We start from the raw sequence: 69,185 nt of genomic DNA, 5'->3' as shown, positions 1-69,185 counted from the left end.
TCCCACCAGATATAGCTTTCAGATCAGCACGGGTAGAGAACTTCGATGAGGGCAAGGTCAATGAAGTATGGGAGCTAGAAGTGAACAGCGCAGAAGAGAAAAGGCTCGATTCTTGTGTACGTACAGCCAAATACCTTGCTGTTTTGCGCAGGTACTACAACAAGAATGTTAAAGAGCGTTTCTTCATGGTCAGGGACTTGGTCCTGAAGTGGAAGACGAACCAGGCTGGTGTACACAAACTCGCAACCCCATGAGAGGGACCCTTCATGATCAAGGAAGTCACACGACCAACGTCTTACAGGTTAGCTCACCTGGACGGTACGGACGTACCAAACTCGTGGCACATCGACAAGCTTAGACGTTTCTATGCTTAACTACTGAGATATGTACTCCTCTTGTACTTTCGATTTAATTCAATAAAGCAATTATGATTTCTCCGACCACTCTATTGTGTCACTTCGAGTTTTATGGTTATTCTAACTTAGCCGGTAAAAGCCGACCACCACTCCTTCTACGGTTTTCGGAGCAGGCCCTGTCTCCGGTTCCTCCCAATACGTGCATGGGATCCGCTCTCTACGTTGCGGGTGATCGGTAGGTCCCCCTTGGTTTAACTTGTCCGCGTCTACGTGTGCACAGGTCACTGGACCTCACACTCCGACCACATGGAAAACTAGGGCCGCACAAACTTTTCGGGATGATGTGTCAAGCACGATGGTACAACTAAACAGAACATTAACATGTTCTTACTTAGTTACACCAACATAAAGTATCAAGCTTAAATACGCTTTATACAAAGCAAACAAGCTTATAATAATATACAGTTACGTTATTACAAGCTTGCCTGAAGAGGCTCAAGTTCACAATAACACAACTATGTCCTCCTTCTACAGCTCTAAGCCTATTACATTGGCTAGTTGGGGCGCATGGCACTTACTGCTCGCCGCTTCCGATACCCTACTCGAGTCTCGGGGACTCTTGTGCTAGTCGAGCTGAAGGGGATGGCCTCGCCGGTGCCTGGCTGGTCGAGACCGCATGCTTCGTTGGTTGGCTTGCGGCTGATGGCATTTCCAGCTGACTTGTCAATGGCGTACCCTGTACAGGTGCTGTCCCACCTCCACATAGGTTAATATCGCCAATTATCTTTGACAACAAGTCCAGCTGGGCCATCTGAAGCTCCTCTACCTTGTCTGGGTCTACCTCCTTCGGGTACCCAGCCTCCAGGCGCTTGAGATCGATCAGGGGGTAGTGGGCATGCACCATGCTTAGTACATGGGCACCCATGTACTCACCCGCCTCCTTCACGAACTCTTGGAACCATCCCCACGCTTGTCTGCATCTCTCGACCAGTCCGAGCTAGGGCGTCCTCGGCTCTTCCTCTATGAGCGCCGAGTCAATAGGTCGAGGACGGGCACAATGCCAGTTGCCACTTCTTGGCACCGGTTCTTCCACGTGTCCTGCTCCTCGGTGGCCTTGAGGCATCGTGCTTTCCAGTCGTCACGCTCTTTGATCATGGCCTCTAGGTGCTTCTTGGCATTGACTTTCAAAACTAAACACAGTACAAGACATCAAATGTGATGACACGACAAGGCAAAGTGGGCAACAGAATGAGAAAGGTGATCTGGAATACTTACTTTTCAGTTCCTCCTTCATTTTGGTGGTGTGGTCTTGGAGTTGAGACTGGCTGCGTGGCAGTTTCTCATTGTCCTCCTTCAGGCGACCACACTCTGCGGTCACACGGCTATTTTCCCCTTGGAGGCGGGTCACTTCAGCTTCTAAACCTGCATTACAGCTGTTACTGCCAATAATACAACAACACAAGTCCTGCACTTGCTATGATAAGATGAAAATTTACTTGTTTTCTCCCGCTCTTTGTTATTGAGCTGGCCGACCAGGTTTTGGTTCTGTGTTTCTCGCTCTGTCCTCTCCTGGTCGGCGGCTTCAAGTTGGTGCCACAAGCGTTCCACTTCGGCCGCCAGTTCTTTATTGGTCGCCGTGATCCCTTCAATCTGGTCGAAGCACCTCTTTCGGTATTTTGCGATTTTCATCAAGTCCTGCATACAGACAAGCTAAGTCAGACAGTTTGACTACATAACAGGGTCAAGGATTCAAGCCAAACATACCTAGACTTCTGTCACCAGACGCTTGGCCACCCGTTTGACTCTTAGGGTCTCTTCGACCTCTGGGATTTCTTCGTGCATAACCCATTCGTCGTTCCGCCAGCGCGACACATATACATGTTGTCGCCTATCTTGGGGACGGCCAAGGACCTCTTCTACTTCTTCCTCTTTAGCCTCCTTTTTGGGAGGCGGCGCTGGTCTGGAGTCTGCAGACTCCACAACCACCATGGCTTTTCCATGAGCCGTCGCATCGGCAAGATTGCTCTGTGCCACTTCTGGCCGCTGCTCCTCGGCTAGATCTGGTTCCCTTGGCGCCAAGGTATCCACCTCAGTAGGATCTATGCTCGGAGCACTTGTCCTCTGCTCGGCTGTCTTCTCGGCCAGCCGCTCGGGGACTAACGTCTGGTCATCCGCCTGCTGAGGTCCCGGCGGAGTTCCTACTATAGGCTCGTCCACGGCTGGCTGCTGGGCAGTTTGTCCCGCCATTGCTGGCGAAGTTGTGCCACACCCGGCTAGCTAGTCGGGGTTCTCGGTGGACGCCGACCTAATATATTAGAGACAAGTTCAGAAGATAATAGTATCCAATGCAAATTACAAGCTTACATCAAAGATATAGATACTTATAGCTTCGATTTGTGGAATGATGTGGCAAAGGAGCGTCTCCTCGATCGCCCCTGCTCCGCATGCTCGGTAGGTTCCACCGGAACTCTTTCCACCTCCGGTACAGGCGTCGGGGTTTGATGCTCGACGTTTCCCTCGCTTGTCCTCTGTGATGCAGTGGTTGGTGATGAGACCACTGCTGGCACAGAGGAGCCACCCTACTCCGTCGACCCCATTTGTCTTCTCCTCTTTCGAGGGACGAGCTAGAAGATGTCCGCATCCTCTACTTCGTCGTCCGACAGGGGGAAGATGGCTTGGCGTCGTTTGCTGGCAGCCGGATGCTTGCCAGCGGCTCTGGTTGATGCATCCTCCACAGTCTCGAGTGTCGCCCAGTGGACGTCGTCGGTCCTAGCACTGGTCTGGGCGGCTGGGCCGGTAGCTTGCGGCCAATCCACACCGAGGGGAGGTGACATGAACACTGCTGCTCGGTCATGACCATTACACTGAGACACAAAACAGGGACAACAGTCAAATTCTTGTTACAACATGACTCTACAGTTAAAAGGAGGCATCATTTACCTTTGGGGGAGGTCGGGCCAGCTTGAAGGCATGCTCGATGTCGTTCAGCCTGACATAATTGGGATCGGCCAGGTTGAATAGCTCCCCAATCCTGGCCTTGATTTCCATCTTGTCGAGCGGCTCTTTCCTGGTCCTTGTTGGATCTGCGCTCCCCTGGTACTCAAAGCCTGGATGAACCCTCTTCTGGCAGGGCTAGATCCTTCGGCTGATGAAGTTCCCGACCACACTTGGGCCATCTAACTTTCCCCACGGGATCATCCTGAGCAGTTCGGCGATCTGTTCCAGGTTCTCGGGCTTCTCTGTCCAGCTATTCTTCTTCTCTGGAATCAGCCCCATGTCACACAGGGTGATGGTGTTCGGCTCTTCACGGATGTAGAACCACTTCTTGTACCACTCATCCAGCGAGGTGTTCCAGGGGCAGTGCAAGTATTGGGCTTTCATGCCGTCGCGCAGATTCAGGTAGACGCCTCCGGCTATCTTTGAGCCACCGCTCCCTTTCTTCCGAAGACAGAACAGGTGGCGAAAGAAGTCGAAATGGGGCTAGAAGCCACCATAAGACTCACAGAGATGGATGAAGGTGGAGACAAGAAGAATCGAGTTGGGATGCAGATTGCAAATCCCAATCTCGTAATACAAGCAGAGACCCTGAAGGAAAGGGTGCATTGGAATCCTGAAACCCCGTTTGAAGAAGTCTTCGAAAACCATAATCTCACCTGGTTGTGGATCGGGGAAGCTTTCTCCTTCCGGCGCACGCCATCCCACGAGTGCCTTGTTGTGGAGCACTCCCATGGCGACGAGGTCCTCGATGGTCTGCTCATTGCTCCGCGACTTCCACCACTCCTTCGCCATGACTCCGCCTTTCTTCTGGGCGTCTCTCTTTGCCATTAGTCTATCCTTACTAAGGGGATGGATGCGGTGGCGAGAGGATTGGCGATGATTTTCGGAGGAATAGGGTTCGGCAGGAGGAAGAAGAAGGTTGCGGCGGCAAATGATAATGGGGAACGGTGTGAGTAACTTACCAGATCTACATTATATAAAACAAAGAGCTCCGTCGTTTTGTCCACCCGAGATTATTGGGAGACGTGCGCACGCGCCGCAGATGGTTGTTCACACAACCTCAAGATCTACGCCAATAAATGCGCTCCTTCGTTACCAGTGTACGCGCCTCTTCGTTGATAGTGTAAGAGGGCCCACACTGACGCACCTCCATATAGGTGCCAAGCGACTGTTTGCCAGAAAAGAGTAAGAAGATAGAATGACGTACTATACCCATCTGCTTTTTTGACCAGGCGTGTCAGACTGGACTTGGCAGAGAATGGAGATAAATAAATACACCGAATAAATACATCAATGACGTTCGTGTTTTCGATGACTGTTTTGCGCTCAAGGATGGATCAGACTCTTACAATGCTCTGGGACTGCCCAGACCACTGCCATGCTCGGGGACTGCCCAGACCACTGCCGTGCTCGTGGACTGCCCAGACCACTGATGTGCTCGGGGACTGCTCTGACCACAAACGTGCTCGGGGGCTACTCCGACCACTGTCGTGCTCAGGGACTGCTCTGACCACTAATGTGCTCGGGGACTATCCCAACCACTGCTCGAAGAAGGGTTCTCCTCGGCTACATGTGATTTGTACTCACATACAGTTGAGAGATATTTATTTAGACCTTGCTACAAGGCTCATACTTCACCTTCCAGCAAGCTCGGGGACTACATCGGTACGATGCACCTGCCGGTGCATCTCGTATCGCCTGTACGATGATTGGGTTCTCAACTTAACTGGGAATTCTTTTTAGACCCTGGCACCACGTGCCTGCATCACCTACTACTAGGCTCGGGGACTAAGTGGGCACACTTCACCTTGAGGTGAATGTGTTTTAATCGACCCCTATGCTTTAAATGATTGTAAGGATTACTATAGTGCTCGGGGACTGTACCGACCACTGCTCGGAGAATCGTTCTCCTCGGCTACATGTGATTTGTACTCACATACAGTTAAGAGACATTTATTTAGACCTTGCTACAAGGCTCATACTTCGCCTTCCAGCAAGCTCGGGGACTACATCGGTACGATGCACCTGCCGGTGCATCTCGTATCGCCTGTACGACGATTGGGTTCTCAACTTAACTAGGAATTCTTTTTAGACCCTAGCACCATGTGCCTACGTCACTTACTACTAGGCTTAGGGACTAAGTGGGCACACTTCACCTTGCGGTGAATGTGTTTGTTTAATCGACCCCTGTGCTTTGAATGATTGTAAGAATTATTAATGTGCTCGGGGACTGTCCCGACCACTGCTTGAATAATGGTTCTCCTTGGCTACATGTGGTTTGTACTCACATACAGTTGAGAGACATTTCTTTAGACCTTGCTACAAGGCTCATACTCCGCCTTCCAGCAAGCTCGGGGACTACGTCGGTACGATGCACCTGCCGGTGCATCTCGTTTTGCCTGTACGGCAATTGGGTTTTCAACTAAACTAGGAATTCTTTTTAGACCCTGGCACCACGTGCCTACGTCACCTACTACCAGGCTCGGAGACTAAGTGGGCACACTTCACCTTGCGGTGAATGTGTTTGTTTTTCGACCCTTACGCCTCTGATGTTCAAGGACGCTATGCTTCAAGACCACTTACATTTCTTTTCAGAAATACAAGTGGGCACACTTCTCAGGACAGAAATCTTTTTCTTTTTTCTTAAGAGCACCATACATTCTTCGGACAACCTACTTCTCCGGTGATGACGGTGGTCAGAGGCATCAAGGACTCAAGCCTTACTTGTCGGAGAAGGTTAAAATGGCGTGTCGCAGCATAATACATGATGCTCGGGGACTAGCTGTGGGGGTATTAACCCCTATACCCTTATGGCTAAGCTTGGGCCGGCCCGGATCGACGGGTCCGGTCCACCCGAAAGATGATGTGCGACCTAGCTAACCTGATCGGAGTCCCGCACAAGGAGTCAAGACGGATTTGGCGATCAAGCAGGATCCTGGTCGGTTAGAATATGAATCCTTATCCGGCCACATATGGCAATTGTAACTGATTAGGATTAGTTTCCAGATCTGTAACCCTGCCCCCTGGACTATATAAAGTAGGCAGGGGACCCCTCTAAAAAACATCTCTCATTGACATACAGCAATACAAATCAAACGCAGGACGTAGGTATTACGCCTTCTTGGCGACCGAACCTGGATAAAACCTCGTGTCTGTCTTGCGTCACCGTCTTGTTTGGGGCTTGCGCATCTGTCTGCCGATAATCTACTACCTTGGGCATACCCCTAGGTAGACTGCCGACCATATTTCGTCGACACTATCCATACAATGCACTCTTCGGAAGAGGAGCCCTTAATGCATTCGAGGCAGTCATAAGCTACTCTTATTTATGCATGAAAATGCCAGCAATAAATGGAGTAATTATAGTCCATGGAGACCAAACTAAGGCAAAAAACATTGAAAAAGAATATACTCTAGGACAAAAGAATGTTCACGCAATCGCTGAAGAAGAAGAAGAAAAAGAAGAGACAGAAAATGTGAAGCCTCGATCTAGAGCCCAAGCTTGTGAAGAGACAAAAAGATTACCTCTTGATCCATTAGTACCAGAAAAACAAGTCATCATTGGTACTGGACTTTCTCAAAAAGAAGAAGACAAACTCATGGAGTTTCTTCGAAGTAACAAAGACGTATTTGCTTGGTCATCCAACGACTTAGGAGGAGTCAGCATAGAAATAATTGAGCACAAATTAGACTTCGATCCAAAAATTAGACCGAAAAAGCAAAAGTCGAGAAAATTAGCCGAAGACAGAGTTCAGACTACCAAAGCCGAAGTTCAAAGATTGCTAGATGCAAAAGTTATAAGAGAAGTTCAATTCACAACTTGGCTAGCAAACATTGTCATGGTCAGAAAAAAGAATGGAAAATGACAAATGTGTATCAATTTCATAGATCTTAATAAAGCATGCTGAAAGGTCCTAATGGCTAGAGGGGGGTGAATAGCCTATTAAAAAAATTCTACAACAACACTAAGGCAAGTGATTAGTAAATAAGATGGCGAAGCAAATTTTGTGCTAGCACTACACTTGTGTTGCAAGCCACCTACCCAATTCTAAAATCTATGATCTCTAGTATATCACAACAAGACTAAGTCACTAATTTACACCTAGGTGAGCAAGCTAGCAAGAGAACTATAACTAAGAACTACACTAACTAGTTTCAACTACCACAAGCTCTACACAAATAACTAGCAAGGAAAATAAAAGAGTTTAAAAAAAGTTGTAAATTTTTTTTGAAAGCCTACCAAAAGTGCTCATTTTTATTTGAATTGAAAAGTGTATTTGAAACCCTATTCAAACTTGATTTGGTTCATATTTGAATGTGGTTTTGAAATAGGAAAAGAAAATAGAAAATGAAAATGGAAAAAAATCCTCTCTCTTCTCTTCTGGCCCAAGCCGGCTCCTCTCTCTGGTCTGGCCTGCTGCCGCTGGCCCATTCCCCAGCCGGTCGGCCAGGCCCGTCGCTTTTCCTCTCTCTCAGCCCGGCCTTTCCTTTCCCTGCAGCCAGCCTGGCCATCCTCTCCCTCAGCCCTTCCCGCGTAGGCCCACTCCCTTCCCTTCTCTCCGCTGAGGCTCCGGTCCACTTCACCCGTAGACCCAATCGGTGCTTCTGGCCTAACTCAACGGCAGCGCGCCTCCTTGCTTTGTCTCTCTATTGCATCGGCCCCGCTGTTATCTAACCACTGATGAGCCAAGCCCACCGGTCGACGCCGTCCCCTACCTCGAGTCGTCGTCGCGTCGGACTCCGACGCCACCATGGAATCCGTCTACGCCCTGTTTCCCTGCCTTGGCATGTGCGCCATGCCCGAACCCCTCATAAATACCGCCCTGAGCCACGCCGCACCTCCCCTACCGAACCCTAGTGCGCCGCTGCCTCTACCCAGAGCTCGCAAGCGCGCCGCAACCCTAGCCATTGTCCCCGGCCCAGTCCTGTTCTGCCATGTGTCATCCACGTGGACAATGACCGGGTCAACCTCGCCAGCTCTGGCTGTTTTACAAAAGAGGCCCCTAGTTTCTCCAAAATCAACCCGCCGTCCACTGCCTTTCAGAAATAATTCAATCTAAGGCCCTAGATCTTATATTTTGACCCCTACAGTTTTCCAAAAATGAGCCCCAGTCCACAGGACTATTTTAATTCAGTTTTTAATTATTTTTAATATGAAATTGATTTCAAAATATTTATAGAATTGCCATTGATCTTATTTTATGTGTAGTTTCTTTGTTTTAACTCCGATTTGACCCGTTCAAGCTACGTTAGATTCGTAATTGCGTAATCTATATATTTATACTACTGATAAATATATTTTTTACTTTTAAAATTCGAGGTTAAAATTTAATCAATTATTTTATTAAAGGAAATCTTGTTTAGTTCATAACTTTTCCGTTATAGCTCTGATTAGTGCGCTTTTTAGGTCTGTGTGTTCGTAGTAACATGTAGAACATCTTTAAAACATTTTTACTTGTTGTTTCATATGTTTGGTGTACTGCTCTAATTTAGTTCTACTATTTGCTTCGTGTATGATTGCATGGATGCTTGTGTAGTGCTTTATGATCTTGTCCATTTAGTGAGCTTTACATGTTGATCAAGAAGGAATTCCTTTGAAGTTTTGGACTTGAAGAAGGATCAGAGTTTAAGGCAAGTATAGCATGGGATCTTCCTTGTTGTCCTATTCACCTTAATATCATTTTAATCATATGCATGTGTCTACCTTGACAACCGTAGTAATTTTCCTAGCTATTTGATATCTTGGATTCCTTGTTACCTATGGGGTATTGCACTGGGTAGTATGATGCTAGTGCTCAAACTAAAGCCATGATCTTGTAACTTGACTAATAGTATATGCAATAAACATTAAAATATGCTTTTTAGCTACATGGAACAAGGGGGCTAGAGCATTAGGCTATTTTATGGTGTTCTAGATTTCTCTCCCTAAGGACTTATCTATAAGTGATCATTCGTTACTTACATTACAACTATGAGGGCTACATGGCTCTAGCTTTAGCTTAGTATGAGGACCTTTTCTAGCTTGTTAGTGGTTACCTTTATGGTGCAGGAGGGGCTCCGACAGGTATGACCTTTGCCTGCTAGGTTGAGTGCATTTTGGTTTCTTAATCTTTTGTCAGTCACTCCTTGGAGGGGAGTTCATGCTTATTCATGTGGAAACCTAGCAGCCCTAACTTGTCAGATGAACCTTTGAAAGGCTTCATAGTGAACCCTGCCGACCTTCCTTGGTAGTGGGTCAAGAGGTTGGCCGCTTCGAGCGAAAGGGTAAATCACGACTCATAGTGAAAGTGTATAGCCTCTACAGAGTGTAAAACTGGTATATCAGCCGTGTTCACAGTCACGAGTGGCCTTGGAACCCTTACGTAATAGATGATGAACACTGATGATACTGATGATGAAGATGCTCACTAATGATTATTGTTTATGCTATTCATTATTCATGTTTACCTGATCATGTGTTTATGTGGGCTTGTGGATAAACTTGTGGCCACCCTATTGCTAAAATCATGACTCATTAAAAGCTAATCATAGTTAACCAGTGTCAGCCTTTTGAGCCTCATGAACCCCATGTTATATTTGTTGAGTACGACATGTACTTACGCTTGCTTTACTTTTTAAATCTTTGGAAAAATCCCGGATGGGTACCAGATTGCTAGTCTGGAGGAGTTAGGCTTTTGATCAACTAGTCAGTTGTCCTTGTGGATTAGAGTCTTCACCCAAAGATCAGAGTCGTCTTTTCTCTGTTTGTTGTCTAAGGTTATATCCTTTATACGAAGTACGTTATATATTGAGCATTGTCTTTTGATATTACCCTTATTTGTAGGTATATGTGAGATTTGACTTCCTGGGCTCACATATGGTGTGTATCTGGTTTTGTTCTTAAAACCAGGTGCTAAACAACGGTATCATAGCAATGCTAACTGTAGGACGCAAGCCTAGTAGAAACTAGACTTTAAAGGTTTATAAGTTGCTACAAAAACCCTTGCTCTATGAACCTTGATATTTTCTTCTCTACTATATCTCTACCCTTGCTATTCATCTCTACCTTGGTGCTTATTTAAAGTCTTTGTTCTCATCTTCACTCCTTGGTTTGATATGCTTTTAGAACTATTCCTCACCACCTTCTTGCGTAATCTGAAGATGAGTCTTAGGATTGTTACCCCTAGTACAATGAGGACGATAGTATCGCAAGTTGAGTCAATGATTGAATTGTGCACCTTTAGTGCTTTGTTGAATTGTTATTATGCTTCTGCTTTTTTTGAATCTTTATAATGATTCCAATGATCTTGTTGGGTGTTCCCACAATTTCATTTAGTTCATAGGCCTAAGGTATAAGGATTAATGAGATAAATAGTCAGGTTTTCGTTATCTTCTATTTTCTTTATTCTGTCTTTTGGAGCAACCTGTCTTTATCTGCTTATATCTCTGCTTTTGGACTACCAAAAATCATAGAGAAATTTTGTACAATAGTAGACTTCAATATCTTTTGCTGACCACAAGAATCACCTTGATAGCTATGTTGGTTATGGAGTTATGAAAATCACAAGATGATGTACTTGTGCTGTCGGAAACCTAGAGCAGTTTCTATTGTGCCCTATTTTTGACTACATGAACTGCAGAATTTGGAAAAGTGTTCTATAAGAAAGTTATAGGGAATTTTATAAGCTTTCTAACGGTATAAATTTCTACTTCATCGGATTAACAGATCTTGAGTTATGGCTGTTTTACTATGCTGCTGTTTTCCTGTCTACGAGGAAAATCAAGTTGTTTGTTCATACCCTTGAACATGAATTTCTTTGGGATGTCAGGACTTCTTGAAGATAGTCAACTTAATTTAGGAGGATATTCAAGATATGCCTTGGTGTCCCCTAGTCAATCTTTCTTAAGAGGGGTAGCCAAGCTAAAGAAGTTGCAAGACGAAGGCTTCATACGTTCTGGTGCTTCACTTGGAAGTATAGGTTATGTCTTTGGATGAGAAGTCACTATCAATCGCAAGTATCTTTACTAAAGATGTGTTACTTGTTGGATCAAGGAGCTCGGGTATTTTCCCATATTGGTTATCACTTCAAGCTATTATCAATTAGGAGTTCAATCTTCAACATACCGAGATAAGTTGGCATGGATGACATAGGAAGGAGATATTGGACAACTATAGTTGGTTCAATGGAGACCTAGAACATCTCAATGTTTCACCAAGTTAGTAAGTGAGTTTTGTTGAAGGAAGTTCTCTACTTGGATAGGTTATCTTTAATGGTGGAAATAAGGAGAAGAACTCGAGAAAAGTTAATGATGAGTTTGGTTGTAACCCACCAAAGTATGTAAGAGTGACTCGAAGTTCCTTGGAATAGTAAGATTCTATCAGAGGTTCATTGGAGGTTTTTCTAAGATCATTAGAAGATGGTTATAGTGGTATTGGGAAATATTACTAAGTTTGTTTGGATCAAGAAACCTCAGGTAAGTTTTGAAGGAGATGAAGAAGAGGTTGAAGTAAAACCTATATGTTAGCTATGCCAGATCGGAACCAGAGTTTCTCTATCTTTTGTGAAGCATCACATTAAGGTTTGGGGATGTGCTCTATGCGAGAAAAATAGTGGCTTATGCATCAAGTCAACTAAAGAGGCATGAGTTGGACTACCCAACCCGTGATGTGGAGATGCTATTTCCTTGGACCTAAGTGTGGCATCTACAAGGACAAGAGTGTGAAGTATATTTCACTAAAGATTGGATCGAAATTTGAGACATTGTAGTTGGATTGGAGCAATCAAGAATTATGACTTGGAAATGTGCTATCACCTGGAGAAGTAAAAGTTGCAGCTAATGCCCTTAGCAAAGGAGAGTATGCTAAGAAGATTCGGACGACACCAAGGACTAAGAATTTTGTCTAAGAGTTGAGCAACTTAACCTGCGCGTAGATAGTCATTGATGTTTTGAAGTTGGCGATAGAACCTACTTTGGGACAAGAAAGTAAGGAGGCTCCATTGGAAGGTGAACATATGAAGAAAGAGATTTGATAGTATGGACTAAAAAGGAAAGGTGGCCTAGCGATTGGAGTTATGAGAGTGTTGTTCGAAGTATCGTCAAAATCTTGGAATTAGTTAAGCAAGTTACTTTGAGTAAGGTTATCAGAGTGGCGTAGCGGAAGATGGTGATCAAATATGAAAGGTTCAACCTTGGAAGAGACTAAGGTGGTGGAGTACCCCTAGCTTTTTGAAACAATTTATGAATCACGAGGATGGGAAGAAGATCTAGGCAGAGTATTCATATCTCTTCGACTACCATCTTCTAAATCTCGAGGACGAGATTCATCTTAAGGGGGGTAGAATTATAACACCCTAAAATTTGTACTTTTGAAAATAGGTTTAAATGATTCATTTTGGAATTTTATGTGCTCATGATAATGTAGGAAATAAAATTTTTCATTAAATTAAAATTTACCATAGGAGTAGCAACATGGATGTGCATACATGCCGGTGCATTCGATTTAATTGGTTGAGAGGTTTAGAATAAATCTCAAAATGGTTTAAATTGTATTTTGAAAAGAATTTGAAAATGGCTTTGAAATGTATTGAAAAGAAAAAGAGAATTGGAAAATAAAAAGAGTTTAAAAAAGTTGCAAAATTTATTTTTGAAAGCCTACCAAAATTGCTCATTTTTATTTGAATTGAAAAGTGTATTTGAAACCCTATTCAAACTTGATTTGGTTCATATTTGAATGTGGTTTTGAAATAGGAAAAGAAAATAGAAAAGGAAAATGTAAAAAAAATCATCTCTCTTCTCTTCTAGCCCAAGTCGGCTCCTCTCTCTGGTCCGGCCTGCTGCCGCTGGCCCATTCCCTAGCCGGTCGGCCAGGCCCAGCGTTTTTCCTCTCTCTCTCAGCCCAGCCTTTTCTTTCCCCACAGCTAGCCTAGCCATCCTATCCCTCAGCCCTTCCCACGTAGGCCCACTCCCTTCCCTTCTCTCTGCTGAGGCTTCGGCCCACTTCACCCGCAGGCCTAGTCGGTGCTTTTGGCCTGACTCAATGGCAGCACGCCTCCTTGCTTCGTCTCTCTGCTACACCGGCCCCACTGTTATCCAGCCACTGATGAGCCGAGCCCACCTTTCGGCACCGTCCCCTACCTCAAGTCGTCGTCACGCAGGACTCTGACGCCGCCATGGAATCCGTCTACGCCCTGTTTCCTCGCCTTGGCATGTGCGCCACGCCCGAACCCCTCATAAATACCACCCTGAGCCGAGCCTACCCAACCCTAGTGTGCCACTACCTCTGCTCAGAGCTCGCAAGCGCGCCGCAACCCTAGCCACTGTCCGCCGCTGTTGATTCCTCGTGCCGTCGCTTTGCCGTCGAAATTAACACACCAAAAAGTTTTCCATGGAGGCAAGAAGTGTTTCCACGCAGTTCGTATCCTCTCTCTCTCTTTCTTGCGTGTTTTAGAGATCACTGGAGCACCGCCGATTGCCTGAGCCACCATCTCGAGTACTGGACTACCTCTGCACGTTAGCCACCCTCACCAACCCCCTGAGTATGCTCCCCGTTCCTGCTCTATCTACCTGTGCTCTTGGAATTGCGTGAGATGCTTTGAACCAGTAGATCCATGAACACCGATGAGATTCTCGACACTGGCAATGGCAGCCACTGCGCACTCCCTGTTCAGGCGCCGAATTCATCCTCAAGCCACCCCATCCGTCTGATCTCGATCGAACGATCTCAATTAGAGTATACCCCTTCGCTTCATAATCTGTGCACCGTAGACCCATGAACCCTGCCCACGGTTCCATCTTAGTCGGTCCACCGATAGCTTACCAGCGTGGCCCAGTCCCCTTCTGCCTTGTGTCGTCCACGTGGACAACGATCGGGTCAACCATGCCAGCTCCGGTCGTTTTACAAAATAGGCCCCCAGTTCTCCAAAATTAACCCATCATCCACAGCCTTTCAGAAATAATTCAATCCAAGCCCTTGGATCTTATATTTTGACCCCTATGGTTTTCCAAAAATGAGCCCCGGTCCACAGGACTATTTTAATTCGGTTTTTAATTATTTTTTCGTACAAAATTGATTTCAAACTATTTACAGAATTGCCATTGATCTTATTTTATGCGTAGTTTCTTCGTTTTAACTCCGATTTGACCCGTTCAAGTTGCGTTAGATTCGTAATTGCGTAATCTACATATTTATACTACTATTAAATATATTTTCAACCTTTAAAATTTGAGATTAAAATTTAATCTATTATTTTATTAAAGGAAATCTTGTTTAGTTCATACCTTTTTCGTTATAGCTCCGATTAGCGTGCTTTTCGCGTCTATGTGTTCGTAGTAACGTGTAGAACATCTTTAAAACCTTTTTATTTGTTGTTTCATATATTTGGTGTACTGTTCTAATTTAGTTCTATTATTTGCTTCGTGTATGATTGCATGGATGCTTGTGTGGTGCTTTATGATCTTGTCTAGTTGGTGAGCTTTACGTGTTGATCAAGAAGGAGTTCCTTTGAAGTTTTGGACTTGAAGAAGGATCAGAGTTTAAGGCAAGTATAGCATGGGATCTTCCTTCTTGTCCTATTCACCTTAATATCATTTTAATCATATGCATGTGTCTACCTTGGCAACCATAGTAATTTTCCTAGCTATTTGATATCTTGGATTCCTTGTTACCTATGGGGTATTGCATTTGGTAGTACGATGCTAGTGCTCAAACTAAAGCCATGATCTTGTAACTTGACTAATGGTATATGCAATAAACATTAAAATATGCTTTTTTAGCAATGTGGAACAAGGGGGCTAGAGCATTGGGTTATTTTTATGGTGCTCTAGATTCCTCTCCCCAAGGACTTATCTATAAGTGAGCATTCGGGAATTACAGTACAACTGTGAGGGATACATGACTCTGGCTTTAGCTCGGTATGAGGACCTTTTCTAGTTTGTTAGTGGTTACCTTTATGACGCAAGAGGGGCTCCGACAGGTATGACCTTTGCCTGTCAGGTTGAGTGCATTTTGGTATCTTAATCTTTTGTTAGTCACTCCTTGGAGGGGAGTTCATGCTTATTGATGGGGAAACCTAGCGGCCCTAACTTGTTAGACGAACCTTTGAAAGGCTTCATAGTGAACCCTACCGACCTTCCTAGGTTGTGGGTCAAGAGGCTAATCACCTCAGGCGAAACGGTAAATCACGACTCATAGTGAAAGTGTACAACCTCTGCAGAGTGTAAAACTGTTATAACAGCCGTGCTCACGGTCAAGAGCGGCCTTGGAACCCTTACGGAATAGATGATGAACACTGATGATACTGATGATGAAGATGCTCACTAATGATTACTGTTTATGCTATTCATTATTCATGTTTACCTGATCATGTGTTTATGTGGGCTTGTGGATAAACTTGTAGCCACCCTATTGCTAAAATCATGACTCATTAAAAGCTAATCGCAGTTAACCAGTGTCAGCCTTTTGAGCCTCATGAACCCCATGTTATATTTGTTGAGTACGACATGTACTTACGCTTTCTTTACTTTTTAAATCTTTAGAAAAATCCTGGATGGGTACCAGATTGCTAGTCTGGAGGAGTTAGGCTTGTGATCAACCAGTCAGTTGTCCTTATGGATTGGAGTCTTCACCCAAAGATCAGAGTTGTCTTTCCACTATTTGCTGTCTAAGGTTATATCCTTTATACTAAATACATTATATATTGAGCATTGTCTTTTGATATTACCCTTATTTATAGCTATATATGAGATTTGACTTCCTAGGCTCACATATGGTGCGTATCTGGTTTTGTTTTTAAAACCAGGTGCTACAAATATGAACATTAGCGCCAACATATCCTGTAGTTTCTCACAGAGTTTCAACAACAAATCTTTGAGAAGATGGCCCTGCAATCTTCTATGAAGCCGTAGTTACAATCTCACCTTCTTCCATTTGCACATCAACAGAAGCAGTGACATCAGCAGCAGCGCCAGCATCAAGAGCAGGAGATGAAGCCGAAATAACCGGGGGAGAAGGCAAAGTGTCTTCGCCAATATTTCTTCGAGGCAAAACTAAGCTAGCTTCGCCAACATTTTCACTAGAACGCAAAGTGGCCCCAAAATTTTAGAAATAGTCACCAAGCGAAGTCAACATTGGAAGGGTCAAACCACTAAATTAAAAACTAAACTAATCATTCTCATCTCATCATCATGAGCTTGCTGACTAAGAACTTCATGACTATCAACATCGAGACCCAAGTCCACTTCATCCTCTCCAATTCTTTCTGAATCAAACGAAGTAGAAACCTTCTTTTTCTTGCTAGCCTTTTTAGTAAGTTGACCTCCAGCCCTTTTCTTCGTGACATTTTCTATGCTTGGCTTCGCTGCATGAGCATACGCCGGTGGAGATCTCTCACCATATTTGATCTGTGCAATTTCAAAAACCCTATTCAGACGCTTGTAATCTTTCCCCAAAATCTTGTCCATCAGATCCTTCTCCTTCTTCAAAAACTTGCCAAGAATTTCAACTGCCTTCAATTCAACAGCAGAGACAAAATCTTCATCTCTTGAATACATCTTCGAACGGAAAGCTTCTTTGTCAGGATACAAATAATCTTTCCCCCACATAACTTTCTTGTGAAAATGAACAAAACTCCAATGTTTTCTGAGAGGCCAAACACGAGCTGCAATATATTCCTCACCAAGATCATGAGCACTTTGCAAATTAGCAGCCAACTTATAAGCCTTTTCACAAGTCCTAGACTTCTTTGTACTAGCGAAATTAGGCTTATAATCAAAAATATTTTTCCCATCTTCGCGGCCAAAGGGTATCGCTTCACCATATTCTTCGAATCATCCCTTTCTTCAACTAATGGGACAGAATGATAAAAACCAATACCGATACCAATTTTCAACCCACTTGTTCTTGGAAGCTAGTGCAATTTGCTTCGCACCACGAGCAGGCTTAAAGCTACAGCAGCCAAAATACTTAATAACATTCTTTCCCTCCACCATTTTGTTTCTAAACTGAGTATGCATCTCATGGAGAGAACAAAAAGCTCTGATAACCAAATTTACATCTTGAGATTTCACGACCCATATAAAAAGAGCAATCTTTGCTATCCCATTTGGAGTCAAATGTTGCATCTCAATATTATATGTCTTCAAAATTTCTTCACCGAAATCCTGACAAGGCATATGAAGTCTAGCAGCAAACTGATCATGAAAAATAACACATTCGTGAGGCTTTGACTTCAGAATTGTTTCACCTTCGGGCAAACGAACAGAAGCCCTCTCCACCATTCTATTAACTACCATCCAATCCACTTCTTTATCATCCATCAAAGTCTTTCCAAAATTTAAAGACTTTGTATCATCTCCAACTAATTCTGATTCAGATGTAGAGACATCCAACAAATCTTCCTCAGATCCAGAATGATTGGATTCAACTAGAGAGTTCTCAGAAGCAATCTTTTCTTGATCAGACATCTAGAAAACAAGAGACATCTCAAAAGAGCAAACATGCAAAGAAGAAAAACAAAATAAACAAAGTAAAAAAAAACTAACCTTAAGTCAACCAAACTTTTACTTACAGAAAAAACTAATCTTCGTAAAAAACTTGGCTTCGCTTCAAAGAAAAATTCAGTAGCACATCCCCATCTTCGATAAAGATGAAAAACAGGAGGGGAGGGCGCAGTATATATCGGTGACTTCGAGTCAAACCTGACGATTCAACATATGTCAGCCAAATTCGACCGTTGCATTTCAAAAAGCAATTGTTCTCATATCAGGATGACATTTTTTGTCTTCATTTTAAATCCAAACTTCACGGGATTCAGACCTTTGGAGTAGGCCTTCGCCCGCGAGGGGCTACTGTTGGGGATTTAACTTCGCCAAGAAAACTCAGCCCTTAAAGCTTCAGAGTTGAAATTATGATTTCTATAACAAAGTTTACTTGCATGAGAAAGAAACGAAGCGAAGATAGAAATTTGACTTCACCAGAAAGATTTCGTCTTCGCTGAGGACACTACACCACAACACCAAGATTAGCGATGGACGGTCTGGCGCTAAAAGCGGCTACAACGACAGACAGTCTGACGCTAAAAAGTTATAGCGATAGACTTCTGCAGACGCTGTAAGTCCTGACGCTAAAAATATTTAGCGTCAGACAGTACTTTTAGCGTCAAACAGCCCGTTGCCCTAATTTTTTTAGCGACAGATAGTCTGCTGCTACTCTTTAGCGACAGATGCTCTGTTACTAGGCATATACCGACAGATCATCCAACAATACATGTATTTATAGCGACAGATTGTCCTACAGGACACTATAAATATATATAAAAAATAAATACAATGAGAAAATATGTAGCACATATCATACCCAGATTCAAGCTTAAGGTCCATCACATAAAGATATAGAAACACATACATCACATGGAGATCAATACATATATAACATACAATCTTGTCTTGCACAGTACATCATCCAGATCAAAGATGTTCTAAACCCTGAATAGTTATGATCAAAAGGACACGTGTCTTAAGAGCACAAGAATGTGTAACATGCAAACTTGCTTCCAATTATAACTTAGAATGCAAGTGACTGGAAGCCTAGAAAAGGTGAAGAACTAACTGTGAGAGGCCACCCTTTCAAGGTCAAATTGTTCCCCGCCTGATTAGAGCCTGCCAAGCATGAAAACGAAGATGGAAAGTATGTTACAAACAGCAACAGTACCATTCTGGGCACATTGCTGCTGCTGCTCTTGCGGATGCTGTTGTGCATGCTTCTGTAGCAAGAGTTGCTGCATCTGGATCTGGTGCTGCGATTGTTGCTGCTGCTCCCGTGCTTTAATCGACTGTGTGGGCATAAATTTATATGCCATCATATAAAGGCGCATAAGAGTATAAGACAACACAACCGGCAAACAAAAAGTCATAGTTACTTCGTCCGATCACATATATCTATAACTTTGACCTAAGTCATAAAAAGTCAAACTTCTCTAGCATTGACCACCAATATCTTTGAAAACATATTATTTCAAATGAAAAGAGTAATGAATTACAAAAGTAGTTTCTATAATGAGTCTAGTAAAGTTGTAATGTCAAGCTTGTCTTGTTAATCTATATAATTTAGATATTTATAGTCAAAGTTAAAAAGCTTGACTTAGGACAAACCTAGATGGATTTATATCTTTGATTGGAGCTGCATAATGTGTAATTAGGCTGCATTGAGCATGGTCTATGGCAATTTTAACTAGATGACAAATAGAATTACTAGCAAATAACATATAAGTAAGAAATATATGTTGAACGTTATGATTACAAAAGTAATAATGTGGACATCCATTCCAATTTCTTTTGACTAGTCTATCTTTAACCATGTAGTTAGGCACTTATAGGAGCTTGCTTCGAGGAACCAATGTCTTCTGCCATGGGTTCCAGTCCTCTATGGTCAGATGCAACTCTGCCACCATCCTGCACAATACAAGATCAATAAGAATGTCAGCAGATAATCACATTAGTCGAGCAAACAGAAGTGCAAAAGAAAATGAAAATACCTGCACTTTGGTCTCATTTTCACCAAATTCTCTCGACTTTTATACCTAGAATGCTCCTCCTACAAAAATTGACGAGGGCCACACATCAGGATGAAAAATAAAACCCAAAACGTAATGAGTACAGTCACTCAGCGAGGGAAGGGGCTAGAGAGGGAGGGAGGGAGAGAGAGACCTCGCTGACTCGTCCACAACCTTGTGATCATCCACTTCCATATCAGAGTCAGGATCATGCCGTTCATCTGGATCATCTTGATCTACTAACACGTGCAAATAGAAGAAAGGAAATTACCACGTCTTTTACCTTCTATCCATTGCACAATCTTTGAAGGAGTGATACTTTGTAAGCAGAATGCAAAGAAAACAACTGTTCCTACCTGCTACCTGGTGAACTGAACTATGAAAGAAAAGAAGTAAACTGAGCTAACAGGCAAAATGAACAGATTTCGTAGGACTTGAGCAAAATAGTGAAAATGTAAGAATTGATGTAGTGGAGGTGGGCATAGCTGACGAGCAGTCTAGTGAATCTAGCAAAATGTACAGTGATAATAAAGAGTAAGAATTGACCTTACAAAACCAAACCATTTTTTGAATCACAATTTTCCTTTGCCAGAAGCAGCACTTGTGCACCACTGGACGGCTACTGAGTAACTAGCAGACATATGTACGAAAGAGTTCTCTTTTTGAATTATAGTTATAACAAAGCACAGTCACAACAATAATGCCTTGCAGTTCGCAGAAAATGCAACACTCAGTTTGCAGTTGAGTATGTAATAATGACTTGCAGTTTGCAGAAAATGCAAGCACAGGCAAACTGTCTTTGAATGCCACACGAAAAGAACAATGAAATCGAAACCAAAGGAAGGACAAAGACAAGCATGTTCTCATTTTTCTTCTTTTTTTGTTTTTGAACCGGAGATTCATCTGGCTGTACATCAAACATGTCAAAAAAGAATTAGGTTTTGACTTATCACTTCCAATAGAATACCAGGGCAAATTCAACCAACACTAAAGATCATTTGTAAAGTTACATTTCTGATAGCTTAACACTTGTTGCCAATCACTTTATGTAGATAGTTGAAGACATGAAGGATAAAACTAACTAAAATAAATTATCAATCATCCAATTTTTGTTCATGTTGGCATAAATGATATATGTTCAATTCAGCATGATAAGTCCTAACATTCAGACTGATTGAGGCCATGGAGAATAACACTAAGCTTGAAAAATAGCATCAAAGTGTGCTTCAAATAAAAGAATATTCTGTGGCAAAAGCCACTCTTAATTTTTGACTATAACATAGTCTCTGGTACACGAATAATTCAAATGAACTGAATATCAAACAAAATATGGATGAGAAGAAATCCACAAAAAATGTGGAAACTAGAATGTGTGCACTATCTTCTCATGCCACCTCAGCTTAGAAGCATAGCACATGGATGTATATCACAACATTGAAACACATAGCACGTCCACTGTATCATTCATACACATAGCACATGCATGATATGCAGTGTAATATGCCCTGGTAAGGCCTGAATTCTTTTTTTTTTAAAACCACATGGCATAAAAAACTAGAGAAACATTTCAACCTACAAAATTATGATATGCTAGTCACATCAAATTATAATTTCCAAGATACGCTTAAGCAAAACAAATATAAACAAATTGGCATGCTATTGTCCTGCTCGAGAGAAGACACCAGAAGCAAGTAGAAAAATATAGAGTAGAGGAATCAATCAGGTACCTGCTGTCCTGCTCGAGGCAGGGATGCTGCAGCAAGGAATCAATCGGGTGAGCTGTGACTTCCGGTTCTTCTCCCCGGCCTCCTCCTCCCCAGATCTGCAAAATATCTTAAGTTAGGGTTCGGGTGCTGGCTTTCACACAACAGCAAGGGAAGAGAAGGGGCGTGCATACCTAGTGGGTGCGCTCATCACCGGCGAAGCACAACAGCAAGGGAAGAGAAGGTGGCCGGAGCGGTGGTGTGCTGTCGTGGATCTGGCCGGAGGAGAAGGGCAGTCGACTCACCGTGGATCCGGCTAGAGGAGAAGAAGGGCGGCCATCCCGTAGTAGATTCGGTCGGGGGAGAAGAAGGGCAGCCACCCCGTCATCAATCTGTCCAGGGGAGAAGAAGGGCGGCCACCCCATCGGCCGGCGGCTAGGGTTCTGGTTGGCAGCTATGAGCTCGTGCACCATGCCTGACCCGCACCACCGTGGCCCGTCTAGGGAGCAGGGCGACCTCTGCGCCGGAGAAGGGAGGAAGGGAGAGCTTGCGTTGGGAACGGAAGAGTAGGGGCGCCGACGCCGATGTCAGTCTGCTAGGAGGAGGTCGTGAGGGAGAGATAGATGCGGGTGGATGGGGAGCGATGGCCGAGCAATGGGATAAGGCGGCCGGGGTTGCGTGCGTTTGTCGTGGGTCATGCTGAGCGTGGGGCCCATTTTTTAAGCGTCAGACAGATCAACGCTATATCTAGTTTTAGCGACAGACGGGCTAACGCTAAACATGAACATCTATAGCGACAGACAACAAATCGCTAAATGAGGATATGGTCTCTGAGTTATCTTTAGCGTCAGATCATCCATCGCCAAATATAATTTTTAGCGTCAGATGTCTGACGGTGAAGCGGTGTTGTGGTGTAGTGGGAAAAGAAGAAAGCAAGACTAGGTGAAGACAAGGATTTGACTTCGCCTAATATTTTGAAGGAAGAAGAAGTCAAAGCGGAAATCGACTAAGTCCAAAAAGACGAAGACATCAAGAAGATTGATGACCAAGGTTGAAGAATGAAGGCTCCGAAGGAGAAAAAGACCACTTCGGCCTTGTAGTTAAAAATGGTTGTAACTATTTAAGTTAGGGGTAAAATGGTCATTTTATGTAAAGTACGAAGATTGGGGCTCTATAAATACCCCCTCTGACATGTACAATACGATCATGAAAATGAATACAACTTTGTCTTATATTTAAACTTTGATGTTTAGGTGATTTCTTTACCCAACACGACGAGACCTACAAGTTTTAGTTTTGAAGTTTTTCATTGAGATCGTTAACATGCTTAAGAAAATAATATAAAATTCAAGGAGCGTATTAATTACATACCAAAGCTTATCTTTTTAGAAAAAAAACATATCTTTCAGTATAATGTTGAATAAATATACTTTCTATATGAAAGATGTAGCCCTCAGTAAGATATACTTCTTTCATTTAAATAATATTTTTATGTGACATGGCTCCAGGTCCCGGTGGCCGATCGGATGTGAGAGAGGATTAGTCAGGCTGAGATTTATGTTCAGTCGGGCCGTCAGGCTATCGCCCCGCGCGCTGAAATTTAGGCCTTAGTCTAACTCGAGTTTTGTTACGGGTCGAAAATTTGCATCCCAGCCCACCGAGCACCCAGTGTGTTTATCATGGGTATTTTCAGGGAAAAAAGTCCACATTACCTTCCTTAACTTTCGCGAAAGTTCATTTTTTCTCTCTGAACTTTAAAACCGAGCAAAACACCTCCCTCAACTTTTAAAACCGTTCGTCTTACCTCCCTGGTCCAGTTATAAGCAGTTTTGAAGGTGTTTTTGTCTTTTTCTTTTTATTTATTTCGGTTGAATCTTTGAAAAATCATAATAAAACATAGAAAAATCATAAAATAAAAAATCCAATTTTGTTGGACTCCACATGAGTAGATTTACACATTGAACATATAATATGATATTCTTTAGTACAAAGTTTTTGCTGTGGCTTTAAATCTATGCTTTTCTATAATTAATTGAAATAATTCATAGTTGCAGTTTCTATAGTCTAATTGTGATGAAATTTTTATGGTGGGCTAATTATTATAGGGATAATTGTTTGTTGGACATTCAAAGTGATAGTCCTTTGCTGGCGGACACCCACTTTGGAGCATTTTGTCAAAAGACACTCTAGTTCGGTGAAATTAGGTCACAGAACACCGCGGACCGGTTATAGCCGGTTGAGGAGAGAGAACAGCGGTGAAATAACATTCTTGCCCCTGCAGCTTTCTTCTTCCTCTCTTCCTTTCTCTTTTTTCTGTTTCCTGTCGTCGCCACCCTCTCCGCCTCCCGCACCCACCGTCGCGCATCACGCCGTCGCGGGTGGCTACGCCTCTGACGCCCGCACCTCCGGCGGCCCGCTTCGGCGCCGTGCCCCAGCCTCGCGCCTCCTGCGGGTTGCTCCGGAGACAAAGCTGAGGCAGGCGGCGGATGCCGGTGCGGCAGTTGTTGCGGTTGAAGCCCCACTGCTGCTAACCTCGTGCGTCTGCTCCACCACTCAGAGCTCGGAGCTCGCGTGCGTCTGCTTAGAGCGTGTTCGCTCGGAGCTCACGTGTGTCTGCTCCGCCACGTCGCCGCGCTGTCATGCCTGTGTCCGCTCGACCGTTCCGCTCGTTCGCTCGTCCGCCGCGCCGTCATGCCTGTGTTCGCTCGTCCGCTTCGCCGCGCCCACCCGCGCCAGCCGCGCTCGCCCATGCACACCGCTCTCTGGCTGAGGTCGAGCTCCACGAAAACGACGAGAGAGAGCACGCATCCACAGAGTAGCCACATCCATGAGGCCGAACTCCACGATGAGCGCGAACATGCATCCACGACGAGCACGCCTCCGTTGATGTCAGGGCCGGCCGCGATGCTGGCACGGCTCCGACCACCTGTGCGGCCGTGCCTCCCCTATTGGTGCCGTGTGTGGGGATCTCGACGGCGACGATGACATCCAGGAGCCGGAGCTGCTACTCCTGCACGAACAACGGGCCTCCTCCAACTCCCTCGTGGCCGCCGCGCTCGCATGCACTCTGCTCGTCCGCGTCGCGTGCCCTCGCATGCACTCAACTACTCGCCGGTTGCCACGACTGCTCGCCCGCGTCGCCGCGGTGGCCTGTTGGATGCTGCGCGCCGCTCGTGCCCGCGTCGGCTAGCCCACTCGAGTCCGCTCGTATCCGCTCTGCCGAGACGTTGCTCGTGCCCATGTCCACTAGCCCGCTCGCGTCCATGCGTCCACCCGTCCGCTCGCGCTCGCCCTCAGGTTGCCGCCATCCACTAGCGCTCACTGCTCGTCCACCCGCGCTCGGGGGCACCGGATGTCCAAAACGAAATTTTCTCTCTCCTCAACCGGCTGCAACCGGTCCGCGGTGTCCTGTGGCCTAATTTCACCGAACCAGAGTGTCTTCTGGCAAACTACTCAAAACGGGGTGTCCGTCAGCAAACAACCATCACTTTGGATGCCCGCCAGACAATTGTCCCATTATTATACGATTGAGCTATAGTAAAAATTCCATACTTATTAGATTATGTATAGTTATTTATAGATTTATTTATATTTAACAAGCATAAACCTAAATAAAATCTATAACTAAGTTACACTTGAGAGCGTGTGGTGTTGTGTGGTAGAGTACTGTATATTACGAGTATGTAGCCAAGTAGGAGTACGTATCTGACAATGTTTTTTGGTCAGCGGATGCAGAGACACTGTTGGTACTGGTAGTAGATTAGTGGTAGGGGCCTGGCCTGCGCATGGTATGGTCCAACGGTGAAAAGCAGACACATGCCAATGCCATCGCCTTCGCCGCCATACATGCATGCATGATTCAAAAAGGCAGTCAAGGCATGTGGTCATTGTTAATGTTGTCAGTTCTCTGTAGCCAGGAGAAAAAGGAGCGAGGACAGTAATCTGATAGAGCTGCAGATCCCTTATTATGGCTATATATGCTAATAATAAATATGCTACCACCGTATTCAACGCTGCTCTGCTGCGGCCAAATGAATTATTGCTAGCGAGTTGCTTCGCGAGGCAAGGCAATTCTCAACGGTCACTTATTTTAATTTGAGTTTCAACCATCAACCACCTCACCCAAACATACTTTGCTAAGAAAGATGCTTATATATATATATATATATATATATATATATATATATATATATATATATATATATATATATATATATATATATATATATATATATATATATATATATATATGTCATTCTCATGATCGAAACTATCGTCTTGTTCGCTTAAGCTTATTCAGCGCTATTTTTTTAGCTATGGAACAGTATTTTTCTCTCACAACATTTCAGCATAAAAATCAGCCCAAAATTTCAGCATAAACGAACATGGTGTACGATGATTTACTTTGATTCGCATGGAGCCATGGACCCAAAGTGCTCGCTTGACCGTTATCTCTCTCTCTCTCTAGAATTATTGCATAGGCAAACGTTAATTTGCGTGTCAGCACTAGATTGCTTCCCCATAAAATATCGTTTAGTCGTAGATTTGGTCGTCGCTTATCTTCATGGACCAATAACAGAAATCCAATAATTAGCAGCTCTCCACAATGAGAGCCGGAGGAGCAAATAGCGATCACCATTGGAGGTTGGAGCCGGATGGGGGTCCACATGTATGGACACAAGCACTGTCAGCGCATGCACTGCGTTGCCGTTGCATGGCCGCACAGGGAAAAAGTGTACGGCGCCGGTACTGGCCCGGGCTGCCTCTGGGCTCTGGCCAAGTGGCTCCTCTCAATGCTGTCTGCTCCGGGAGGGGCAGCTCCTGCATTGCGAAGGATCATTAAATGCTGTCTGCTCTTGTTCGGCATGCCGAACCGAGATTAAAGGGCCAGGGCCGCCAGCGCCAGGGGCCAGGGCCAGCCCAAATATTCTCTTCAAGCATCATTGCATTTTCTGCAGCTGAGAATTGTGAATTTGAGATGGTGGCCAAGTTTTTGGTTATCTAACACACACAACCCCCCCCCCAGTGGCGGACCCAGGATTTCAAAGTTGGGTATGCCCAAGCCCCAAGCTAAAGAAAATATATTATAAATTGAGCAAAGATCAAAGGAGAACTTGAGTTGTTGCCTCTGAATTTGGTTAAGAAAGATACAGAATCAAGATCTGTCTGTGCTTCCAGACGGCTCTAGCGGGGTGTGCGTCTGTGATGGCGACCAACGTGCCATCCTAGCCGCTTGTATCTAGCGGGGTGTGAGGCGACCCGCGGTTGAACTACACCTGCCCGCTTGCCGAGTGCTCGAGCCACAATAGTGGTAGATCAGCTACAACACTGTGCGTTTTAGGGCGACACCGCACTCGGGTTATTTTAATGTTGCCGGGTGGCGTGGCCAACGTCTTCGCTAGGCAGGCGCTAGGATTTCGTCTCGCGGGAGCATCCGTCGGGCTCGCGGCTCTTGCGCTTTGCCTCACGAGTTTCTTGACCAAGGGAGGAGAATGGACTAGAATCAGCCTTGATGGCCGGGTGAGCAGATAGGTAATGGGCTGCAACGTGGTTTCGTGGGCTGTTTTTGGATGAACAAAATAAAGAGAACTACGATACTAAAGCTTAACTATACCGTGCATATATGTATCCCTATATATACTAGTTTTTGCGGCATAAATGTTGGGTGTGCCCGGGAATACCTGGGCACAACACCAGGTCCGCCCATGCTGTAACACCCTAGGTGTTTGGCTTCTACTAATTGCATTTCATTTCATAAACATGTGCATCATTTATCTCATCATGCCTTTGTTACTGAAACATGCATATGCAACATTTTCCAATTGTGTATGTTTCATACTTGAGTGTTGTGAATAGTAATGGTGTAACATGTGAATGCAACCTGAGTTTCTCATACCTTGAAACATGGCAACATGGTAGTAATGTGACAAGTATAGAATGACAACAAAGTCATGCAACATGTGAAACATTGCATTGCAACATATGAGTGAATTGCTTGATTTAGTTGCTTTATCACATGTGATCATTAGAAGTGGTATAACAATTTTTGTAAAATGGTTGATCATGGTCTATTACACCTTAACTACACTTAGGTTACTTGTTGGGACATTGTTCATGTAGATCAAAATGACCAAAATGCCCTCAAGTGAAGGTTTGACTTGAATTGACCCCAGAGTCTCATAGTTTGACTGATTCAAAAGACCAACTTAGAGATTTTGCATGGCTGTGCACTCTTTACCAAAGTTGTAGCTAATTTATCAAGGAACAAAAGTTGTTTTATGACCAACTCATGAAAATGTGTGGAACATGGTCAAACATGGCCCACAAGTCAGTATTTCATGCTGATTTCACTGAAAAATTTGTCTAAGTCTTAAACTGCATTTTTGTTGGATCAGGCCAACTTGGGCTTCATGTAACTGCTTATCCTTGGCGAATTTGATCATGGTCCTTAAAAAGAAAATGTAGCTGGATGGTACCTCTACATTTTTCATGAACACCGTTTTTGCAAAGGATCATTGGTTGAGCCGTGTTGACACGATGAAATGGCGCTGTCAGGCATGGTCATCAACATTGAATCGTGTTTTCAGAAAACATTCAGTGAACATGGCCGACCGGTTCAGAAAGACGATGCCGTGTGGCGCCACCCGTCGCCGCTCGCCTGAGCATGCAGGCCACGCGCCGTGGACGCCCTGGCATGGCCAGCCGCGTCTTGAAGCCACCCCGCGCCTACCCGACGCACTCACCCGCCCCAGTTCGCATTTCTTCGCCTCCCACAGCGCGCAGCACCGAAGCCGTCCGCCATTGCCAGCCGGACCTTCGCCCTCGCCTAGCTCTCGCGTCCTGGCAAAAACGCGTCGCCCAGCTCACCCAGAGCCTCGCCGTGTTTCCCTCTACCTTCTCCACCCCACCGTCGTGCCAATTTTGCCTTGGTAAGGATGAAATCGCCATTTTTCCCCACCACCGCCTTGTCGGACCTCGCCGGAGTGAGCGCTCCACGCGGCCAGCTCTCCTCGCGTCCTTGCCATCCCTCCTCTGTCTCGCGCTAGGGTCGAGGAATGCTGCCATAGCTCGTAGGGTCGCCCTATTGGGCTGCGACGCCGTAGCGTCGTCGGAGCCGGTCGTGCCGTGGCCGAGCGCCGCCATGGCCATCGCCACCCCCTCTAGCGGCGTCAGTAGCTGCAATAAAGGGTTCCCCTAGGTCCGCTAGGGTGAGGCGAACACGTAGGCACCGTTGCCTTCGCCGGAGAATCCACCGACGGCGAGTTGCGCCGTCGTCTTCCTTCGCTCCCCTACCTGTCTTGCTATCACGCGGGTCCCGGCTGTCAGCCGCCGAGGCTGAGGCGGGAGCCCAGCATGGGCCGCGCCGCGTCTTGGGCCGCGCCAGTGCGCTTCGCGGGCCGCCGTGTCCTCGGGCCGGCCCAACAGCAGTGAAATGATTTCTTGTTTTGTTTTGTTTATTTTGTTTTTCACAGAATTATGTGCATAATTCAAAAATGTGTAACTCAAGTTTGGTAGATCCAAATGCTATGGTTCCAATTTTGTTGAGTTCCTAGTATTGTCTAGTATTTAATAAAAATATTATATGAGCACATGTTTTAGAAATTCTGGATGAATTAAATAGGACTTTGAAATGTGTTTTTAGATGCATGCAAACTTGTTTGAATTTTATCTTGAGTTTCTGTGGTCCAAAAATTATGAAATTTTGTGGGTAATCTGTTATTGCTTAGTAGAATCTCTGGTTAAAATTTCAGAGCTAGTGCATGTATAGTTTGTGAGTTATAGAATTTATTTTTATCAATGGATGGATCTTGTGTGAATTTTCATAATTTTTCTATAGATCCAGTATTGGTAAAATTTGGTGAGTAAGGTTCTTATGCTAGAATGATGCTAGGAAAAATGTGAAATCTGTTGCTTGACACTTTTCATTAGGATTTCCTAATTATGCTAAAAATAGGCATGCCACCTGTTATTTTGGGTACAGCAAGTTCTGCTTGCCCAATGGCTTTGAAATTTTTATGGTAGTCTATGTGAAGCATGATATAGCTACTGTAATTTTTGTAGATTTTTATGAACAGTTCTGCTATATATTGCTTTAATCACTTAATTAACTAAATAAATTTGAAAAGAATATTAAATAATTTATTTAGAAGTTGGCATGATACTTTCTGATGTTTCTTAGGTATGAAAAACAAGTTGGTAAACTTGGTTTGATCAAATTAGGCTTTGGCATCATCATTAAATAATTAAGTTAGTAACCCTGTCATTCCTAGACAGATTCTAGGTATACTGGAATTCGATTTGATTAACGTAAGAATCATGCCTTAATGTTTACAAATGATTTGTTGAAAATTTCACAAGCTTTCCAGAATGTCCTCATACAAGTCATTTGGAATTGTAGAACTTTGGTTGTGATTGAATTAATGGACTACTTGTATGCATATGAAACTTTAAATGTTAAATTATGTATACCTTTACTATTTCTAAGTTTGTGGTAATGTTCCTTGGTATTAGGCCTTTAACTGAAGATGATCATCTTTATCTTAGGTTATGCAAGTTAGGTAAGTTGATCTTGTTCTTAAGTTAAGTTAGATACATGCTTAAAGTGATTTGAATAGAGCTATTTTACTCGGTAAACGAGTGTCTAGTGATGTTTTCGGTAAACACTTACTGTGATTCATTCATCATTGAGCATCATGTCATTCCTTATGCATCCATGATATTTATCTTGTGCATCGGCATGCAAATAGGTGTACCGGAAGGAGTGACCCTGCTGGAATTTGAGGAACCGAGCGAGCAGCAACAGCCGACACCGGAGATTCAGGAGGAGCAGCCTTCAGAAGAAGTGTCAGACGAGGTCGCCGTTGAGTGCCCGGACCACCGTCCTTGCAACTTTGTGAAAGGCAAGCCCCGGAGCATATTAAGCCTCCTAATTTCTGAAATACAGTTACAGTATTATTGTTACATATATATTGTTGTATTAAGTTTAGGTGTTGGATGCAAACACTTGCTGCATTGGTTATCCAATCCTTGTCCAGATATTGATACCCTGAATCCTATGTAGCTCAGGCTCGTGTAGTGCTTAGCCCTGCTTTAACACGGTAGAAGTCAGGTGATTTCCTGTCACCTGCGAGATATAGGAAGATACATATGGCACGATTGGCTATATTTGCTATCGTGGAAAAAAAACCAGTCTTAAATTGAAATGAAGACCGGACGGAGGCTTGCCGGTTTGCAGTGACTCCGTCTGTGTCGCTTAAGGACTGATTCTTGGAGCCTTTCCTGTTCATGTTGAACGCATGCCTCTCTCTTAGTTGGCCGTGTCCGATGACCGACCGCGAAGCCGAGTAGCTCACCTCAGGCCGGGAGTCGATAAGTATAAAGTGCGCCTCGGAAGGGAGCCGTAGGCGTGAGTCCAAGGGCAGGTGATTTAAAAGTCCTGATCGTCCTGGCAGAAGGGTAATCCCTGAGAGTGCTGGCGCTGATCGAACCCGCGAATTTGGTTCCTAAGTTGTTCCAAAGGTGACCCATGGCTACCCTTGCTAAGTATGCCAGGGTGAGAGTTAGGAATACCCCCTCAGCTGAGTTGTAATTTGATTCGAGTCACCGTCTCTCCCGGTTAGTGAGAACTTGACGGGCTTATCTCCAAAGTAGATACACTAAATGACATAATGGTTCGGGAATGAGGATATGATGATGACAGCCTTATTATACCTGCTATGGTTAATATTGTTTGCTCCTAATAAGTGAGTGCTCTAGTACAGGTGCTAATCTAGTGGACAGGTAAATAATGATAAGCTTGATGCTAAGTTTAAATTGGTTACTATAATCATAAGCTCTTTTATGCAACTGTGTCAAGCTAGCCCACCTGAAAAGCCTTGCATGACCCTTGATGTCTTTTATTTCTGGTTTTAACGGGTAAGTCTAGCTGAGTACCTTCTCGTACTCAGGGTTTATCTCCCACCTGTTGCAGATGACCAGTTCTACTTTGGTTGCTGCAAGTACTGCCTTCTCACAGCTGGGGATGAAGACTAGACCGTTGGGTGCGGTCTCTACTAGTTCTCGTACCTGATAATGCTTTTGTGGGACATAACTCAGACTTGGCAATGTATTTGAAAACTATGATGTTTTGTACTAAACTATGTTGCTTCCGCACACTCAAACTTGGTTTGTAATATTCTATTTAAACTCTGATGAATGTAATCCGAATGCTTATTATGAAATGTTGTAACGGATGATGTGTTGTGTTGAATCACTACGATCTTGGTTTGTATATCGAGAGTTGGTTGAAATCCTTCGTGATTTCTGGACTACCGGAATTATAGGAGCTTAAGTACAGGAATTTGATCGCTTCGGTGATTGTTTTTGTACTTACGTTCTTATGATTTGGTCGGTTCTGTTACACATGCCCCCCCCCCCCCCCCCCCCCCCCCCCCCCCCCCCAGTGGTGGACTGGCTGCAGCATCTGAAACGATCACCTTTGCTTTCTCTCTTGCTCTCTGTCTCATGACGCATGCGTGCTGGATTCAAGCACCATCTATGATCACTGACTGGAGAAGAATCTAATCTACCACTACACTGAAGAAGGAGACAAAGGAGAGAGCAAGGTAGAGGACAACCAGCATCTTTTGACCTTCCTTGTGGATATATATACCAGGATCTGGTCAGTCAGTTGCCTCTGTATGTGTGTGATCCAGACCAGAGGCTATAGTTTCAGTGCTATGTAATGTAATCACGCATCGCTATGATTTATGAGTGAGGTAGCATTAGCTTCTTCATTACTTGTATGATTAGAGTAGGGCGCATATTGATGTCCTTGTTATCTTGTTGGCATCTCATGATTTGCTTGTTTATTTTGAGCTGATTGCTAAATCAGCCGTACCCATACGTGGATCGTTCCTGTAAACACAGCTTCGATTCTTTCCAGCAACTGAAACTAAGCTTCATTTTACTGATTACTGATCTCTTCTTCATCTTGCACCTTCAATTCTGGCTGCAGGCCGGATACCCAACTGGTTACTGGTCTCAACTGAGACTCTGAGAGCAAGGACCGGTAGTCAAGGACAGAGGACGGTGCAGATGGAGAATAAGCTTGTGAGTCACCGCGACATGGAGCTCGTGAAGATGGCCATGCTCAGGCACGAAGAGACCTTCAGGCAGCAGGTCCACGAGTTGCACCGGCTGTACCGCGTCCAGAAGCAGCTGATGGGCGGCCTGGCCAGGCCGTCGTCGCAGCTCAGCTGCCGGCGCCAAATCAGGCGGCGCAGGCAGCCGCGGCGCGCGCTGGACCTGCACCTGCGCCTCCCCCCCGCGGACGAGTGCGTCGTCGTCACGCCACCGTCGTCAGCAGACGACGGGCTGGAGCTGACGCTGGCCATCGGCAGTAGTGGCGGCCGGTGCCGGAGGAGGCGCCGCGATGAGACACAGGGCACGGGCACCGCTACCCCCTTGGGCTCGGAGTCGGACATCTCCGGTGGGAGCCTGCTGACGACCGGTGAGTTCTTGGTCGTTTCTTATGTTCTCTCGTGTTTTCGTCGCTCGTTGCACTGTGCTTTTGAGATATAATCCGCTATGCCTATGCCTGTACGGTTGCTCGTTTCGGTAAGACTGTGAACTTTCCTATCCTGGCAGCTCGTCGGGATAGCTGTTGTTTGTTTTGTTTACCCTTCTTAACGAAATACACGTGAAGTCGTGTCCTAGAAAAAAAAAAAATCACCGGTGGGAGCCTGCTGACGACGTCGTCGTCGACGGACACGGGTGGGTCGCCGCTGTACCAAAGGGCAACGCCAGCGTTCCGTCTCCAGGAAGCGACGACGGTGGCGAAGCAGCCGCCGCGGTCACCATAGCTCGTGCTGTGCGTCAGCCTCGAGATGGCGTGAGATGGTCAATGCGTTGTAGGAGTCCAAGGTTGCGTTGTTGGTTGTAAGAAAGGATGCAGGTAGTGAGTAGCTTTGTAAGCATGCATGTCAGGGAGCCGGTGCCTTCTCCCTTGACAAATTGCCGATTTAATTTAACGACCATCTTGCTTGACAAATTGCTGATTTAACGAGTACTACTTGCATTGTTAACTTTGAGTAGTGTTGATGATCACGCTTGATTTGATGTATGTAGTTCATGATTTACATGTGAGCGCATGCAAAAGCGACAGTAGCAGGAAAGACGCTTTAAAACATCAGCAAGTAACCGCATAACAAATTAACAATTCACCCTCCAGTTCCCTTCAAAAAAAAAGAACAAATTAACAATTCAGTAAAAGTAACAGCAGGTTTTGCATAACCCCACTGCAGCTTGCGAAATGAACAGATTAATTTCACAGCTGCTCCTTATGACAGTACTGGTATCTAAGGTTAGTACTGTACTCATTCAGTAAAAGTTCTCTCAACAAACATTCTCCCCACTACTCTGTAACCTCTCGGGGCGACTTGGCACCAGGTATCATTACTACTAGCTTAGGTCCACCGCCTATTTCTCTCTCTGATGATCCAACTTTTCACCTAACTTTCACAGAAGAAGCAAAGAGCAGAGCATGCATGCGAAAATGTCAACTGAAGGACAAGTAACAGCTGCAGTTCAAAGTTCCATAGAAGCTATAGGAGAAATAGAATGCACCAAAGTTATATGTAAACTATTATCATGGCAAAGCTGCCCCGAGGCCAAATGGACAACGCGAAAATATTCATTTGGCCATTTTGCGCGTTGTTCATCCATCATGACGAAATGCAAGAGGAACCAGAAATGTCGCATGTGTGCGCAGGCACGGAGCCAGCGGTGGGGCTAGGGGGCTCTAGCCCCCTACCGCTCGCGAGCAAGTGAAGCCTTGTACAGTCGTCGTCTGAAATTTCAGTTGTAGATGTACAGGTAGGAGGGGCTGAGATTTGCTGAACCTCTTTTCTTGCTAATTGCCGTTATTTAGCCCCTCCTAAATTTTTTCCTAGCCTCGTCCCTGTGTGTGCGCAGAATCTTTCACAAAGAAAAAAACAGTCACCCTGTTCGCTGATGCTGAAATTTAGCTTATGTTGATGTTTATACTGAAATATTATGAGAGAAAAATATTATTCCATGACTAAAAAGTAGCTCTGAATAAGCTAAGGTGAACAGAGCCGGTATCTATATAATATAAATATAAGCCACAGCAGTTAGTAACTGCAGCTAGGAAACTGCGTTAGGCCTGTATGGATCGCCGGGGTCTCGGCTCGGGGCTTCGCGCGATTATTGTCGGATTAATCGGGGTCGCTGCTTGGTCTTGGCGTGCGAGTGGCGGCTCTGGTTTCGGCTGCTGGAATTGGATCTGCGACGCTGGATTGCAGTGATGCAATCATCCGATTTGTTTTGTCCAAATCCACCCGGTTTCTATGCAATTATTTCTTCTCGGTACAATTCCTAGTTGCTCGAGATCGCTAGAGTCAAATGTCTGGTCAAAACCCTATTTCTGTTCTGCTAGCCGTCTTCCTTGTTGATCTCGGTGATCTCGTATCCATTTATGCAGGAACGCCTCCAGCTTACAACCCGATGGATCAGTTAGATTACAAATGATTTGATGTGCTATTTATACAGACTATTTTTAGTCGTTTAGGCCTTAATTTCGTAAGATAAGATTTCCTGTGGCATGTTAACTGATATCGTCATGTGGTTTGGACTTTGTACCAAGACTAATTTTGAGATGGATCAAATACGGGTCGGTGTGAATGCACGCTTCTTTTAATCTTGAATTCAAGTTCATGCACAAAAGATTATGTGAGCCATATGCCCATGTGTCTGTATCAGTTACGTGGTCGCAACCACTGATGTTTTTCTCATCTCATCTCAAAAGTTACGTGGTTGCCTTGTTACTGTCCAATTCCTTAGCCTCAAACGTGCTTACAGCATTTGGACATGGAGGTTCATATAGGTTAGACCAATATATCTCCAGAAATGGCAGTGTGCTATTTTAGTTCCTTTTTTCTTAAAAAAATAAGTAGTTGTCAACCAATATAATAGATAAAACAACCATAAAAAAAAGTGTTCCTATTATTGGAGTAAGCATTTGCTGCCAGAAAGTACTATTACTAACTTTGAAGGTGTATTTTTCCTTGTTTCGTGTGAGATACTGAGATGTACCATCATATACTACAATTCATGATTATCACATTGTTAGCTGATTAAATATTCTGTCTGCTCACCTCTAACCGATGACTCATTCAGCTTATAGCCTACAGAAAGTCAGTAGAACAAAACTTCTGTTCTAATTTCAAATATTTCCATTGTAACCTTATGATTGTTAAAAGGTAACTCATATTTCTGCATTTGGTTCGTGCAGAGTCCAGGGTCAAGAGATTTTGGAGGAGGTTCAGTTTTAAAATCTGTGAATAAGTCAACATTGCACTTCAAGAAATCTAGGAATCGCAGAAGTGGTTCCCCTAACAACTGGACCCCTCGGAAGAAGACTGAATCGTACATGAAGAGAAAGATCAAGCATCTTCAGGTACTTGATGAATTATGTGATGCTTCTCACTGGTCAAGTACATGAGTATGGATTTTCAATATTTTTCTAGTGCTTTTTATTGCATTGCAAGATTACAAAAAGTGCAATTTAAATTATTTTGCTATTTGAATATTCTTTGTCCAGAGATAAGGCAAAAGAAAAAAGAGCAGGAAAACCAAAGTTTAAAAACTTTTAATAGTATGAAAAATAAAAGCTCTGCCTTTCTGTCATGTGTAGAAAGCTGATGGAATGACAGCCAACCCGTTCGACTGCTCCACGTTTGGCTGAAGTCGGCTGGACTGCTACTACTGCCTATAGAAACCGAAATCAGCCAGCTCCCGCAGCCGTTCGGCAGACCCACAAGCGGAGGACCACACCCGCGCGCGTCCTCCCTCATTCCATTCCCCATCGCGCCGCGCATAGGGTTTCTGCGCCGCTCTCGCCCCGTCTTCTCCTCGTGACGCCAGCCGCGGTGGCCGTCAGCGGAGCATCCCGCCCCACGCCACAGACGGATCCAACGCCGGCATCCCCCCTCACTCAATATCATCCCCATCGCGCCGCGCCTAGAGTTTGGGGTCGCTCTGGCCCTGTCTTCTCGTCCCGACGCCAGCCGCCGCGACCACCAACGGCACACCCCCGCCCCACTCCGTCGCCGGATCCAACGGCGTCATCCTCCCCTTGCTGAACGTCATTCCCCATCGCTGTCACCCCTTCTCCTCGTCGCCACGCCGCCAGCCGCCGAGCTTCGTAGTACCGCCCCACTCCGCCGCCGGATCTGAGCCCGCCTTCTTCCCCCTGTCCGGTTCTGACCGCCTCGTGGGCAGATCCGGGTGTTCTCCGTTGGCGCCAACGGCTCCGCCTTGCAGCTCATCGTCATCGCCTTCGGCCTCCACGGATCCCCTCTCAGCGGTTTGTTCAAGTTTTAAACGCCTCCTGTGCAACGGTGTCCACACTGGCACAGTCGTCCTCTTCGTCGTGCTCGCCACCTGAAGCCAGGCATTACTACTGGCGTTCCAAACGCGTGAAGTTGCTTGAAAAGGCAAGTGTACTCTAGTTTATTCCTTACTTATCTTGCCTGTATGTTTCGTTCATCATGCCCATTTATTTACTGTATCCCCACAATCATCTTGCCTGTATGTTTCGTGCACAGAGGTAGTATATCTTAAGTCAAAACTCTTTATGTAAACCAGTGGGGTTTCCTAATGAAAGGAGTTTATTCCTTACTTATGTTGCCTGTATGTTTTGTGCATCATGCCCATTTCTTTACTATAGTACCACATACATCTAGCGTAAGTACAGCACCATAGTAACTACACCTGGGTACAGATGTCGGGGAATCATGGACACACGTCCAACGACCGAGCCCATTGGGGCTATGAGGAGACGAAAATTCTCCTAGACCTTTGCATTGCTAAGAAGAACAAAATGAACTTCAACCAGTGGGGCTTAACTAAACTGGGATGGAGAAATGTGTACCGTGGATTCACCTCACAAACTGGCCTTCAATTGGACAATAAGAAGCTGCACAACAAGCTATCGGCCATGCGGCGACACTACTTCGCCTGGCGCGACCGTATCACCCAAACACGCCTAGGACGTGACCCCCAAACTGGAGGTGTCACAGCTGATTCTAGCTTGTTCCAAGAAGAGGAAGAGGTAACTCCTTTCATCTATTCTTTGGGTCTACTCGTGCAATGACATGAACTGTTCGAATAACTATCTTGTTCACCTGCAGGACCATACTGAGGAAGGTGTGGATCCCGGGGCTCCACCAGAGTTCCTTGACAAACTGACCACTCTGTACGGGCACCAACCCAGAGATAGGGGCACAATGCTCAGTGCCGGTGGGCACCGTGAGAGGACACCGCCACGGATGACCGAAGCCCCTCCTGCAGCTATGTCACAGGACCTCGTAGCTGGATCCAGTGTTGGCCAGTCGTCCAGAAGGCGCACCAGGGACCAGGTGGTGGACAGCCCCCAGAAAAAGAAGAGTGCCAGCTTGGAGGACTGCGTGAGAGACATCTCAGACACCGTGAAAGAGATGGCATCGGGTGGTCAACAACTCAGCCAGGAGGAAAAGGAGATGGACCAAGTGCGTCAGATTTTAGAACAAGATGGTTTTCTAGAGGGGACTGAGGAGTTCCTGAGAGCCACGTATCGATGCAGGAAGAAACTCAACTGTAGGACGTTCCTAACCATGAAAACACGTGAAGGCCGACTGACTTGGATCACCTTTAACTGGGAAAACAAGTAGACAAATGGAACGGCAGCAATGATGATGTTTAGGCATCCTTCGTTTAATTTCTTTGCATGAGTGTTCAAATGTTTCAATTGATGTGTGTTTGCTTGTTCGAATTCGTTTCATGTACCGTGAGCGTTTGGCATGAACTCTTTGTTCTTTGTGTACTGCATCATAATAAACTTCTGCTATTTAGTCATATTTGCGTAAAAAGGCAACAACAGAGGATTGTTCATTTGTTCCTTCTCAAGGGTCATGCTATTTTCTTGACCTGTATGTTTTTTCTTGATCTATTCCATATTTATCACCATTGATATTCCTCCATGTAAGCTTGCCATTATTGTACTTGACAACAGGTGAAGAAGCCTGAGAAGGTTGGCAAGACTACATTTGACTATCCAGTGAGTTGGAAGGCTGTCAGGTATTGAACTGTAAATCTCTAATCAAGTCTTGCTTTCGATTAATTTGTCATCTGCTCTTTGTCTTGGGACAGATTTGGCAAGTGGAATACATGCACATCAGTTTTTAGATGAGGAAGCTGAAAAGATTTCCAGTTTTCTTGAAAGGGCTTATATACAGCTAAATTCTTGGTTTTAGTGGTTCAACAGTACACAATCAGGTGAGCTTTCTTTTCCCACTTTCATTTTCTGTACTCATATTGACTAGTGTGGGAGTTTAATGTTGTTGCCATGATTATTTCCTGAAACACACAAACATGATAAACCTAAGCTGTTATATGGTGTACTGAGATGATAGTTGAAAGCCTAACAAGAGGCACTAGCTCAGTCTGTTATATTTCTCTCGAAGTTCCTTCAAACTCTTGCTCAGTGAACCAACCCTCAGTTCATGCACTACCCAATTTTGAAATTCTATGCACTACCCAATTCTGAGTGGTAAATGTTTCTCCTGGTAGTAATTGTAAGATCTTAATAACATTATAAGAGGCATTATGTACTCTGCATTGATTTTTCAAGACTGACCCTTTATGATGTCAGGCTTTTCCATTTGTCTAGTTTGCTAATTTTTCTTTTTTTTTGGCAATATTTATAACACATAAAAAATCTGTAGATGTTGCTATGGTAAGACCTTCTGACATCAGGGCTGTTCTTGCATCCTAACAAAGTGGTGATAACGCCGCCGAGTTTATTGAGCGCTCTAAGGAGCACCAGAGGTCAGTGGATATTTTGCTATGTTGTATCACCTTTTTTTATACTTAGTTGATGGCAATCTGAATGTTCGCCGAGAATATTATGGAGTGTCTTCTTGTCAGTGTACAATATAATCGGTGAGAGTTAGTTGGTCTCTTATTTTTGGGCAAATTGGTTTGCCCATGATATACACTACACGGCACATCAAGATAGGGGTTTTCCATGTGCCATTAACACTCTGAATTAATAAAGTTACACCTCTAAGTTTTGCTGTCAGCAAGCTATGCCCCTGCCTCTCTTGCTATGTGAGTTTCAGATTATTCTGCTCTTCTGATATTCTTTCCTTTTCAGCCTCTAATGCTGATTTGATCCTTTCCAGCTCCAATTTGTATGCCTCCAATTGCTCTCTTTCAATGATTCAGTTCCTGTTTTGTAGAATGAGCAGCACTGAACATTCCGACGAACAGTCCAGCGAGAGCACAACTTCCAGTGATGGCCCCAAGAAGAAACTCAAGGCAAACATAGTCAAGCTGGCGGGTCTTGGAGCTGCGCTTGCTGCTGTGGCTTGTTCCAGGCAAAGTCCTGTGCCGAATCCTCAGTGCCCATTTGAAGAATTGACCGGGCGACAATGAGTGGAAGCAAATTTGCATAATGAACGTAATTGCTTCGACAACTTTTGGATGTATCCTCACTCTTTCATGAAGTTGCACAATGAGTTAGTGCAGTATCATGGGCTGGGTAGTTCACAAGACATGGAGTCATATGAGTCACTAGCTATGTTCATGTGGGTGTGTGCAACAAAGCAGGCAACTAGACAGATAACCCAAAGATTTAGGAGGGGTATGGGCACAGTTAGTCAGAAGATGGGTGAGGTTGCAGACGCCATGTACTCCTTTGCCCAGACGGTTGTTGCGGTAAAGGATCTGGAGTATAGAAAAATCCATCCTAGGTTCGACGAATTCAGACCCTACTTTGATGGGTGCATAGGCGCTTTGGATGGAACACACATCAAAGTGCAAGTTAGTCGCAAGTCACGGTTGGACTTCATGAATAGAAAACGAGATGTTACCATGAATGTGTTAGGGATAGTGGACATGGACTGACTTTTCACATTTGTTAGTGTGGGATCGGCGGGGTCTTCTCATGACATGTCGGTTCCGACGTATTATATGGGGCGACCAGATTATCCGCATCCCCCAGCAGGTAATATTGCATTATCGTTGACTACGTTGTCAATTTGTAAGAGTACCTTTGTGAGTAATGGGTGAAATGACTTGATGAATTACAGGAAGATACTACCTGGTGGACTCTGGATACGCCGTGCGCGTAGGATATTTGGGGCCATATCGGAATACAAGATACCATCTGGATGACTTCAGAGCCAGAGAGGCGGATGGATATATGGAGAAATTCGACTACCAGCATTCAAGGCTTCGTAATGTTGTGGAACAGTCGTTTGGGAAGCTGAAAGCTCGTTGGCACATTCTGTCCGAAGTCCCAAATTATGTGAGACCTAAGCAAGTAAAGGCGGTAATTGCATGTTTTGCTCTACACATTTTTGTGGAGGGCGAAAACGGACGAAGGGCTGCGGCGAGGAATATTCATAGGGGTGTAGATTATAACCTCTCAACATGGGCGGCATCAGTTGAAAGTGAAGACATGTCAGAAGTGCGAGATTGGATCGTCATGGGACTATGGGCTATGTAGTGCACAGGTATGTAAACAAAGGCTGCTGTGTGGTTGCTGCAATTTAGACATGCTGCATGTGAACTAACAATGCCATTTGCAGGACACAAGGAGCTGGATCGAGGAGGCAGGCAGCAGTGACCACCAGTTCTGGCCACCAGTAGTGCGATGGATCTGCAGCTGCTTTGCAATTGGATGCTTCCTTGGTTTGTTTTATTTGAATTCATGTCTGTTGATTTGTTTGAACTGGTGTCTGTTCGTTTTCTTTCCATTGTTGTAATGTGGCCTGTTTCACGAACTATGTGAGCTGTGTTGTCATGAATTCAAATAAAACTGTGTGCTGTCATGTAAATGTGTTCCTCAGATGTACAAGTTCAGGTTTATGAGACCAGTTAAGTACTGTCCGGTATGTAGACTCATTTTAAATTTTGCAGGTTGCTTGTTTGCTTGTCCGGTATGATGACAAATGCAGCGGCAACAACGGGAATGGCAATGCCGGCCATTTGGAGGATGTCACCGGCATCCAAGGTCCACTCCTTGACCCTGACAAGTTCTTGCCTCTTGCATTGCAGCATTTGTGAGGTGTTGGCAGGGCTGTGAGTTTTGAATCCATGCTTTCTTGACTGTAGATAAGAAGGTGAGCAGTACTAACAGCCTTGCAATGAGTGCTCCTGCTGCTGCCTCTGCAACTGATGCAGAAGGCAAGCACGAGGAACAGCAGGAAGAGGGTGGATATGGCATCCCCAAGCAGGCAGTCAAACCTGGGGAAGAGGAGAAGGTGGAATCTGGTCCTGTGACAGCTACACCCAATGCTGTTTGTGGCTTCCAAGAAAGGTAAGATTGTTGTTGTGGAGTAAAATATTTAAATGGGCACAACTAAGGTCACAGGCTATTTCTTTCTTTTTGGGGAAAGGGATGGGAAAAAAAGGCAGCATGGAACAAAGCAGAGTTTCTTTGGGCATGTTTGTGGCTCATAAACATATCGATAGGCAAGCCACAGCTTTCTTAGCAAGGTCACGGTTTCTGTTTCTTGCTTAGATGAATGCTTCTGCTACGCTTTTGCCACACCTGGACTAAAAAAACTGCATGGTAGGAGTATAGAACAAATTGCTGCTTTAACTTATGCTGTTATGCAAGGTTATATAGTTTGACAAAGAGGGGTGCCAATCTGTGATAGGAAACAAGCATGCCTTTTGTCTATGTGCTCGGTTTATTCGCTGGCATGGATCTAATATGCCTGTGAAAGCAATTGTAAAAGGAGGTGGGGTGTGTAGGCTGCGCTGATCATAGATGGTCTTGATTGAAAGTAACAAAAGGGAAAAAGAAATACACTGTCAAAGGGTGTAGGGGAAAGGAGAAAAGATACTTACGACCACAAACTAATGGCTATTGTTAAGCAGTATCTTGGTGCAAGTTGTCCATTTTGTTTTGGATTTGGTCTTGATCTTTTCCATGCAGGATTGATATGTTTCTTGCTCGTTTGAATTGTAGTGGCGTGGTGGAGCTCCACGTTTGCCTGACAGCCCCTTTGCATCCCCCACCAAGGCCTCCTTTGATACTATTACTACTGCGATACAGTACTCAATCAAGATGATACAGTATAAAACGATTCTACAGTGCGATCAGAGCACTGTGACTTGTGTTGGAAATGGATGGCATGAGTTGTTTGTTGTGTCTGTAATCAACTTGTTGTACAAATGAACTTTTCCATGACTTGTAAATTGACTGGATTAGTTACTGGTGCATTTTTTTTTTAATTCAAATTCCTGGAACACCATCCTGTTGGCGCCCTTTTTTGAATTCTAGCGCAGCACTGTAGCTGGTCGGCTGCTGGCGGCTGATTCCAGCTGATCCGGCACTGTAGCAGTAGTAGCAGTCCAGCCGACTTCAGCCAAACGTGGAGCAGCCGAACGGGTTGTGCGTCCCTCCATGAGACTCTAGGAAATGCAAATCCTCACTATACTAGGATGGCAAGGGAGAAGATTGCAGCGAGAGAGGCAGCCAGAAAAGCAACAGATGCTCGCAAAGCTGCTATGGTTGAAGCTTCATGGTGCAGAATTCTTCGAGCAGCCAGGTGAGATTACTGCCTCACTCTTTTAGTGTCTTTGCTGGACCTTGATGCATTCATTCTTTAATCATGTTGATTATTCTTGATCCATTATTTTATTTTATTTTGCTACAGGATCCAAAATAAAAATGCTGAAGAAGTTATGGAGAAGGCCATGCTACATGCGGCTGAAGCATTTGAGGAAGCTCGAGCAATGGGTGTGATGATGTATGACAGACCTGACTGTCCACATCAGCAGTATGAGGTGGAATCATCGTCGCACACTGGAGCACAATCAACCCATAAAGTTACCGCATCATTTCAGACAGCTTTTCAGGTTGATATGGAGGTTTCTGCTGCAGTCAAAAAGGCATTTGTTCAACTCGCAAACTCTTCCAGATTCAGCAAAGAGAGGAGAGTTTAAGGAGCTATTATGGCAAATCAGCCAAAATCCTGATTTGACAGAGACTGGTGAGAATTCTGAAGATAAACAGCAGCTGGTTGACTGTAGCAATGAAGATACAAGTGTGTTGAAAGTCAATAAATAAAACATCAGCAGCAGCTATGTTTTTTCCAATTTCAATACTACAAAAGTTCAAGAATCCATAGATGTTGTTAACATTATGCTTGAAAGGCTAAAAGCTCTTCATGAAGAAGAGCTTGCCTCCTTAGCAGTCATTGTAGCTACATCTGGCCTTAATGCTGCAATTCAAAATGAAAGAAGCAAATATCATGAAACAGGTGCTGAGAACAACATTTGTGCTGGGTCACTCAGATCACAAGCAAGGAGGTATTCTACTGCAGCGAGTTTTATTGGTGTCCAACGACCAAAGAAAGAAGTCACTTCTGAGTTACCAAGTCTGGATAAGTTCTTGGTGAAGCATCTTTCAAAACTTGAAAGAGAAGTTCAGGAAGCAAGCAGAAAATCCACTTCAGTAAAGTCTGTCACACAAGGTGCCCACAGCCAATTTACAGGCAGCAATGCAAAGGCGCCAGAATCAACTTCAGACCTCAGCAGCATTCTGGTGAAGCATGTGTCTAAGCTCGAGAAGGAGATCCTGGAAGCAAAGAAGATCAACCAAAGAATTCACCAGGTGGAAGGAAGTTGCGAGGATGTCAAATCAAATGACAAACAATTGGAATTTAACAAGATTCAACCAGAAGCTGAAAATAACTGTGATTTAAAGGGAAGCTGTGAATCCAAGGGATCCTGTAAAGACAGCAATCACATAAAAGATAATTATGATTGTGTGCAAGAAGACAAAGAGAACAAAAATTGGTATTCACGTCAGCTACCACCCTCTGGTGCAAAGGGCAAACAGGGTGGCAAGAGGTTAACTCGAGTTGAAGCTGCTAGGCTGGAAGCACTTAAATCATTTTGTACTATAGATGGCAACACATTAGATGCTGGCCTGGACAAGATCTTCATTAAGCCAATCCATAGATTGGCAGCCTGTTCGCTTGGTCGTATTTAGCTTATAACCTATGGCTTATCAGCCAACGAACATTATTTTTCTCTCACACCAAATCAGCCAACAGTACTTTCAGCCATGGCTTATAAGACAAACCAGCCCAAACGAACAGGGCGTGGAGAAGGAAAAGAGGGAAGCACGTGAAGGACAAATCAATGTGCAGAAACATCCCCAGAAGCTTGGTCAAAGTGCAACAGTGACAGAGGGCTTAGATGACATCTTAGTGAAGCATGTCTCAAGGCTGGAAAGAGAAAAGATTGAGTACCAAAAAAAAGAAGGATGCACTGGGAGAAGGATGGACCAATGTGCAGAAACATCCCCAGAAGCTTGGTCAAAGCACAACTGTGACAGAGGGCTTAGATGATATCTTAGTGAAGCATGTATCAAGGCTGGAAAGAGAAAAGATTGATTACCAAAAGAGGAATGCACTGGGAGAAGGATGGACCAGTGTGCCACATGATCAGCGGACGAATGATAACAATGGCAAATCATCTGATAGTTTGGATCAAGTCTTAGTGAAGCATGTAAGTCGACTGGAAAGGGAAAAGTTGGAATATGAAAAGAGGAATGCACTAGGAGGAGGAACAAGTGTGCAGGATAACAAGGAAATACACTGTAGCGATGCAGCAGCCTCTGATAGTTTAGATCAAATCTTAGTGAAACATGTCTCCAGACTTGAAAAGGAGAAGATAGAGCATGAAAAGGACGGTGGTATGATCCTGCTAAAGAAGAGTCAGACATAATGTACAAATGAAGCTGCAGGAAGCCTGGCTGACATCTTTGTCAAGCGTCCAACCAAGCTTGAGCAGGCGAAACTGGCTTCTGCTGCCGAGGAAAAACCAGCTAGTGGCTTGAACCCTGTCGAAGAGCGTAGAAGAGCAAGACAGAAGGAGCTTCTGGATGCGTGGGGAGGAATGGGTCTGGGGAACTCAATGAAGCCCCATGTATCAAAGATTGAGAGGGAGATTTTTTTTAACACTTTTTTAAAACTATTTTTAAAACTGACACTGTTTAATTTTTTTTTCAAATCTAACGCTTTTGGCCGCGCCTATTCGCACGGCACGGCGAATTCAAGCTGCCGCGCCATGCATGGCGGCACGACAGAGGTGTTTACGTGGCAGCGACCAGGGCCGTTGACCGGTGACGTGGCTGAGGCTGCCGCGCAGCGGATCTGGGCACGTCACTGACTCGCCACGGTGCATGGCGCGGCAATCCGCTTATTAATTCGCGGGCGGCGCAGCAGGCATTTGCAGGAGGTAGGGGCCCTGGCCTCCCTTGTGCCGTGCGTGCGCAAAAGCGACAACGCCTTTTCAGAGTCTGGCAGCGGAGGGCTGCTCGACTTTCGACTCCGACACCGTGGCAGGAAAAGACGCGATTGCTTTCCTGGTGTAGGAATTGTTGATATCTTACTAACATACTTATCTCACAGGAACCATTGATGCAAAAGAGCTTAATGTTGCCATGAGGTAAGGCAACATTCTCTAGAAAGTGCGTTGTAGTTGTCTTGTTCCTCGACAGTTCTACGGCAAAGAATGCTATAGCTCTTCCATTTATGTTAGGTGAATTGATATTGTAATCTTGCATAAGCAGTCCTAGAATAAGCGCAATATTAAGTAGTGAGAGAGTTCCTGCTGATATTGTTGCGCTGAGCATTTCCTTCTGTTCCTGTTGCAGTGACCGTTTCCTTTTGAGCATATCTTTTAGTGTCCCTATCTTTTATATTTCTTAACAAGTTAGCTTGTTGATGAGATGAGTTCATCGGTTCATCCTGTCCATGATATATTATGCCCCTCGCGAAAATAAGAGCCACAATATTATTTCATATTTTCTTTTCTGTGTTTGAACCCATGCAAGTATGGAACCACATCCATGTGCTGTGGAAAGTTCCTTGAAATAACACTAATCTTCTGGATAATGCAGCAAATTAGGCATGGTGCAAGAGACGGACATAAATGGTTAGTTGTGCTCTGCCATCTTTCTTTGTTTATGCAAATTAGAAAGACCCTCATTTTTTAAGTTACTAGCTGTAATTTATCTTGATTTCTGGTTAGTCATAGGTGACGGTGAGATAGACTTTGAGGAGTTCATCAGGATGATGAGGAGGACTAGCTATGGATACTAGGTGTATCTTATTTAGTCCTTGACACCGTCAGTTGGTTTATGATCACTGGGTGTGTGCTTATTGACTGGTGTAATTACTATGAACAATAATGTTGTGATCTGCTTATGCTTATCCTTAAAAAAATCTTGTTGTGCCTACTTAAGTATGGTAACTTCTATATATGCACCATATTTCTGTTAAAGTTCAATAGCTGGTTGTTTTTCTAGTGGGAGGTAGGCTGAAATTTGTCCAGCTTTCTGAACTCTGTTCAGGAGTGTGGAAGTTTTGTGGCATGTATGCGGTGGATGTTGTGAACATCTGAAACTCTCTAATTTCGTTGCTATCTGGTAATGAAGTTCAGTTTCAACATCTGAAACTCTCTAATTTTTTCTGGTGCCGCTGTCGATCGTCGTCGTTGTCGTCGTCTCGTCGAGCAAATGCTATCAGTGATCCATCGTGACAGCGTTGTTCACTTGAACTTATCAGTCATGGTACAATATTTTATATGTTCTATCTTTGAATTAATTATGATCATTAGATCTTAACCCTGTGGTTATAAAATTTAAGTGTTCCATGGCCTTAAAATAATCTTGCTCAAGCGAACCAGCACGCATACATATTGATCGGACCTGCAACACACGCATTGAGCAATAGTGTACTCATTCTTGGGGCTTGCTGAAGTGAAAGCCGGACGACTGATAGGAGCAGGTAATGTCCCACCTGCTGGTACTTGTAGCTCTCATACTAGCCTGTCACCCTAGGCTCAACTAGTTGTTCATGCACATATAGGTAGCTATTCATGCTGCACTAACTGTTCATGTATACAGAGAGATAGCCGTTCAAGCAAACTAGGGATGTGACATGTTCTACTCTTTGGTTTACTACTACTCAACACCAGATGACAAGAAATACATTAATTAGGCACCATTCACGTTATATATACCATGCATGAGACAATTAATATTACTCCATTAAATATCACTTATCTGATTAGTTACCCTTTTCTTTATACACATCATCTTTTACTATTAATAGTGATGTCGTCAAGAACTAGAGCTGTTGATCCATGCTAGTTATATAAATTAATCAAGATTCCTTTACTAAATTTATCTAGAGCATGCACATCCATACATTGGTGGGGTGCTGCACGTCTGCACCTTGCTAGAATAGCCATCTCATCTACAGGACTCTAGTCCTTTTGCATGAATAGACTTGACTCAACTAGCTGGTAGTAGTCCTAACTGGTGCGTGTTTTAAGGCCATTCGTACCTGAAAGCATCTAGGCCCCTAGTTGGATTTTGGTGATTAATGACAATACGTGCTTACTATGACTAACGTGTGTTTTGCAGAGGCAATTAAGTTAGGTCATGGTAATAGAGATCGATTGGGCTATCATTATGGTCATGCCCCTACGATGGAAATCGTTTCGGTTTTCAAAGGATGAACGACAAGGTTAAGGATAGACTAGTTCTAAGTGTCGATTGGAGTGGAATAGACACTTAGAGTAGTTTAGGACTTTGTTTTTCCTTTAGCCGTACTATTAAGGGGGGTATGGATGGGTAGCTTGACCTAGGTGAGTCTAGTGCGTTAGGTGTGGTGCACACTTGCTAAATCTAGCACTAGGTAGCTCCTAAGAAGTCCTTAGATCCATTGGAGCAAACTTCATTCACATATGATCGAGAGTTGGAAGTGAATGGACGGTCAAATACTGACCGGACGCTGGCTTCGGGGTGATCGGACGCTGGTGCAGAGTCCTATCAGTTCATTTGATCAAGGTGAAATCGTCTGGCGCGACCGGACACTAAGAGGTGAAGTGACCGGACACTGAGTCCCAGCGTCCGATCGACTCCAGTAAGGTTCCAGAGAGGGGAAATCAGGACCAGACGCGTCTGGTCACATTTTAAACACTGGAGTTCGAGGAGAACTGACCGGAGCGTCTAGTCAACATGACCAGAGCGTCCGATCACCCTGCAGAAGCACATAACGGTTCATTTTTCAGCCATGGTTATAAATACTTCCTCCATTCGTGTGTGAGGGTACTTTGCTCATTCCAACAGTTGAGAAACACCTTTGTGAGTGCCAAGAAGAGCAAGGTCCTAGTGAGATGATTAAGATTTGAGAATCCCAAAGAGAGCCCTCATTAGTGAAAGCAAGAGTAGCAAAGTATGCATCCACCCTTCTCATTAGGCTTGTCGTCGTCAAGTGAGAGTTCATGCTTGTTTCTCTTGGTGATCGCCATCACCTAGACGGCTTGATGGTGATTGGGAGCTTGGTGATCATCCGATAGAGCTTGTGGATGACCTAACTCAAGTTATGAGCGGTTGTGGGTGGTTCACCGTGACTGAGTGTCAAAGAATCAACCTGTAGAGAGCACTTGATCCTTGCATGGATCAAGGGGGAGCTACACCCTTGCGTGGGTGCTCCAACGAGGACTAGTGGGGAGTGGCGACTCTCCGATACCTTGGCAAAACATCGCCGTGTTCCTCCTTCTCTCTTTACTTTGAGCAATTCAATTCTTGTCTTTTATATTCATAGAATTGCCATGCTAGAGTAGAATTAGAACATAGGTTGCTAAACTTTTGTGCGGTAGATCAATAGAAACACTTTCTAGGCACAAGGGGTTAATTGGGCTAACCATAGGACTTAATTATTGCAAAAAAATTTAGAATTAGCCCAATTCACCCCCCCTCTTAGGCATCTTAATCCTTTCAATTGGTATTAGAGCCTCATGCTCACGTATTTAGGCTTAACCGCCTAGAGAAAGATGTCTCATGGGGATGGACCTCCTCCTATCTTTGAGGAGGATGCTTTTCCATATTGGAAAATCCACATGGAGGCGTATTTAGAAGCTCTAGATGTTGGAATACTTAGAGCCACCTCACAAGGCTTCCCAAAACCTCAGGATGATACACACCTACAAGGCGATGAGGTGAATTATGAAAAATGGAATGCAAAGGCTCGAAACACCATCTTTAGAGGCCTTTACAAAGATGTGTTCAACCGGGTGAGGAACCACAAAGATGCCCATGCACTATGATCGGACGTTTGTGCGCTCCATGAGGGAACAAAGAGTGGGCATGAGGAACGCTATCATCTTGTCATGAAAAAGCTTAACTCTCTTGAGATGCTTCCCAAAGAATGTGCTAATGAAATGTATTCACGCTTGAATATTCTTGTAGAGGAAGTCAATGGGCTTGGACTCACTCAAATGCAACCATCTGATGTTGTAAGAAAGATCTTGAGTGTCCTCCCCATTGACAAATATGGGCATATTATGACCATGCTTCATCAAGGCGATCTTTCCACCGCTACACTAACACAAATCTTAGGAAAGATCAATGCTCATTAGATGTACATGCACATCACACCACAAGATGGCTCATCCTCTACTAAGAAGAAAGAAAAAAGACTTAGCATTCAAAGCTAGCCAAGAGAAGGGCAAAGCAAGGCTTAAGTATGAGAGCTCAAGTGATGATGAAGTTGATGATGCAAGCCTTGCTCTCATAGTGAAAAGAACCACCAAGATGCCAAAGAAGCTCAATAAGAGTGGCATCAAGTTCAATGGCAAGAAGAAGAAGTTCTTCACAAGCTCTAGAAGAAAGCCAATCTCCAAGATGGATTGCTACAATTGTGGAGAACTTGGTTATCTAGCACATCAATGCACAAAGCCCAAGAAAGACAAGTACAAGAACAAGTATAAGGGCAAGAAAGATGACTCAAGCAATGAAGAAGAAGATGAGAAGAAGAAAAACAAGCCATACAAGAAGAGAGATGGCAAGAAGGACTTCCACAAGAAGAAGAAAAGTGGAAAGGCATACACCGTCGGTGATTGGCTCATGGATATTGATTCATCCAGTGGCTCATCCGATGATGATAGTGACAACGAGCGCCACCACCACCATCATCCCCTACACACCTATACCTTATGGCCAAGGGTGATCGCAAGGTATCAAATGATGATAGTAGTGGTGATGAACATGCTAGCAATGATGATAGCGATAGTGATGATGATGAATATGAATCACCTTCTTATGATGATCTTGTTAAATTGCTAAATTAATACACTAAGATCATTAGAAAGAGTAGAGCTAAGAATGAAAAACTAGAGGCTAAGAATGATTCACTTTTAGCAAAATATGATATAGCTGAAAAGGCTAGTGTTGAGCTTAGAGAAGCAAATAATGCTATATCATCCAAACTCAAGAAGCTCAAATCTTCTAAGAAAGAGCTTAAAGATAAACTGATAAACTTGAGGGGATGCACAAAGAGCTCATCACTAGCCACAACAAGCTAAAAGAAGAATATACTACTCTTAAGATTAATCATGATAATCTTGTGATTGCTCAAGAATTTCTATCCAATAAGCCACATGATGCTACTAACAATGTTGTTAAGATTGATATAGCTACATCATGTGATGATTTGATCATTGAGAGCATTGAGCAAAGTTCTAGTAGCAAGGGCAAGCAAGTGGTTGAGGACGATGATTATGATGAGTTTGTCAAGCTCAAGAATGATAATGAAAAGCTTAAGAAAGATCTTGAAGAGCTCAAGACCACCAACACCATAGTGCTTGAAACTAGTGATCATGATGGTGACTTGATTCTTGAGAATGAGAAGCTCAAAGAAGAGAACAAGAAGCTCAAGCAAGAGAAAAATAATGATGCTCTCAAGGAAGAGAACAAGAAGCTTAAGTTGGAGAAAGAGCATCTCAAGATTGTATTGAGCAAGTTCACAAGAGGCAAGCATCTTCAAAGTGAGCTACTAATGAACACCATCATGAAGATGGATAGAAGTGGCATTGGATACATGGCAAACAAAGAGAAGAAGGCTCAAGCTCAACAACAACAAAAGCCAAAGCCAAAGAAGTGTTTTGAGTGTGGACAAAAAGGTCACTTTGCCCATGAGTGCCAAACTCCACCACCACAACCTTGCCCAAGTATGCTAGACCTTTTGCCTTCAATGCTCATTACATGCTTAGAAAGGATTCTAGTGGAAAGATGAAAGTCATGTTCTTAGGACCTCCAAACAAGAATAGGCCTAAGAAAATTTGGGTTGCAAAGTCACTTGTTGAGAAGATGAAGGACCCTCAACAAGTTTGGGTTCCTAAAGCTTGATCTCTTGTGTGTAGGTGAACTACAAGACCGGTGAAAGTCATTGGGTTATTGATAGTGGTTGCACACAACATATGACCGGTGATCCTCGTATGTTCACCTCACTAGATGAAGAAGTAGATGGATAAGAAAGAATCACATTTGGAGATAATTCTAAGGGCAAGGTTAAAGGATTGGGCAAAGTGGCAATATCAAATGATCATTCTATCTCAAATGTGCTCTATGTTGCTTCATTGAGCTTCAACTTGCTATCCATTGGACAATTGTGTGATCTTGGCTTCTAATGCTTGTTCATCGAGAAGGAAGTTGTTGTATCTAAGAAGGATGATGATCAAGTGATATTCAAAGGATTTAGATACAACAACCTATACTTAGTGGATTTCACCTCCGAAGATGCTAACTTGAAAACATGCCTATTCACCAAAACAATACTTGGATGGCTATGGCATAGAAAACTTGCTCATGTTGGGATGAACTCACTCAAGAAGCTAATGAAGAATGATTTGGTGAGAGGGTTAAAGGATGTGAAGTTTGAGAAGGACAAGCTTTGTAGTGCATGTCAAGCCGGCAAGCAAGTTGCAAATACTCATCCAACAAAAGCTTTCATGTCAACCACAAGAGTGCTAGAACTCCTTCACATGGACTTATTTGGACCAACAACATACAAGAGTTTGGGAGGAAATCTTTATTGTCTGTGATTGTTGATGACTATTCAAGATACACTTGGGTATTCTTTCTTCATGACAAATCCGAAGTTGCATCTTGCTTCAAAAAGTTTGCCAAGAGAGCACAAAATGAATTTGAAGTGAAGCTCAAGAAGATTAGAAGTGACAACGGCAAAGAATTTGACAACACAAACATAGAAGCCTATTGTGATGAAGTTGGGATCAAGCATGAGGTCTCCGCAACATATACTCCTCAACAAAATGGTATAGTTGAGAGAAAGAACCGGACATTGATCACTCTTGCAAGAATAATGCTAGATGAGTACAACACCCCCGAAGCTTTATGGGCGAAAGCTATCAACACCGCATGCTATGCATCCAACCGCCTATTCCTTCAAAAGTTCCTTGGCAAGACACCTTATGAGTTGCTCAATGGGAAGAAGCTGGATGTCTCCTTCTTTAGGGTGTTTGGTTGCAAATGCTACATCTATAAGAAGCGGCAACACCTAGGGAAGTTTCAAAGACGTTGTGATATTGGTTTTCTTGTTGGTTACTCATCAAAGCCCAAAGCATATAGAGTATTTAATCATGCCACCGGCTTAATTGAAGATGATGTGGAATTTGATGAATCTAATAGCTCCCAAGGAGCACATGAGAATCTTGATGATGTAGGTGATGAACCATTGAGGGAGGCTATGAAGAACATTCCGGTTGGAGACATCAAGCCTAAAGATGATGAAGATAATATACAAGTAATTGATCCACCTTCTTCATCAAATGTGCCACAAGATGGTGATAATGATGGAAGAGTAGAAAATAAAGACACTCATGTCTTCCATGATCAAATGGTGGTATAAACACAAGATGCTGATGCTCCACAACCTCCTCCTCAAGTGGTCAATAGAAGAAACACACCTCTACTATAAGATCATCCACAAGATCTCATCATAGGGAGTCCATCAAAGGGTGTAATGACTCGCTCACAAAAACTTGCTTCATTTATTGCACATCACACTTTTGTCTCTTGTTTTGAGCCTACTAAAGTAGAAGAAGCTCTTTAAGATCCAGATTGAATAAATGCCATGCATGAAGAGTTGAATAACTTCACCTGCAATGAAGTTTGGACTCTTGAAGAGCGGCCAAAAGGTGCAAGAGTCATTGGAACAAAGTGGGTGTTCCGCAATAAGCAAGATGATCAAGGTGTAGTTGTGAGGAACAAGGCAAGACTAGTTGCAAAGGAGTTCTCTCAAGTTGAAGGTTTGGATTTTAGAGAGACCTTTGCACCGGTTGCAAGACTAGAAGCCATTCGTATCCTCCTTGCATATGCATCACATCATGACATAAAATTATATCAAATGGATGTGAAAAGTGCATTTTTAAATGACTTTATTAATGAACTAGTCTATGTTGATCAACCTCCTGGGTTTGAAGACCCTATATATCCTAATCATGTTTATAGGTTGTCCAAGGCATTATATGGGCTTAAGCAAGCCCCAAGAGCTTGGTATGAGCGTCTTTGGGACTTCCTCATTGGGAAGGTCGACACCACACTATTCACCAAGAAGCTTGATGGGCATATCTTTATTTGTCAAGTGTATGTTGATGATATTATCTTTGGATCATCAAATGAAGATTCTTGCAAAAAGTTTGGTGAATTGATGTCAAAGGAGTTCAAGATGTCAATGATTAGAGAGCTTACATTCTTTCTCGGTTTTCAAGTCAAGCAAATGAGAGAAGGGATTTTTATCTCTCAAGAGAAATATACAAATGATCTTCTCAAGAGATTCAAGATGGATGAATGTAAGCCAATCAAAGACACCAATGCCAACTAATGGACATCTTGACCTAGATGAGGGAGGTAACACGGTTGATCAAACTCTCTACCGCTTCATGATTGGCAGCTTGTTATATTTAACCGCATCTAGACCCGACATCATGTTTAGTGTGTGTATGTGTGCTAGATTTTAAGCTAATCCTAAGGAAACTCATTTGATTGCTGTTAAAAGAATCCTTAGGTATCTTAAGCACACACCAAGCATTGGCCTTTGGTATCCTAAAGGAGCTATATTTGAATTAGTTGGCTATTCCGATTTGGATTATGCCGATTGCAAAGTGGATAGAAAAAGCACATCCAGAGGGTGCCATTTGCTTGGTAGATCATTTGTGTCTTGGTCCTCCAAGAAATAAAATAGTGTGGTTTTGTCCACCGCCGAAGCGGAATACATTGCCGCGGGTGCTTGTTGTGCACATATTCTTTATATAAAACAAACTTTGCTAGACTATGGTGTAGTTCTAGAAAAGTACCTCTTTTGTGCGACAATGAAAGTGCGGTAAAACTTGTAAATAATCTGGTTCAATACTCTCGCACCAAGCACATAGATATCCGCCATCACTTTCTTAGAGATCATGTTGCCAAGAATGATATTTCATTAGAAGGTGTAAGGACCGAGGATCAATTGGCAGATATCTTCACTAAACCGCTAGATGAGGCGACTTTTTGTCGATTGTGGAATGAGCTCAATGTTCTTAATTTTAGTAACTTCACTAAAAAATGAGCTTGTGTTGTCCCTTGCATTGCATTGTAATATACAACATGTTTACTCTTTATGGTAATGCATATAGGGCTTGTCTAACATGGTTAAGATAACCGCCGAAAAGCATGTGAAGAAGCTTAACCTTGGATCAAACTTGACAAGCAACTAGATTTACTTTCAAGTATTGCATTGCATATGCATGAATGTTGCTTTGTTGTTTATCTTCAATTGCCCTCTTATTGCCTATTTTCTTAAAAAGAATTATAGCCTAAGGCAAAATATTTTAAAAAATTTGAGGGTTTGAGAGAGATCACTCACATCAATCCCAATTGGTGTTTATTTGGATTTTATTGAAGTTGGGACTTGATTAGGAACAGGCAGCACGAAGGATTTTGAAGATTTGCTAGAAAAAGAGTGACCGGACGCTGCACCGAACTCTAAAGTCCAGTGTCCGGTTAGTTCACAGGAGGTGAAATGCTACTGAGAAGGAGTGATCGGACGCTGAAATAGTGCTTCCCCAGTGTCCGGTCAGATGGCGATCCAGCGTCTGGTTGATCGAAGAAGGAGACTACTTGCACCGGACTCTGGCTGCGTCCGGTCGGGGTTCACCGGACGCGTACGGTCGTGATTCTAGGGGCTTTGGATCTCTCTGGAATTGATCGGATGCTGGGTGGCAGCGTCCAGTCGCTGCCACCGGAGCATCTGGTCAGTAGAAAACGTGCGGTTTCAGGACTTCTTCTTTATTTCCTTCTCTATCACGTCGGGGGGCACCTTATAACTACAGCGCCGCGCCTTGATTGGACCCAATCTACTCGAGCCCGCACCATCATCACCGCCCGTGCGCCGCCGCCCACGCCGTGCTCCTACACCGCCGCCTGCGCCATGCTCCCACGTCGTCCGCACCCTGCCTACACGCCCGCGTGCCACCGTGCCGTCTTGTGCCTGCGTACCGCCAAGCCCGTGCTGCTCCCCGTGCCGCTGTGCCTTGTCTACGCTGTCGCGCCCTGCTTGCGTCGAGCCCACGCTGCCAGCAGCGCCGCCTCACCAGCACCGCCCCCAGTGCATCAGCACCACCGCCTCCCGTGCCCTAACAACAGCGCCGCCTCTCGTGCCATAGCTCCAGCGCCGCCACCCACGCTCGTGCCCTCATTGTATTGCTCGGCCATTGAATCTGGCCACAACCCTAACCCTAGCCTTGAAGTGTCGATCGGGTGGTTCCCCGATTCGTTTCTTTTCTCATCAATTCGCCGGTTCGTCAGGTAGCAAGCCCTCGTTTCCAATTTTGCATCTAATTGCTTGCTTCTTAGGGTTTCATATCTCTAGATATATCGTAATTATTCATATATCCTATCTATTCTATCGTGCAGCGAGTCGGTGTAGTTGTGGTCCCATTGGTAGTTGTTAGTTAACTCGGGGCCAAGCTCACGAGTATGGATCGAGACCAAGCCTTGAAAGTGACAGTTGGTTGTTGATCTTCGTTAGCGATAGTTATTCTTTTCAGATCCATCAGATGGCTCATGTCAAGAATGTCGGAGGTGGTCCCGGTGATGAGGATCTGAGGCCCCCGCCTCGCCAGCCTACAGATGCAAAAGGCAAGGAGACAGAAGCTAGCGACGAGGAAGCGCAAGTACCCTAATGCAGATACAGTGAAAGCAGCTGTAGTTGCAGAGGCCACAGAGCATGCAGAGAGAGGAGGAGCTTAGAGTGGTGTTGTTATTGCAGATCAACTTTCTCCATCTACGAGGGCTGCACTTGAGCAGGTTGAACGCCATCATGGTGGTCCAGCTAGGACTCTCATGGTTGGAGGACGGCGTGTGGCTATTGATGAGAGTTAGCCTCAGGGGAAGTCACAGCAGCAGCCACAGCTAGCAGAGCGGACTCAGGAGGGAGAGCAGGCCGAGGAGAAGAGCAGGCACCTCAGCCACAGCTTCGCTGCTCTGGTCGTACCCGTGCTCCAGTCATGCCGAGGTCAGAGACACAGCGAAGGGGTTCTTGCCCACCACCTAGACCACAGGGTTCGCCTCTAGTGACTCACTTGGATTTGAGGGCCGCCACGGCCAAGCATGTTCAGTAGCTCAGATTTATGGACTTTGAGCAGTGGTTCCTGCCGAGGAGGGATGAGCGTGCTTCAGACGGTTTCTACACACCTTTGCAGGAAGATTTTTATAATGCATATCTTAACAGTGGGACAGTATTTAGATCTCAGAGGGTGTGCAACATTGAGACCATTGTAGTAGCAGCTAGAGAGCATATATGCCCTTACCTAGCTTACCTGCTAGGGCTAACAGATTTACTTGGACAGACAGGCTTATATGTTCCATATTGGGTCCGTCAGTTCTATGCTACACTCTGGATTGACCCGCAACATAGATTTATACACTTTGCATTCAGAGGCAGAGATTATAGGCTAACGAGCACTAGGGTCAGAGAGATACACAAACTTTAGGAGCAGCCCGTCCGGCTACATGAGGTTTGCTATGGACAGACAGCACCTTCCAAACGCCCTCACAGCGGTCTTGTGCCCCCTACAGATCTAGTCTGCCATTGCTTTATAGAGCCATTCGGTGAGGGGTCGAGCAGGACACCTAGTAATCTCACTCCTACAACTAGAGTGCTGGATGCTATTATGAGGAGGATACTGCTTCCAAGGATGGGGTATCGTGAGGGCTTGACTCGCATACAGTTATGGTTACTGAACTCTCTAATGCAGCAGATAGTGTTTGACATTTGGGATCTCCTTCTATCAGAGATAGAGGATACTATTGTAGAGGGGTTCAAGGGTCATAGGCAACTGCCATATGCTCACTGGGTTACATTCCTAATCCATAGGACAGTTACTGTGAGGCCACCAAAGATGCTGGTAGAGTATAGTGGTGCTACTATAGAGTTCTCTGCATACAACATGACTCAGATGATCCGTCATAGTGCAGTAAGGACACCCAGTCAACCGAGCCGACGTCTAGAGGTGCCAGAGACTGTAGCTCAGCAGGATGAGACCATCAGGAGCATAGCAGCTATAGAGGAGGAGGAGCTTGATGCTCAACAGGAGAGGATTGTCGCGAGCGACCCTAGTGACAGCTCAGATGATGACTACTAGCCTATTCCTCAGATGCCTCTATGTCAACATGACCATGAGGCCGGTAGTTCTAGTTCAGCTCCACCTGCACCGCAGACAGACCCCGCTCTACTTGCCATCCTTGAGCGGAAGAGGCAGGATCAGGCTCGCCAGGCATAGGAGACCACCGCTACTTTCGCACAGTTCTAGACTAGGCAGGATGAGTTCCAGCAACAATAACAGGCGATCCAGCAGCAGCAGCAGGCTATACAGCAGTAGTAGCAGGCCATGCATCAGCAGCAGCTTCTCATGCAGCAGCAGCTACTTGGGTTTATGCAACATGTTGTGACAGCTATTGGGGCTCCACCGCCATAGCCTGGTCAGCCTGCCACCACTTCTATGATTCCAGCTTTACAGCCTAGTGGGCTTCAGAGTCAGGGACAACCACCAACACAGTTTGCTTCACCTATAGAGCTGGTGTCCTAGTGGTTTGCCTCGCCAGTGCTATCCCTGCAGTTCACACCTCTTCAGATGTGCTTCACACCGGCTTAGACTTCCTCGCTGCTAGTGCCAGATACCTCAGTCTCCAAGAGCCTTGGAGCGACTTTCAGTGAGTTGACAGGGCAGCCTACTCCGCCATATTTACATGTCCCAGGTCCTTCTACAGTTGCACCTACTACCGGGACTACAGAGATGCTCCCTTCTTCTGTTGCATCATCAGAGCCGCCTGCTTCAGTGATACCTGCACAGTCTATGGCCGCTCTAGTCTCTGATCCGACCCAGACCGCTTCAGCATCGCTTCCAGCTACACAGGGTCAGATAGCTCAAAGCTCAGGGTTAGATGATGATGGCACACAGTTCTAGCTCTCTCCTCGTACCTCAGCGCCCGACTCATCCGCTACAGCCCCGCCGACCGACCCTTAGGTTTTGGTGTTTGATGCCAAAGGGAGAGAGGGATCGAGTATGTTAGACTTAGGGGGAGCGACTACTTACTTAGGGGGAGCTTAGTATTCTATTATGTTTGGTTTTTATGTGTGATACACTATTATGTATTCGTGTGTGTTTACTTTCATGCATCAAACTATATTTATGTGATAGTGATATCTACATGATCGTGATATATGACATGTGTGCTCTCTACTTTGAATCTCTTATATGTCATATCACTTGTGTTATGCTTATTTGCTTTGCTTCCGCATTTTACTCCGATGCAAATGAGCTTTATTACTTATACTCATGCTTATTTCATATCTTTTGAGTACATCATGTTGGCTTGGGTCATATAAGTTTTCCTAACTCCTTTGTTCTTATTGTCAAAAGCTTATATGAACTAAGCATGTTAAAAACCTCAACTCTTTCACATACTCGAGGTGGTATTATCATCAATCACCAAAAAGGGGGAGATTGAAAGCATCTAGGCCCCTAGTTGGGTTTCGGTGATTAATGACAATACGTGATTACTATGACTAATGTGTGTTTTGCAGAGACAATTAAGTTAGGTCATGGTAATGGAGATCGATTGGGCTATCATTATGGTCATGCCCCTACGATGAAAATCGTTTCGGTTTTCAAAGGATGAATGACAAGGTTAAGGATGGACTAGTTCTAAGTGTTGATTGGAGTGGAAGAGACATTTAGAGTAGTTTAGGACTTTGTTTTTCCTTTGGCCGTACTATTAAGGCGGGTATGGATGGGTAGCTTGACCTAGGTGAGTCTAGTGAGTTAGGTGTGGTGCACACTTGCTAAATCTAGCACTAGGTAGCTCCTAAGAAGTCCTTAGATCCATTGGAGCAAACTTCATTCACATATGATCGAGAGTTGGAAGTGAATGGAGGGTCAAATACTGACCAGACGCTGGCTTCTGGGTGACCGGACGCTGGCGCAAAGTTTGGTCAGTTCATTTGATCAAGGTAAAATCGTCTGGTGCGACCGGACGCTAAGAGGTGAAGTGACCGGACGCTGAGTCCCAGTGTTCGGTCGACTCCAATAAGGTTCCAGAGAGGGAAAATCATAACCGGACGCGTCCGGTCACATTTTAAACACTGGAGTTCGGGGAAAAATGACCGGAGCATCCGGTCACCCCACAGAAGCATATAACGGTTCGTTTTTCAGTCATAGTTATAAATGCTTCCTCTATTCGTGTGTGGGGATACTTTTGCTCATTCCAACAGCTGAGAAACACCTTTGTGAGTACCAAGAAGAGCAAGGTCCTAGTGAGGTAATTGAGATTTGAGAATCCCAAAGAGAGCCCTCATTAGTGAAAGCAAGAGTAGCAAAAGTGTGCATCCACCCTTCTCATTAGGCTTGTCATGGTCAAGTGAGAGTTCGTGCTTGTTACTCTTGGTGATCGCCATCACCTAGACGGCTTGGTGGTGATTGGGAGCTTGGTGATCATCCGGCGGAGCTTGTGAATGACCCAACTCAAGTTGTGAGCGGTTGTGGGTGATTCACCGCGACGGAGTGTCAAATAATCAACCCGTAGAGAACATTTGATTCTTGCACGGATCAAGGGGGAGCTACACCCTTGCGCGGGTGCTCCAACAAGGACTAGTGGGGAGTGGCGACTCTCCGATACCTCGGCAAAACATCGCCGCGTTCCTCCTTCTCTCTTTACTTTGAGCAATTCAATTCTTGTCTTTTACGTTCATAGAATTACCATGCTAGAGTAGGATTGGAACATAGGTTGCTAAACTTTTGGGTACAAGGGGTTAATTGGGCTAATCATATGACTTAATTATTGCAAAGAAATTTAGAATTAGCCAATTCACCCCCCCTCTTGGGCATCTTGATCCTTTCAGTACGTATGCGGATCACGTATTCACGTTCAGTCTCACTCGTTCACATGCGGCCATGCCTGCCTGCCAGACTACCTATCGCCCACTGGCGACTCGCAGAGCGGCAGAGTCGTAGTCGTATGCAGAGCGGCGACTCGCAAAGCTGAAAAGTACGGATTATAAGACAAGCAAACAAGACCTTTGTGTTAGAAAAGGCACTCTTGACCTAGACTAGACTGGTGCACAGTTAGGTTGCCACAACCGTGCAAGAATGGCAATGGCCAAGGGAGACGAGTTCATAAGTGCAGTAGTTGCGGTGACATTTGTTAATGGTTTACTAGTGAAGTTTCTTCCAGCTCCGACTCCACAACTCAGAATTAGGCTATGTCAAAGTAGAACTCTAGGTGACTCTAGCTCTTCTGTGGTAAGGAGTTGTTCTCTCAAAAGAACTGGGAGCTAGTGAAACCACTATTTTCGGCTGCATTGGCTCTAGCTCCTTGGGGGCACTGTAGCAAGCTTGGAGCTGTGCCAAATAAGACTTTATTAGGTAGCACTGTAGCATGCCAAAGCCTAAGCCGGTGTAGCCTGAAATTTTGGCTTCACTAGCTTCACCTCTCTCGCAGTCCCGGTTCACTTTCTCATCATGACTTAAAATGACTCCATGCTACAACTTCTAATAGTGCATCTACAATGATCCAGGAGTCGGAGCCACTCGAAGCTATAGCTAACGAGGCCTAAATTTTCTACTGCTATCGTCTCAGACGGAGACATATATAAGATCTAGAATTCTAGATCCAAATTAGCTTAAACGGTCTCTTGTGCATAAATAGGACAATGCTACAGAACACAGCACACCTAGGAAAACTGTTTGTTTAGTTTACCTACTGCATCACTTAGCATGAAGGAAGAATTGGTTCTATAGTATTTAATGATCGCGAGATTTGAAAAATATCATTAAAAGAGGCCCCCCCTATGAAATGCCACTCAAAGTTTGAAATGCCAGCGCAAGCACGCACTCTGTTAGGTATCGGCACTGAAGATGTGCTTGGTTCCGCACACCTTCCAAATCGCGAACAAATAAACAGGCCTTAACTCCATTGACTAACACCAGAATACCCCCCAAACTATTTGTTGGGACACCTTGGCGAACGTGGCAGAGGCGGGGGCGTTTCAAATAATAATAATAAAAAAGCACGGGCGCCTGGGATGCTGACGTGCCGTTGGCGAAGAGCCCCATGGTCATCACGATGGCGTCCGGCAGGAGCGCCTCCACGACGGGACGTATACTCCCATCTCCATGCAAACCAGCAGGGCGAGGTCTGCGTCGCATGTCGAGGGGCCGGCGGCCGCGACGCCGCAGAAAAAGATGTCGATTCCGTTTCAGGCACGTATCGGTGGCCAGCGTCGTCTCGGCGCCGCGCGCTCTCCACCGACGCCCGCCGCGGACCGCGGTGGTCGGGCACGATGCCGCGCTTATATATTAGTAGAGCAGATGATTTCCCGTCACAGCTTTAGCCTTAGCGGCTGAAATGTCGAGAATCGAAATTGAGCAACTGGCAACAGATTTTGTCTTCAGTAGACTTGGCTGTAACTCCAAAATCGTGTAATGTTGGTTGCTCGGCGGATTTTGTGCGAAACTGGAGCCTGCAATTCCAGAGTCACTGCAAACCATCAGGATTCAGGTTTCATTTGCAGCATGGAATGTTGTAGTGCCAAGTTCTGACCATTCTGGAAACTAACATTGTTTTTTGGTGTATAGTGTACCGTAATCTGAAGTTTCGGATGGGATCATTTCGCCATTCAATTGCACAATGACGAGGTCGATCACAGGTAACTAGAAGTGGATTTGAGGAAGATTAGGAGGGAAGAACTCTGAATTTCGATTCACCTTGGAGGGGAAGTTTGGGATACGGGGTTCAGAGTTCTCTATTGCGTTACTGTTACACGCTGGATGCCCAGCTATATGGTGACGCAGCGCCCTCACCATGCTTCAGATGGGCTTGATGTTCCTGGGCCGCCGCATCTCCTGATCGCGGTCCATTTGATTTGCCTTCACTCGCTCCCGCGCTTCAGATACTCCGCCTGACTTGTCATGACACAGAACCTCCTCGTTGACCACCGCTGTCGCCGCTGGAACTTTCGGTGTTAAAGAAGACTAGCTAGCGTGTCTCAGTGACAATTAACAGGAAAGTTTCTTTGGAGCCTCTAACATTGACGCGTCCTCTCTGTTCTACCAGAACAAATATGAATTGACGTGTTTGATCTGATCCTGAGGCAGTATGTTAGAGTTGGAGAAAGCAAAGGCCATGGAAGATGAGATGAAGTGGTAACCGTGCTGATCAGTCAAGTAGGAAGACCATTAATTAATTTCTGTCAGTGACCACCAAACCCTTGACCTACCATCCAATCGCCAAGGGTCGTCTTGTCCTTTGATTAGCAGCAGCTCTATGTTGCTCGATCAGATTCAGATACGTCGTTGAACGATCCACGGTTTGTATGCGATGGCCAATGGATGAGCATTAGCAGAGTGTGTGTTCCGATCCGAACCCATCAGATCCACGGGCGACCGGTAGATCAACAATCCGCTCAACTGCCTGCACGGCTAGGCGGGCAATACCTAGCTCTGTCTTCACCCTTCTGCTAGCCTTGGAAGGGCCGGGCCGGCAGCCTGCAGGCAACTGGAATTCTTGTTGGTTGATCACTTTTGTTATTTTGATGAGTAGGGCTGCGTACGGTTACGTGGCGACTGGAATTCTTGTTGGTTGATCACTTGGTCATCGTAGTATCATCAGCCCCTGGTGGTCGTGTACGACGAGTACGACCGACCATCACCTGCAGCTTCTTCTCATATAGAAGTATATATGTTACTCCGTTTTAAATATTGCAAGTCGTTCTGAGTTTTTTCAGCATATCTACGTATCAAAGAAAAAATCAAAATGATGTACCATTTAAAACAGATAAAATAGAACCGAGATACACCATTCATCAATATATACAACTTGAGCCGCAGCTCGCCGCCAACAAACGAGCAACAACCAAATCCAGTTCCAGTTCCAGTTCCTCCCCTCCCCTTCTCTTAATACTCTCTGTTACAGCTGCCAAGCAGCATACGCCAGACACAGCTGGGTTGGGCTCTACACTACTGCTTTCAGGCTGGGCTGACGAAACGTTGATTTGCTTCCTGGGCCGCTTGGTTTTGATGCCTTCTCTACTTTTGATTGCTCGTACCATGACATGTATAAACCATGCATGGATGCTGATGCACGCGTGTCTTGGAGAAACACCATGCAAGTTAAGGAACACACACCAACATTTTACAACTAGACTTCACTGTGGTAAAATGAATATGGGAAAACATTCTAAAAAAAATGAATATGGACACCATGCCATTAAAAATTATCAAAGTACCTCCGATTCCCAAGCCACTCCTTTCCTCGCTGTGCTCTTTATCTCGCCATATCAGCATGTCCTTTCACTGTAGCTCTAAGCTCCACGAGTCACTTTTTTCGTGTTCCTAGCGACCTAGCCGGAATGTTTTAGCATCGCCATTGACGTCGACAAAGAGAAAGCATCTAAACAAAACCTATCGGTTCAGATTATCATTGCTTAAACTAATATATTTTCATGGTAGGTGATCTAGGGGAGGAACAACAACGTTCTGACGATTGTGACTATGACAAAATCATGAAAATCATATCGGCTTTTGATGCCTCACATGCAATTCGTCCATTGATTCCCTAATACGGATGTGTGTCAAGCTCACGAGCAAAACATTGGGCATTGTTCATGTTTTTTCTTCACCAGAAGATGGTCACACATGAAAACAATGTCGTAACTGCATTGTACTTCCTCTGTTCCAAATTATAAAGTTTTGCCATTTTTAGATTCGTAGCTTTTATTATGTATCTAGATATAACATATATCTAGGTGCGTAGCAAAAATTATGAATCTAGAAAAAACAAAACATCTTATAATTTGGAACAGAGGGGGTAGTCAGTAATACAAGAATGACATAGGTAGCAAGCCCGAGATCATTATCTCATTGGAAATAATCCGAAATTTAAATTTGCAAGAGGACAAAAAAAACTAAATATTTTGCACAAACCCGGGCTTGCACCATTTGCGTGGGTCATCTTGCTAGTACATAAAAAAAAACTCGCCTGTTTCGACATATTTCGACATCCAAAAATAAATCCATGCGAAGATAAACATACATACGTAGAAATCAACAAAAGGAGTAAAAAGCGTAACAAGTCTCTGTCACGGGTACTGTACGTGTTTGTATCTTCGTATCTGTGTAGACGAGAACATTCATATTTGATCATCACATTGCCTTCCTCTGTCGGCTGTCGCTGTTTGGCTCGCTAGCGTGTTTTGGGCACTGATGCGTGATGACCCATCCACGTAATTAAGCAGCATCAAGCGGCAGCAGAGCAGCTATGCGCAGAGCCACATGACTACATGAGGGAGAAAAGGAAAGAAGAAAGAAAGAAAGAAAGAAAGATTCTTCGTCAATCACACGGCTCGATCTCTTGGTCCAAACCCTGATTCCTGATTCCACGCAGCAGGGAGGAGGCGGTTATTAATATCCTCGCCGCGTGGCCCAGGTTCGTAATCGTACGAATGTCTCGTGGCTTGTGTCTGAAGAATGCCTGATAATGGCCGATGATGGGGCCGACGGCTCTCCGGTGGTCGACCCCGGCGGCCGGTCACCGTCCCTCGTAACGCCGGCCGGCCGGCCGCAACATGTGCTGTGTTTGTACGGGCCTGCTGGAGCCCCTCACGCGCGGCGGCGCCTTTTTCGCCTCTGGAGGTGGTGAGACGACCCTGCACCTGCTAGCGGTACCAGAGGCTAATCACTGCTGCAACTGCAACTCATCACATCATTCACAGGCCGGCCCGGCCACACTTGCGAAGCGATGCGATTTAGGACGGGCGCGACTGGTAAAGTTCACGGGGTGTTAGATATTAATCTCCGACAACTCAAAAGAATAAAGTGTGAACCCCGTTTTGGTGCGATAATTATCTTGGTTCGTCCGTCTGTCACCTCATGTGATCGATTTCACCTCCCACGCTGTCCAACGGGCGAGCGAGAAAAGGAAATGCGCGATAGAAAAAAAAACTGCCATCCATACGATCCCCGCCTGCTTTGAAGGAAACAAATCGATCACCTAAGGCCACATGCATGGAAGGAAACAATAATCATGCATGGAAAGAAACAATAATTATGTATGGAGCGAAACATCAGTGGTGCCAAATAAAAGATGTGCATGTTATACATGGTGAGACAGGTGAACTTTCTGCAGTTTCCTAAACGAATATTCCCACCATTAGTATATAGGTCTATTCCCCTGCGTTTTTTCGTGCTCCCATTAGCATATAATATGAAAGTATTGTTGTGTTCATCACCACTTTCAGTTGACTACTCCTATTAGCATATACTTCCTCTACCCCAAAATATAAGTCGTTATGTGATGCGTGCAGATCAAACTTTCTCAACTTTGACTAGGTTTGTAAAAAATACGTGCAATATTTATATCTCCAAATAAGTTTATTATGAAAATATATTCAATGTTCTATGTAATGATATTAATTATGTATTATAAATATTAATATTCTTTTATATATAATTGGTCGAAGTTAAAAAAAATAACTTCTCGGGAAGCGAGAACGAATTCTATTTTGGAACAGAGGGAGTATATGAAAGCAGTGTTGAAAATATTTTAATAATAAAGTTCGTCTTTGTCTAATTGGTAAGTTTAGACATCATAATGACATCAAAAATTTTGACTCTCATGGACACCCTCATGGATCAGTGCAAAGCATCCTAATCCTACAATATACACAAATGGTAACCTTAAAGTTATGATATTTTCAAAGGGTGGACAATAAAGATCATCTTAGATGTTCTGGCATTAGAGTATATACGTACAGACACATAGACATGGTGGTGCAAGTGAGCAGCCAGCAGGAGTCGAGAGTCAGGGGTGTTTGGATCATAGACTAAACTTTACTTCCTATCACATTAAATTTTTAGATATCAATTAGAGGATTAAACATGAGCTAATTATAAAACTAATTAAATAAGTTGTGGCTAATTCGCTTGCCAGCGCCGTGTACAGGATGGTATGGAGATGTGTTGGAACTTATTTGTGGATTTGTTGGCGCACGAAAGAAATGGATATTGGAAATCTCTTCCCTGCCGGTATAAAAAATGATCTTAGCCGCATCACGAAAAAATCTACACATTTGAGTTTATGAGCCGTGACGCCACGCTCTCTGTGACTGTGTAAATTTCACGAACTTAGCTTTTTATATTAAATGTCACTTTAACGTCGGTCATATACTTTTACAGTATTGTTATCTTATCGTGTGATCCGTATATTTTTAGTACAAAAGTTTAGCTATCCTGTAGCAACGCACGAGCATGAACCTATTTGCATATATACTCGAATATGTGTGTACATGATTATATGGAGATGCAGCGAAACTTATTCATGGATTTATTGGCGTATGAAAGAAATGGATATCGTAGAATTTTTTTTGCCGATATAAAATATTATCTTAGTTGTATCACGAAAAAGTTTATACAGTAGAGTTTATGAGCCTGCGACGTCACGCTCTCCATGACTGTGTTAATTTCACGAACTTTGCTTTTTGAATTAAATGTCACATTGACGTCGGTATTTAATTTAACAATATTGTTATCTTATCGTGCAATCCGTATGTTTTTAGTATAAAAGATTTAGTTGTTCCATAGCAACGCACAGGCACGCTACCTAGTAAACAAATAAAATACGGAATCTGTTAGTATTCCGTGAGACAAATTTATTAAGCCTAATTAATCCATCATTATCACATGTTTACTGTAGGACCATATTGTCAAATTATGGTCTAATTAGGTTTAAAAAATTCGACTCATAAATTAATATCAATTTGTGTATTTAGTTTCGTAATTAATATATATTTACTACTCAATGTATGTGTTCACACATCCGATAGAACAGCGACTAAAATTTACGAGGTGGAACCAAACACCCCTTATTATTTGCTTTTGATAATTCGATCTCCAAGTTAGTATCAGCTACCTATCGCGTTGTCCATGGCATCCTATAATTCGGGCCATCATTGCGACACGAAATTTTGCAATCATGGCTTTTGTGTTTTGCGTCGTGCATGTGCAGGGTTATTATTACCTAATAGTAGCTTGGTTCTTAGCTGATACTGTTAGCTAGCTACTTGCCTCGTGATTACAGATGCAATATATAAAATGGTCCTGCAAAATGCACGGCTATTCATGCATCTCTACAAATCAATAATTTATAACCGCCGCTTCTATAAATTAATTTAATTTGTAGGAACGGCCAGAAACAGAAATTAAAATCGTATCATTTGTAAGAAATCATAAATCAAACCTAAAATAGCAAAAAAAACTCTAGGAGGCCCCATTAGACAACCTCAACATCGCACGTCGCAAATCACATGATTTTTCCACTTACCCTAAAGTCATTTGTAACTAGAGGGCACAAATATTTCCCTCGTATTCACTTTGTCCGATTATAAAATGAGTATTCGAGACCCTAAATGAATTCAAACAAAAAATGGTTTTCAGCTGCAAAGTTCTAGATATCGTCAAGTAACTTTAGTGTTGGTCGTTTCTCCAGACATGGTCGTTTGAAAATTTTGAATTAGAAATTCAAACATAATTTTACTTGGATAAATAATTTTAAATAAAAAAGTTGTCAACGACAAAATTGTAGATATGTTCATATATACATCTTTGATATAAATTTTGTCCTCATCCAACTTGTTCGAAAAGTTTATGAATTTTACTTTGTTTGCACCTATTTTCAGAGCCGGCTCTAGATCCAGTCGCCTCTTTTAAAAATTCATTTTTAGGGCGACTAGATCTCGAGGTGTCCCTAAAAATAGACATTTTTTAGAGGTGACTAAAAATACCAGCAAATTTTGAAAACCATTTTTAAAGGCATATTTCAATTGAGCTGTCTCTAAAAAAAACCTCCATTGCTAAAATTATATTTTTTAGTAGTGACGATCGATCGGATGGTGATGGTATACATGGAAAAGTCCTAACTATACATTGAGAGAGGTCGGGCGGCAGGTATTAGATTTGAATTTGATTCTATATACGATTGAATATCTATCTATCTATCTATCTATCTATCTATCTATCTATCTATCTATCTATCTATCTATCTATCTATCTATCTATCTATGTCTATACCTAATATTTTATCAATTCCAAATTATAAGATATTTTGACTTTTTTTAAATAGATTGTTTTTT

The 69,185-nt window shown here is 44.2% G+C and overlaps 1 protein-coding gene, 1 long non-coding RNA gene and 1 pseudogene across 3 annotated transcripts; all 3 read left to right on the top strand.

Moving 5' to 3' along the window:
- Nucleotides 1-32,039: 32,039 nt before the first annotated feature.
- Nucleotides 32,040-33,428, top strand: LOC136538651 (uncharacterized). Its single transcript, XM_066530617.1, has 3 exons — nt 32,040-32,189; nt 32,582-33,055; nt 33,283-33,428. The coding sequence occupies exons 2-3, from the start codon at nt 32,662-32,664 to the stop codon at nt 33,426-33,428; spliced, it is 540 nt and encodes a 179-aa protein (XP_066386714.1). The 5' UTR covers nt 32,040-32,189; nt 32,582-32,661.
- Nucleotides 33,429-35,750: 2,322 nt separating this feature from the next.
- Nucleotides 35,751-45,822, top strand: LOC136536437 (uncharacterized; annotated as a pseudogene).
- Nucleotides 39,492-42,849, top strand: LOC136538650 (uncharacterized). Of its 2 annotated transcripts, XR_010779414.1 has the most exons (6): nt 39,492-40,633; nt 40,719-41,144; nt 41,220-41,322; nt 41,551-41,644; nt 41,746-41,950; nt 42,608-42,849. It is a non-coding gene; the product is annotated as an uncharacterized lncRNA (long non-coding RNA). The 2 variants fall into 2 exon arrangements; XR_010779413.1 differs by having other exon boundaries at nt 41,220-41,644.
- Nucleotides 45,823-69,185: the final 23,363 nt, after the last annotated feature.

The sequence above is a fragment of the Miscanthus floridulus genome, chromosome 2, assembly GCF_019320115.1.
Source record: "Miscanthus floridulus cultivar M001 chromosome 2, ASM1932011v1, whole genome shotgun sequence".
NCBI classification, from domain to species: Eukaryota; Viridiplantae; Streptophyta; class Magnoliopsida; order Poales; family Poaceae; genus Miscanthus; species Miscanthus floridulus.
The sequence above is the reverse complement of the archived record's forward strand: the minus strand, read 5'-3'. Positions and strand labels throughout refer to the sequence as shown.

Coding starts and splice junctions, on each gene's coding strand:
- LOC136538651 (XM_066530617.1), top strand. CDS start 32,662: ATGGAGAATAAGCTTGTGAGTCACCGCGACATGGAGCTCGTGAAGATG. Junction 33,056..33,282: donor CTCGGAGTCGGACATCTCCG/GTGGGAGCCTGC, acceptor GTCGTGTCCTAG/AAAAAAAAAAAATCACCGGT.